This window comes from Petaurus breviceps, unplaced genomic scaffold (genome assembly GCF_028583685.1).
Source record: "Petaurus breviceps papuanus isolate PSGF00001 unplaced genomic scaffold, PetGlider_PUasm1.0 178, whole genome shotgun sequence".
NCBI lineage: Eukaryota > Metazoa > Chordata > Mammalia > Diprotodontia > Petauridae > Petaurus > Petaurus breviceps.
Genome location: NW_027185777.1, coordinates 29,063,714 through 29,135,802, shown reverse-complemented (window position 1 = coordinate 29,135,802; position 72,089 = coordinate 29,063,714).

The following is a 72,089-nucleotide window of genomic DNA, read 5'->3' as shown; positions in this document are numbered from 1 at the left end:
AAGTTTCCTTAAATTGATATTTTTATGGTATAGATTTCTGGATCTTTTATTAATGCACATTTTTAAACACTGAAGCATCTTAGAATTTGAAGCAATTAATATAATATCACCCTAAAACAGGAATATTTGGATACTGTCATCATCTGTAAGAAATCACTCTTGCACACAGATTTTGCACAGGGCCTCCACTATGATATTGGCTAACTTTTTTGTCAAACATATGCTTGCTATTTATACTTTCCTTGATCTGATGAACAGAGGCATTTATGATATATCTATCAAGTAATCACATATGACTTTAACACATGCTTATAAAATGTTGTTTGTACCTCTGGCACAAATTGTTTATGGGACCATGAATATCAGTTAATTCTGTGGAGATCTTCTCTTGTAGTGTAGCAAGTGTCCTCCTCAAGAGATCTTTTTGCTGTTGAAATTACAGAACTGAACAAAAAAAAATCTTTATTGGAAGAAAATCATGAGAGATCCACAGGACTGTATTTGGTTTTATTGAGTCAAAAACAATTGAGTTAGTAATCCATAAGAAATAAACACAGTAGGATTTTGTATTCTCTATACCTCTTCACAATCCTGAGACTATAAAGATAGAATCTATAACAGAAAATCATTAGGAAAACATGACTATTTTGATAATAATATTAACTAATAATAATACCTAACATGTAGGAAGAGCTCACTATATGCCAGACACTGTACTTAGCACTTTACAAATATTATGCCTTTTGATTTTCACAACAACCCTGGGAGGTAGGTGCTCTAATTATCCCAATTTTACAAATGAAGTAACTGAAGTAAACAAAAGTTAAGTGACTTGCCCAGGGTCATACAGCTTGTAAGTGTCTGAAATTGAATTGGAACTTAGGTTTCCTTGACCCCAGACCTGGCACTCTATCTAATGTGCCACCCACAATGTAAGCTGCTTGAATTTAGGGACTGCTTTCATTCTTGTTTTTTATTTGCAAGGCCTATTAAAGTAGCTTTCACAGAGTAATTAATCAATTAATTGCTAAATTAACTAATGCTTGCTAAATTAAATTGTAATACATGCTTCCTATTTTCAGGGCCATTCCTTGGCTCATTTCTTGCCTAACATTAATGGGTGTTGCCTCAGTGAAAGTGAGAACTTGGAAAAATCTTAGTTTAAAAAGACCAAGGTCTCCCAATGCATCTAGGGCCATCTCTAGTCATCCTGATCTATATCTTGCCACTGGACCCAGATAACCCTTGGGGGGAAAGTGAAGCTAGGGACCATGACATTAGGTTCTCTTTGAGCATGAAGGACAAAACACAACAAGCTTCTGAGTAATTTATAGTCAATGGCCTTCTTTACTTTATTATTATTCCCTTTGAATAATTATTATTTCTATGATTTATTTATTTGCTAATTCATTATTTAGAATGTGTTCACTTAATCTCCTTTTGGTTGTGTAAATTGTGTCTCTATTTTGTATATTAACCATTATTTTCTTTGTTTATGGCATGAAAAGATGCATTTAACATTTTTAATTCTGCCTTTCAACATTTATTTATAATTTATGTACTATTAAATGATCAAATTTTATAAAAGTACCTTGTGATCTTGTGATGCTGAAAAATTATATTGGCCTTCCAGAAAAATAATCCATTAAGTAGTCATATAGTTTAAGTAATTCTAGTGTTTCTAATATTTTTTCAAATCTAATTGTTTAAAAAAAATATTTTTGTTTGGTTTATGAAACTCTAAAAAAAAATTAAAGGTCTTTTAGTTATCTCTTTAAATTATCTATATTATTGATAAATAAGGAATTTTTGTAATATGATTAACTTTCTCTAAGTACTGTCATGTAAAAAATAGGTAAATATACAAATATGCATCTATCTACCTATTTATATATACATATGTCAAAATGATATTATTTTATCATCTTTAGTAACTTTAATTAGAATATAATTTTCACGTTCATACACACATTTTTAACAATGTCTGTTTTCCATATTGTCTTTAAAAAATCATGATCGCTATTCTTTCAGTTTTTTATAATTGTTTGAGGGATAAAATGCATATTCTAGTCTAGTCTTATTTTTAATTTGTATATTTAAAATTTTTTTCTATAGCAAATAGTTTTTATTTTTCTTTTCCTATTCGTTCTGCAATTCAGTTCCACGTATTGATGGGTTAAGTTTATTCATTGTTAAGCTTTTTTTCTATACTTTCCTTTTCTTTGATATCAGCACCAGGTCTTTGGTTATTTTATTTTTACTTGTGTCAATCTGACCTAGGTTCTTCCTGCAAACTTCCCCTCAATCCTTCTGTCACCCAATTACAGCAATATTCAGTTCCTTGATTCTACTTTTAGAATCTGTATGTATCTGTCTATCTTGAATTGAGGTTTCTCTCTTGGCAATTTGTAGATTCTTATGATCTGTACTTTACCTTTTGTTTGCAAAGCCTCTGAGAAGTTTGAGGAGGGGGGTATAACTTCTCAAAGTATAATATTTAGCTTTTTTTAAAATCATTGGGGATTTATTTTTCTATGAAACAAAAATTTTTCAGATTTTTTATCTTCAAAACCATTTGCTTAGTTTATAGAGTTCTTTCATTTTCCTCCCACCACCCCACTTGATTTTTATATGTATATATTTTTACCTACAACTGATTTTCAGTTATAAATCTGATCATGTCTTTCTTAAGACAATCCACTGTTAGATTTTTCCTATCATTAGACTGGGCTAATTATTCTCTTTCAGTATTCTCTTTTGTTTGTTCATTGTGAACAAATGAAATTTATTATATTATTAACATTCATGTTTACTTCTTTTATTGCTCTAATAAAAGTTTTATAGAGGTTTGTGTAGTTCTTCCACGATCATTTTGTATGAAGTAGGGTTTTTGTTGTTTTAATATTTCTCCTTTATGCTGGACATTTTCCTTACTTCCTTTAACTTTTTAGTATTTATTCATTGTATTAGGGATTCTTTTTCTTTGTTTATACATTTTTTTAGACTTTTTCTGTGAAGTTTTTCTTATAATGCTTTCTTTACTCGCTATTCTTTGTTGTTTGTTACTTCTTTGTTTTATTGGACTCATTTCTTGCCATTTTGTGGTGAGAAGGAGACCTCAGGAGCTAGAGTTTGAAGAGCTCACTGATGTGTTACTACAGATTTGCTCTTAATTCTTTTTACCTGCAAGTCCTTTATTTCTAATGGTAAAAATGGTAATGTGAATTTGATTAATTTATTCCAGTGGTATATCATTTCTTTAGTCATTGAACAAATATTTCACAATTTAGAGTAATGTTACATGCATGATCTAAAAACTGTATGATTCTTAGTCACCTTTGCCAACTTTTCTGTCACCAACCCACTGTTACTAAGGAGAGATCATTTAGATTTCATTTCTCTCTTTCACTCTAGATTGAGATTATCTCATTTGAATGGATGGAGTATGACTAACTATATCAATGCGGAATAAATACAAACATGGACAAGTTAAATATCTTCTTCCCTATGACATGGAAATTCTAGTGTGCTTCTCTGATGCAAGGCCACACCTGAAGTCCTTTGCCTGCAAGGCTGCTCCCTGTATTCTCTCATGTCTTAAATCTCCTGTCTTCCCTTTGTCTGGGAAAGATGTCATGATCTTCTGGGTGATCTTTGTGAACCATCTAACTACTACTAGGCCAAAGACATCCTTCCTCTCTTCTTATGGCTAGTCCTCAGGATCATGTCTAATAAAATACCAGTCAGGGCCATAGCTATACTTTGCAATCTAGAATTTCCTTGGCTACATATTTCTCCTGCATCCCAATATTAATGTAGACTCTTTCCTGTACGAGTCAAAGGAATTCACAAACTTGTGTAGGTAAGACTATGTATCCATATAATCTATTAGTCTGCAAATAATTGGTGTTGGATTACTGATCTTAAACAATTTTCTTCCAGTTCCCTTGCTAACAGACGTCACCCTGTCCGTAAGACCTCTCAGCATGGTGGGAAAATCATTGCCCATCCTTTGAAATATTGTCGCCTCCATTTTCCTAATCCCTCAACATAACTACATGTATACCTGAAGCAAAAATTGTTTGCTTCTTTCTCTTTCTATAGGTTGTTCTAGATCCATGCCTCAGTATTATGAATTCATCCAAAAAATGAAGGTGTTTCACATAGAAGGAGAAATAAAAAATTGAGCATTTTTTATATTGATTAATGACCAGATCAGATAAATTCTTCTTTAAAATATATTAAAGTTAGGAGCAGCTAGGTGGTGCAGTGAGTAAAGTGCCAGCTTGGAGTCAGGAGGACCTGAGTTCAGTTCCAGCCTCAGACACTTAACACCCACACGAAAGAAGAACTAGCTGTGTAACCTTGGGCAAGTTACTTAACCCCAATTGCCCTCCAAAAGGAAAAAAAAAGTTTAATAAATAATTAAAATATATATATATATATATTAAAGTTTTATGATTAGTGAGGGAGTAATGGTACTACTATAATCTTTAGGGCAGCCTCATTTGCCAATAATTTCCTATCTACTTTAGAAAAACTTATTTTCATGGGGGATAATAGCCAAAATAATAGCTGATGAGAAGATACATTTAATGGTTTTAGGTCACTTTCCTCCTGCTGTTGTAAGAGTTATCTAGAAGGTATCCACCTCTACACATAAAGAAATATAAGGTTTGCCTATGGCTGCCATGCTTTAAACACAGGTCCAAAGTATGTACATGATTATTTTTAATCACTTCAAGTTCTAATCCCTATTTGACTCAAACCTTCTTTTGAATAATTCAAATCCCCTTAATACCCAATATAAAATGATTCTCTCATATCCAGGGGCTAATTCAATCCATATGATAATATTATTTGCAAACAGGATTGTCTGAAAGACCTCACCATTAAGAGTGACTTCATCTTTGATGTGGACTTTTACACTATACATTCTATATGACAATAGCAGCCATCTTTGGTGAGTATATTATGCTTCTTTGGCTATTAATAATCACAACATTCTTGGACAGTCATATATGTTGTTATAGCTAATAAATAATCCTGTATTTTCTTAACACTGGAAAATAACTTTGCAGAAGAGAGCATTTAAGAATTTATTTGACTTACAGAATAATTTTTGTATTCAACTAACTTTAAAGCAGTTGGGATTTTATATTATTTGTAATTTTTAGTCAATTTCAAATGTATACTATGCAAAAAATATTTGTGAGAATTTGATTGCTTATATCTCTGTATAAAATGTTAATAATAATGTGTATTTACTCTGGAATGCTTAAAGTTCTTCCTGTTCTATTTCTGTATAATGTACACATATTCAAGATCCATTTCCAGTCCATCAACATTCATATAAATTCCAAAGAAGTTATCTGAGGCTGATGGAAAGAATATTTCTCTATTTTACCCCACAAGCAAGTTAACAACTCCATATTCAAAAGCCACATTCTGGCTCATGGTCTTTAAATATCAACATTTAATCAATAGTGTGATAGACTGGTCTGGAAAGGCAGAAAAGAACATCATCAATGCAATGCTCAAAAATCGTTGGGACAATGACCCATCCAAGAGCATAAACCGATATTCATAATACCCAAAGGTAGTACCAAAGTCTGTTTTCAACCCCTCATTTTTCATTCTCACAAGATTTAAAATACATCTTAATTATATGTTTCCTTTATCTTTCCTAGGGTATAGAAAATGATTAATTGGTTCATAGATCTGGATCTTGGTAATTATCTCATAAGCTATATTGTCTATTTATACCATTTAACTAATAAGGAAATAGAGGCCAAGAGATGTGAATTGTCCAAATTTGCATAGATAGTGAAAATCAGAAATGAACTTTGAGACTAGGTCACCTGGCAGCACAACTAGTTCTGTTCAATTGTGCCTTATTGAGAGCAAGTCAAAATTTCAGGTTGATATCCACTGTGATCAAAGCCTAGTGACAGGCGTATTTATGCATATATAAATCACAAGAAATGGGTGTGTCATTGCTAATGATTGGTATAATCTTCTTCACGTTTTCTTACATATCTGACCTCAAGGTTCACCTCTACTGATCATTTAGGATATCAATAAGCCTATAAAATTGTAATATCTCAGAGCTATGGGATGATTACAGTTCCTTTGGGATGGCAAAATTTCTTCTTTCTTTTCTCATTTTAACCCACAGGTCCCACTTCTCCAAGAGTATATTGATTGCTTCCTCTCAGTGTTAAATGGAAACTTTTGGGAAGGTTACTAGGCTGTACCTGGCTCCAGGTTCTTGCATTGGGGAACCTATACTGTTTCTTATCCCTTTCCTTTTTTTACTTTTACTTTTTGTAATAAAACAAGCATTTCCATAACATAGTGCAATTAAAAATATGATTGCACATGCAACTGTAAATCTACTATAAACAACTTGCTATTTCTTTCAAATATACAATAAAATTATCATATAAATTTCCTTTTTTTCTCCCCCTCCCTTCCCCTTGCCCTAGAGATGGCTACCATTAGACACGAACATATGAGTGTCTATGTATGTATGTTTGTATATGTGTATATTTATGTATATGTTTGTATATATGGATATATTTATGTATATATGTAAAATTGTTCCTTACATACTTCTGTTTATCAGTTCTTTCTTTGAATGTAGTTACCGTCTTTCTTTATATGTCCCTTAGAGTTAACTTCGGTATTATAATAGTCAAATAGCTTATTTGTTTGAAGTTATTCTTAAAACAATATTGCTGTTACTGTATACAACATTTTCTTGGTTCTGCTCATTTCAGGCAAGTCTTCCCATGTTTTTTCTAAAATCATTGAGCTCATCATTTCTTATAGCACAGTTATATATTAGCACATACTTATCCCCTTTCAATATGGAGATTTACTCTTGTAACAAGACTTTCTTTTTCTTACTTGAATCCCTAGTGCTTAGCACAGTGCCTGACATATAGTAAGTACTTAATAAATGCTTATATCATTTTATTATAATATTAAAAATCACCCCAATTCCTTTCATCTAAATTATCCCCAACACTATTTGTCTTGAGATATCACTTTCTTGTGGTTTGATGAGAAAAATGACTTCAAACCTCTCTGTGCTCTGCCAGAGCAAAGTTCCATCTTCCACATTCATCACCTATGCAGGTTTTTTCTTTAATGGATTTGTAGACCTCATTTTATCATCATTTACAGGCAATAGGACTCCTACCCATACTTTACATTCTGCCTCTCACCAGGACTCTGAAGCATTTTTTCTTATAAGCATCCTTTTGGTTTTGTAGAATTTACCATCTGATGACTGCTTAGCTCTGCCCCTGAGATGACAACTTTAACCACAATCCTTTCTGGGATTCTTTCTTTGACCCTGCCCTTGCTGCACACTGCTTAGATAAGTTATTAGGTCAACTGAACCTGAAACAAAGTTTGCTTTGTGATTTATGCTCTCACAGTTTGGGATACTGGGACCTCAGCCTGGTATTTTGTCCAGTTGAATTGGTTCTGACCTTCTTTTCACTCACTCATTTCTAATTTCTCTGACAAAATTATGTGCCTCTAAACTTTATTTATCAGGTTGAGTAGTTTTACTATACATCCTGATCTCCTTGATGCTTTTAAGTTATTCTTTTTTTTTCTTTTTGGAGGGGGAAGGCAGGGTAGTTGGGGTTAAATGACTTGCCCAAGGTCACACAACTACTAAGTGTAAAGTTCCTGAGGTCAGATTTGAACTCAGGTCCTCCTGACTCCTGAATAGAGCTGGTGCTCTATTCACTGCACCACCTAGCTGTCCCCTTAAGTTATTCTTCAGAGCTATACTTGGACATCCCTTAAAAATCTTTATCAGCACCATCTCATCCCAGCCTGGCATTCTCTAGAAGCCAGTGGAATTCAATAAGGCCTTCATTTATCTGCTGACTTTTCTGTCTTAATCAGAATATTAGTTGCCCCATCCTTTCTCTAGGAACATCCAAGGATTGTCTAGAACTTTGCTTTGAAACCTGAGAGGCTGCCTAGATTCAGTGGATTCCCTTAGTCCATTAGCAAAGCTGCTCCAATGTATAGTTCCTTCTGCTTATCAAAGAATAAAAGCAAACCTAGGAAAGATAGGACTAATAAGAACTTTATATTACATTCCGTTTTATTAGATTAAGCCTGACATTCCAGGCTGTTAAGAGCTTTTCGATTCCCAGCTGTCATCCCATGTATTAGCTACCCCTCTTAGCTTTGCATGATCTGCATATTTGATATAAATACTATCTATACTTTTATCTAAATTACTGATAGAAATGTTAAACAGACTGGGGCCAGGCATAGACTGATGAGACATTCTGCTAAAGCTTACCTTCTGAGTTAGCATTGAGCCATTAGTTACTGCTTTTTGAGTTCAGTGATGGAACAGTAGTAACTAATGTAGTATTGCCTAGAAAAAAGGCTTATTATAAGTCCTTCTCCATTCTGGTCCATCCTCCACTCAGGTGACAATAAAATCTTCTTGATCCATAAGTCTCACTCTGTTATCCCTCTACTCAATAAGCTCCATTGGTTCCTTATCACCTCCAGAATCAAATATAATCTTTTGTCATTCAAAACCCTTCATCGTCTATTCCCCACTTTCCCTTTCTTCATATACCATATACCACTTCTCACTCCATCCAAAGATATTCTGTGATCCAGTGACTCTGTTGTTTCTTGACCAATAATTTCCATATCCCCATGCCTGGAATTATCTCTCTCTTCTCATCTCTACCTTTTGGCTTGCCTGGCTTTCTACAAACCCAACTAAAATCTTACCTTTTATAAGAAACCTTTCCCTATGTTCCTTAATTCAGATCCCTTCCTTCTATCAATTATTTCCAGTTTATATATGTCGAACTGAACGTACCTGTTTACATCTTCACCTGCATTCGACTGTGAGCTCCTGGAAAGCAAGGCTTGTCTTTTACCTTTCCTTGTATCCACATCACTTGACACAGGGCCTGGCACATAGCAGGACCATAATAAATATTTATTGAAATATTGACTTATTAATTTTTCCATAAGATGTAGCTGAATGCTTTTCTAAAATCGTAGGTTAAGTATATATTCTTCATTTGAATGACTTCTCAGTCTAGTAAAATTATTAGAAGAAAAGGAAGTATAATGAGTCTGGCATGATTTTGATGGGGTTCTGTTCTCTTTGTATATAATCCTTTTCTTTATTTATAGTATCTTCCCAATATAGTTTACAATATTTTCCAAGAAACTTCCATATAATTTTCAGACTTGTTTCTTTACCTTTCGAAAATTAATTCAATTCTGAACCTCTCCAGACCCACAGTCCCTCTCTCATTTACCACAATCCTAAAAATAAATCTGACAGTAGTTTAATAGTCTATTTCCTTATTTTTCAGTACTCAGCCATGTAATTCATGTGCGCCCTGTGATCTAAAATCTCTTAAATTGGCTAGGTACTCTCTCAGCTCCTCCATATCTCATAGCTTTGCTACAAGTAAGATTTGATGGGGTCAGCAAAAACTGACATTGGGCAACCTCAGGCTTGCTCTGGCTTTCTCCAAGGTGTTGATCCTTAACCATAATTCAGAGAGAGGAGTTTCAGAAAATATGCTGAGAAGTGTAAGCCTCTCTGGAAAATACTTAAGGTTTTCAAGGTGATTCCTTCAAAAGATCCAATGCCCACTTGGATGGCTAAGCTCTAGTATGATTGTTGGCAAATCAGTCTTGTTGGACTTCAGTTTGCTTATTTTTAAAATGGAGGTGCTATATATGAAATGGCCTTTGATTCCGTCTCTTCTAACTTCCTCTGATCTGTTATAGTCACATTTTCTGCAGTCTGTAATCTGATCACATATCTCTCTCTCTCTCTCCTCTGTGTGTATATATATATAAACAACCTCAAATATCAAAATAGATACATGAGCTGTGTTTATAGATAGAAAGAAAATAGGACACCAGGAACATGTATCCAGATAAATGAAGCCAAAAAAATCCCCTGGCTGCCCCCAGATAATCAGATCAGACAATCCTCTTCATTCTTCACTCCCCTTTTGCCTTGAATTGGTATTGCTTATGTAGATGTGCTAAAAACTTAATTAATGCATCCGTGAATGCATTATTGCTTCCAGTAGATGAAATTGTGTAATGCATTTGCCTTAGGAAGAATCAGGTTTGAAATATCTGTGCCATCTGGAACCACAGGTTTCAATCCCAGCTGTGTTCACTCAGCTCTTCATAATTCCAAAGTGAAAAAACTGAACACCTCACTGTGGGTTTCCTTTGGAATATAAGCATAATTCTGAGGTCCCTTGTTTCCTTAGCAAACACAAAGAAACTATAGTTCTTTAGGTTCAAGGCCTCGGTGGCCTAAGTCATCACTCCCTCCCCCTCTTTTTTTGCCTACTTGTGATCATCTATCTTAGAGAGAATCAAAACTTTGTGGAGCTATAGAAGTTCTGCACTGCTTTGATCTTTCAAAATATATGGTGCCACATACTATGTAAACTCATCTTTTACAACTTAGTTCATGGGAAGATACTAACAAGATCAATACGCATAATGCCTATGAGTGAAATTTCTTTGAGATCCTTGAGTTCTTGTTGCCTTCTTAAAGAAAAGCTATTATGTAAATTATCAAAAAAAAAGGACTTCCTGTAAATTTTTTTTCCGTGACAAAAGCTTTTGTCTGGAAAAAAAAGAAATTATACCAGTGTTTAACCCTAGATACTATAATAGAGGCATGTCCAGCTTATGCATAAAGTTTTGACATTATGATATATGATTAGCTTTATCAGAAGTATGGAGTTTTTGAGTCACACCTGTCATACCAACACTGTAGGGAACTCCAGGTGTGAACTTGCTGTAGCAATGCAGGTGGATCCCTCCTCTACAGAATTGGAGAGTTGCCTGGGATACAGAGAAGTTAATTGACTCTCTCATAGTTACAAAACCAGTATATGTCACAGGTGGAACTTCAACTCTTGTCATCCTGTGACTGTCTCCTGCCCATAGCCAGATTGTTGTTGGTAGATATGAAGAAAACTAACAGACCCCCCCCCAAATTTTTATACTTCTACTGCCTAGGGTGAAAGAAAGTCAAGATAATGTATTCTGTCATCTATCTATCTTGATTAAATTATTTTTTTAAATACTATCCAACCACAAATTATATTACAATGTACAACTCCTCACTGGGAACACTTGTATTGGATAGTTTATGCTAATCCAAAAGAAATTTTTTTAAATCACATATTCAATTTAATGACACAACCTACTAAATTACTTCAATCTCATTAGAAGTCACCTGCTTTTAAAAGAACATCTGCAAGATATGAATGTAGAAAGCTTCATTTATATCACGTTGACTCTGAATTTTCTCTCCAGCATTTTAATAGGATCAATCATAGTTTTAGAGTTGAAGAGGCCTCAGAGGTTATTTACCATAACTACCCCATTCTACAGAAGAGAAAAAGCAAGACCCAAAGAGGAGAGATGATGTACTTAACATCACTAATCCATAAGTCTGTGAGGGAGGAAGTAGGGTGGGATTCTGATCTGTCATCTAACTCCAAATTCAGTCTTTTTTCCTCTCACCTCATTGCCTTTTACTTAATCTCTGTTCTTCTATTGTTGTTCTGGTTGATAATTGTATTTCATTTGTTTTCTGAAACAGTTTTTTTTATAGAATTACATTTAAAAATTTGAATAGTTTTTTCTACACAAAATGTAGGTAATCTAATATTTCTGGATGCAATAGAAGTTGTCAACAGGTGTCTTTTTTCTCTATACAAATTTATTATTTTGTTTTTTTCTTTTAATAATATTTTAATTAGGGGGTTAGGTGGAACAGTGAATAGAGCACCGGCCCTGGTGTCAGGAAGACCTGAGTTCAAATACGGCCTCAGACACTTAACACAAAAACTAGCTGTGTGACCTTGGGCAGGTCACTTAACCCCAATTGCCCTCCAAAAAGCAAAAAATAATAATAATATTTTAATTGCATGTAAAACAAATTTAACAGTTTTTTTAATTAAATTTTGAGTTCCCAATTCTCTTCTTCCCCTCTTCTATGAAATGGTATGTAATTTGAGAAAGGTTATTACATTTATCTTTAAAAAATATTGGTAACTTCTTTTCAAAATCTCATTCGCATGTTTATGGGGCATCTTTGTGTACTTTAAGGAGCAGTTTTCATGTCATTATACCTTCCAGGGAATGGTTCTTTAGAACAGGCAGAAGCATATTTTCAGAAACTATGTCTTCCTCATTTCAACATGATTTTCAGGGCTAGGATTTGGAATTGTCATTTATTTACCTGCAAGGGTCCACTTGCTCGTGCAAATAATTGCACCAACATTTGGCTAATTGGGATCACACTTGCTTAAGCTTCTGAAGGTGCAGGTGGCTGATTAGATCTATAATTAGTTGATTGCTACTGCTGTTTTTGAGATGTGTACGGAATTTGATGACCACATACAAACACAGACAAACAATTTTGAGTTTTATGAGGATTGACTGAAGACTCAGTGAAAACATAACTTTCAAAAATTTGAAGGTATGTTTACATGATAGTATCAAATGGGGAAAAAAGTTTATGAGAAAATTTTGTTCAAGAATAAATTACCACTTGATTTAAGAGTGAGGCTATCATTCTTAAATATTATCTGGGAAATGAATTGTATTTATCACAAGAGGCCAAATTAAAGATTTCATGTTGAAAAATTAGTATTCTCAGGCAATTTTCACTTCCTCATAATGTTATAGCATTCTGACATTTGCATTAAACAAATGTAGATTGTTCAACTTATGCAGGAATAAGTATTTTGCAAAGATGGATAGAGGTTTCTCTTCTGGCTACATGATGAGATTAGGAATTACTTCAATTAAAAATATTAATTTACCCTTTCTTATTTGTGAATCACTCTGCTAAGTGTTGGGGATAACAAGATAAAGATAATGCTCTGCCTCCTGTCAATAAACTTATAACTGACCAAGGGGAAAATATACACAAAACCAGTAAGGTAAAAAAAAAAATGACTGCATCCTCAAATGTTCATTTTAATTAAATCTCTTTCATTTTTTTTAACATTTCAATCATCTCCCTTTCTATTATGTTAATGGATATTTTAGGATTTTGTTTTGTTTGTTTTGATACTGTAGCTGGATTCAAAATATTTTGATATGTTGCTTTGTTCTAAAATTTTCTTTCATGTAATTATTGGTTCTGATTTGTTCGTTGACTTATCCATTATTTAGTATTTCATTTTTAAGTCTCTGGTTGATTTGTTTTCTTTTGTTTGTGCTCCCTCAACTGGAAAATAAAATATTTTTACTGTGTTATGGTCTAGAAATTATACATTTTCTATTTCTTCTTTTTTATATTTATTTGTAATATCTCTGTGTATTAATACATACTCAGTCTTTTATCCCTCTGAAATTTCTATATGGTTCTGATTAATATGTATATTCTTAAGCAACCCCATTTAGATGATAGCTAGCATAAGTCTTTTAGCTCCAGTTTCCCCAAGTATTGGGTCAAAGATATATTTTCACTTTGTTTAAATTTACTTTGGAGTTGTACAAAACTGATAGGGGATCATTGTATCTCCTGTCACGAATGTTTTTGCTTGGTCTAATAGCATATTTATAACTTTTTTTTAAATTTACCCCATGCACTGTAAATTTTTTTCCAACTTCTTATAGTCATTGAATCTGCTTTTTTGGTGTTTTTCATAATTAACAAATTAGAGAATTTTATATGCTTGTTCAGTCTTACACTCTTTTTTCATTTTATTGGATTGCTTACTACATTAACATTTAAAGCTATTTTGGTTTATATTTCCTTTGATTTGTCTGCAATATGGTTATTTTTTTCTGAATTGGCATTTTTTTGTCTGTAAAGACAATACTTGTGTTTTCACTTATTTTTGCTTAACCTAATCTAAAGCAGTTGCTTTTTCTCACCCAGTTTGTTATATTTTATGTCTTCCTTGGTAGTTATCTACATTTTTCATAGTTCTGTTGTCTGGAGTATCTGTAAAATTCTTTGTAGGAATGTTTTAATTACCTCTTTTATTGAAAATTCAATTTCTTGAGAGTCAACAACCTGACTGAAGAAAGTAACACCTAAAACAATAGACTAACTCAAATGACAAAAGAGGCTCAAAAAGGGAATGAGGAGAAGGCCTTAAAAAGTTGAATTTGCCAGAGGGAAAAAGAATCTCCAAAGCTCACTGAAGAGAATCATTTCTTCAGAATTAGATTGGAGCAAATGGAAGCTAGTGGCTTTATGAGAAATCAAGATACTATTAAACAGATCCAAACAAATGAAAAAATAGAGGGCAATGTGAAATATCTCATTGGAAAAACCACTGACCTGGAAAATAGATCCAGGAGAAATGATTTAAAAATGATTGGACTACCTGAAAGCCATGATCAAAAAAAGAACCTAGAAATCATCCTTCAAGAAATTCTCAAGGAAAATTGCCCTGTTGTTTTAGAACCAGAGGGCAAAATAGAGGTTAAAAGAATCCCAAATACCTCCTAAAAAAGATCCCAAAAAGAAAATTACTAGGAATATTATAGCCAGGTTTCAGAATTCCCAGATCAAGGAGGAAATATTAAAAGTTGACAGGAAGAAACAATTTTAATATTGTGGAAACACAATCTAGATAACACAGGATCTGACAGCTTCTACCCTGAGGGATCGAAGGGCTAGGAATAAGATATTCTGGAGGTCAAAGGAGCTAGGATTAAAACCAAGAATCACTTACCCAGCAAAACTGAGTATCATGTGTCAGGGAAAGATATGGTCATTCAATTGTATAGAGGACTTTAAAGCATTCTTAAAGAAAAAAACCAGAGTTGAATAGAAAATTTGACATTCAGATACAAGAAGCAAGAGAAGCATGAGAAGGTAAACAGGGAAAAGAAATCATAAGGAACTTATCAAGTTGAACTGCTTATATTCCTACATGGAAAATTGATAATTGTAACTTTTGAAACTTTTCTCATTATGAAAATAGTTGAAGGGAATATGTATATATATGTGTGTGTGTGTGTGTGTGTGTGTTTGTCTATATAGGAGGGCATATGGGCATATGAATATATATGTGAATATGTGTATATATGTGGACAGGTATACATAGACAGAGGGCACAGCACCAGTTGAATAGGAAGGGATGATAATTAAAAAGATAAAATTAAGAGGTGAGAGAGTAATATAAGAGGAGATGGGGAGACACAGAATGGGGTCAATTATCTCATATAGAAGAGGCAAGGGAAAGCTGTTGCAATGGAGAGGGAGAACTGAAAGGCAAAAGGGAATGAGTCAACCTTATTCTCAATGAATTTGGCTTAGGGAGGGAATGACATGTAGACTAAATAGTGTATCTCACCCTACAGGAGAGTAGGGGGAAATGGGATGAGAGGAGGATGATGGAAAGGAGGGCAGGCTGGGGGGGGGAAGGGGAGGGAAGTTGGAAGCACCCATTTTCAAAAAGGGACAGGATCAAAGTAGAGAATAGAACATGTGGGGGGTGGGATAGGATGGAGGGAAATACAGTCAGCCTTTCACAATATATCCACTATGGAAATGTTTTGCATAGCTACACATCTACAACCTGTATTGAATTGCTTATCTTCCCAGTAAGGGTGATTGATGAGGGAGGTAGGAAAGAATTTGGAATCCAAAGGTTTAAAATCAAATATATATATATATATATATATATATATATATATATATATATATAAATTTTACATGTAACTGAAAAACAAGATATACAGGCACTGGGGCATAGAGATCTTCCATCCCCTAGTGTAAAGTTGGAGGGGAGATGGGGGAAGATATGGGAGAGAGCAGATTGGGGGAGGGGATATTCAGTGGGATCACTGTTTTTGGGTGGTGGGTAGGGGAAAAACAGGGAGAAAATTTGTTACTCAAAATCTTGTGGAAATGAATGATCTAAACTATAAAAGAAAAAAAGAAAATTCAGTTTTTCATTCATGATTAGAACGAAGTTTGCAGGATATGCCACCTTGGGTTGTATTTTGAGCTTTTTTTTCCTTCTGTTATTTTCAGAATCTCCTTAATTTCAGTGCCTTTGAATCACCAACTAATTGTTCTATCTTTTGGTTTTTGGAGAGATAAATCACCAAGAATTATTTTTTTTCTTTTGATGATTATCTCTGCTGTGTAGACTACACATTTTGTTTTCATGAAAATTATTTCACTCTTGGACCATCCAGGAACATTTTGCAATGCTTACATTGTCTCATATATTCCAACAAATGTTGGTTAATTTCCTGTGTTTGTGTTAAATGTATTCAGTGATACATAGACACATTTAGACTGTCTGGAGGCCACATTTCCTTCTGATATTAATATTTTTCCATCAGTTTATTTGCTTGTCTTCAGCTCTTTAACTGCTTTTCTTCTTTGGAGTTCTTTGTTAATTTCATTCTTTTTTCTCTCATAATTTTCTTATCACTCACTTTCTGATTCTTGCCCCTTTGATGACAGTTTCCCCAGGTACTAGATCTTTTTTGGGGGGTGGGGCGGTCTTTATTAATTTTCTTGTTTACTTTTAGTTTACAAGATTCAGTTCTACAATTCCTTGAGTTTCAAATTTTCTTACTCTCCCTTCCTCCCCCTCCCCCCCCCCCAGCATGGCAGCATACAATCAAATATAGGATCTGCAAATACTTTCACATTAGACAGTCAGGTTATACAGAAGGATTGTATAGGATGGGATGAACAATGGGAAAGAGGAAACAAAACTAAACAAGAAAAAGAAAAAGAGCAGGTAGTTTGCTTCAATCTGGGTTCAAACTCAGTTCTTTCTAGTTCTTTCCCAGGATGCAGACATCTCTCTCCATCATGAATCTTTTGGAGTTGACTTATAACCCTGCATTTCTGAGAAGAGTCCAGTCTATCAAAGTTTGTCATCATACAAACGTTGTGTCTGTAATTGTGTACACATTTCTCCTTGTTCTGCTCTTCTCACTCAGCATCAGTTCTTATAAGCCTCTCCAGGTAAATATGAAGTCCATCTATTCCTCTTTTCTCATAACACAATAGTATTCTATTACATTCACATACCACAACTTGTTCAGCTATTGCCTGATTGATGGGCATCCCCTTAATGATCCAACAACAGCGACAATAAATTTCTATTTTGGAGATGTTTGATTAGTAATAAGGATCAGAGTAAAAACAAAAACAAAAGTAATTCTTTTATATTGTTAGTTACAAGACATGGAAGTTTATCAAATTACCTTTAATAAGATGGTTAGATAGAAAAAAAACTAAAAACCAAAAATTGCTACTCTTTGGTTGGTAGATTTACTAGCTATACTTGAAGCTGGGAGCTGATTTCAAACCTATGCTATGTAACTTATCTTGTGTGAATTTAGACAAGTCACTTCATCTCTCTGAGTCTCAGTTTCATTACATATAAATTCAAGATGAGATTTATTAGCCTTTGGTTTCTCTTTCAACTCTTAATCTAGGTTCCTATTGTTTACTAAGTCAAAGATTATCTTTGTTATCTGGTGGTGAAAAAATTCCCACACCAGGATTCTGTTATGCCAAGTAAATCACAGACCCTTCCATGTTCACAAAGATAGCAATCTGTTGTGATTTTGCTATTGTATGTAAGCACACTCCATATATAAATTCTTGGAAATGAAAGTTAACACATTTGTAATATGGCCAGATCTTTGTGTATATTATCCCCCATTGAGAGAGACTCAATAACAGACCAGACATCTGTTTTTGAACTTCTAATTCTTTGAGCAAATATTTGCTAATACAACTTTTGTGGAAAACAAATTCTGTCAGACTAATCTAATTTCTTTCTTTGACAGGGTGCTAAGACTAATATGAAAGAGAAAATGAGAATTATAAGGCTTCTGTTTAAGTTTGGACTATTCTATTAAGTTAGTGGATAATCGATGAGATGTGTGGAGGCTTAAGCTCAAAGAGAAGATGTATTTTATTGCTATTGTTGCTATATTAAGATTTTACAATATATTTTGGACATCATAGCATTAGAACCACATGGAGAACTGGGAGTAAATTCAGTGGGGGGGGTATAAAATGATTGTTTATTAAAAAGACCTGAAAAAATAATAGATATTGAAACATGTCTCTTTTTAGCAGAGAGGTGGAAGACTACTATTGTAATGTTATATGTATACATGCTCAGACGTGGCACTCTACTTCAGCATTTTTTCTTTTTCTTTTCTTTGTTTTAAAGGAGGATTCACTTTTTTTTTTTTGCTTTTTGGAAGGGAGAGATAGGGCAATTGGGGTTAAGTGACTTGCCCAAGGTCACACAGCTAGTTTGTGTGTTGTGTGTGTGTGTGTGTGTTGTATCTGAAGCGAGATTTGAACTCAAATCCTTCTGACTTCAGGGCCAGTGCTCTATTCACTGTGCCACCTAGCCAACCTGTAGGGGAATCTCTTTTGAAGCTGGGAGCTGATTTGGAAATAGTTTCAGAAATGATTATAATAGAAAAATGAAAGTTATCAATTATATATTTACATACATACAAATATAATCCCCATACATGCATACATTTAATAGAAAAATCATGATAGATTTTCTATGCACTCCTGTGAATAGGATTATGATGACTTACAAGATCAAATGTATGTGTGTAAATGTGTGTGTGTGTGTGTGTGTGTTACTGGGACAAAATAATGGAAGAGCATTGAAGTAACCTTAACCTGAAACATGACACAATATTTCAATACATAAAGTATCATTGCATATATGGTCCTGAGAAGCTGTTCATTTTGCTGTTAGGTGATGATGATTAGGAAAGTACTTAGGTTAGTCATGAAGAAAAATGTCTTGACTACAAAGGTTTTTAATCCAAAGCATGGTACCACTTGAAAGTTGTTTTAGAAGAATTGGTGGGGAGTATGGAGAGTTATTACTGTTTTATGATATATAGACTTGCCTAAAGGTAGGCAAATGGACATACTTGTCATGCTCCATCTCTGAATGATGATAAATTCAATGTCAAAGCAGCATTCTTGAAAGGGGCAAGTCTTAAATGTACTCACTGAAAAACTGGCAGCTGCTGTTAGCATCAGGGGGTGAGCCAAAAGGCCACAGAGCCCTGAGATCAATAAAAGAAGAAAGGTAGTATAAACCAGAAGCTATTGTGGAGAAATTCTAGACTGAAAGAGTATCTGGAGATAACAGAAATAATCGTAAATAATAAGTATAACCATATCAGTAATTAGCAAATAACTTTTAAGGTTTACAAAGTGCTTCAAATATATCATTACCTTTGATCCTCGCAACAACTATGGAAAGCAGAGACTGTTTTGGCCCCCATTTTATAGATGAAGAAAATAAGGCACATAGAGTTAAGTAACTTGTCCAGAGACTCAAAACTAGTAAAATTTTTGTTATTCTGTCACATTTCCATAGTTTCTTACTCTTTGTGAACCTTTTTGCAGTTTTCTTGACAAAGATACTGGAGTGGTTTGTCATTTCCTTCTCTAAGTTCATTTTGTAGGTGAGGAAACTGAGGCAAACAGGATTAAATGACTTGCCCAGTGTCACACAGCTACTAAGTGTATGAGACTAAATTTGAATGCAGGAAAACGAGTCTTCCTGACTAGACCCTGTGTGCTGTGCCATCTTAGCTGCACAAGCTAGTAAGAATCTAAGCCCAAATTTAAACTCACCTTTTCCCAACTCAAGACTCAATGCTCTATGCACTACTGTATGACCTAACTTCCTCTAGGAGAACACATATGAAAATAAGATGAGTTGCCCATGACAAGGTGTAGTTTCCTAAAGCAAAATTTAGAGTATACTGGTCCTGGTTCTTAAAGAAATCTACCTACCAGAAGGCAAGAAACAGAAGTATGGTTTTATGTTGTTTTGAGATTCCTTTCAGTCAGATGATCCCATAATTCTTAGGTAAATTTGAATTTAGGAAAGGGCAGGACTGAAAGGCTATTGAACTCATTCCACATAAGAAATTCTGGAATTATTGTGAAATTGGCCAGTTCATGATCAAGTCCTTTATTTGGCATTTAAAGTTCCTCACAGTGTGCCTTTTCCTCATCTTACTGACACTGTCTTGCACTCTATCCATTGCTTCACCTAGTTACACCTAGATTTCAACAATTAAAATGTTATAAATAAAGCAAATATTTATTGTGTCCACTATATTCCCACCATTATGCTATACATCAGAGATACATTGATAATGAGTCACATAGTAATCACTCTCAAGGAACTAACATTTTGCCTGATGTAGGTGGGAAAGGGGGAAGTAGTGAATATTCTAATATATAAGTAGATAATTATATGGTACATTGTCAATAGTGAGGGAAGAAAAGAATGGAGTTATAAAAGTGCTATATTCAAATTCTAGGACTGAAGCAGAAGTTTGTAATGGTAATGTAATTTGAATTTGAAGATCCTTTTTGTATTGGCAAGGAAGCAGGTATTTAGCACTCAGTAACTAATCATACCTCTGTGAAAGAAACAGAAGGTATGAAACCCCAATCCTGACATAACAGGAAGGGGTTGGCTGAAACAAGAACTAGTTAATGCTGTGTATATAAGAAAAGCCCCAGAGAGGCACAGGCAGAATTACTTGGGACCAGCATCTGGTGGCGTAGCAGCTACAGAAAAGAGAATTGAGAACTGGACCAGAATTTTCTGAGAACTTGTGGTGGTAGAGCTTCTTCTGAACAGGAGCCAGGAGGCAGGAGCCCAGGAAAAGACTGAGGAAGCATGACCAGATGTCTGTTTGTGGCTTGCTTGAGCCTTGAATTCCTGGGAGCAGAAATTATGAAGGAGTTGAGATGGACTGGACCCTGAGAACTTCAGTGTGGAGCAGGACCTACCCAGAGAGCTGGACAAGGAACTGGGATCTGTCTGACATTGAACCCAGGTGACAGCCGTGAATCCAGGTAGAATCTGCAACCATGGAAGGGGATCTAGTGAATCTGAGAACCGGCCCCAAGTCAAGATGAAAAGACCTCTCCCTGGGTTCTGAATAATGATGAAATTTAGTTTACTGGTGACCTAGAGGTGGAGGGTTTGTGTATGATACTTATTAATGGATTGCTGAATAAGTGACTGATTTGAGTTAATCAAGAGTGCCCCATGAGTGGAAGACTTTGACTATTATACTTTGAGATGATTGTTATTGGTAAGTGATTGATTGAAATAACTTACTTGCCCCATGAGTGGAAGACTTTGACTATTTGTAATGCCAAGCAAAGGCAACTTCCCAAGGTTCAAAATACCAGCATAGGTGCTCTCCATTTTATTAGTGAAAAATTAAGAATGAAGAAAATCAAAATATAGCATAATTCAAAATACAGCATTCACCAAGTATAATTCAATAATCTCCAGGTACTACTCCACCCCTGGACATTATAGTTCATTTAGTCAATCCCAAAGACCCTCTTCTAAGTACTACTCCACCCCTAGGCTGTACATTCATTTAGTCACCACAAAGCCCCTCTTCTCAAATGGAGATTAGTTTCCAATCATAAGTAAAGTACATTCACTTGGTCAGTCACAGAGCACAAAAAAGTCAAAAGTTCCCCACCCTTGGATCACAACTGAATCTACCCCAGAGTTACAACAAGCTTAAGCACAGCATTTAATAACCAAAGAGAGGTCTTTTCTTCATCTTGACCCGAGGAAAGTTCTCAGCAGTCTATGTTCTTGGGGAGACAAAGCTTAGCAAGGCCACAAGATACATTGCCAGTGTCTTCATTAATTCATTCTCTGTGTGCAGAACAGTCCTAGGACCCCTGAAAACATTAGCAAAACCCTCTTCCAGGATTTCTGTAAACATACAACAAGAAAATGCTTCTTCAGGACTTCTGAACTAACAGTAAGTTTCCAGAACCTCTGCAACAACAGCGTTGGCTTTCACCAGTGGGCACAATTCACTTTCTGTCTGCAGAACAGTCTCAGTAGCTCTGAACCAACAGCAAGGTTCCAGGACCTCTGCAACAACAGGACTATCTTTCACCAGTGGACAAATCTGGGAAAACAACATCAAAACAGACAGACAAAGTACCAGCATAACAGCCATGTCTCTTCAGTCCTTGGCAACTCTGGGTGGCAGCTCTCAAAAGTCCTGTGCAATTCAAACTGGCACTCAGCAATACTTTCTGTCTCTCTCTGCCTCCAAGATGCTGCTTCCAAAAAGTTCTTCTGCCTCTCTCTTTGCTTTTGTCTCTCTAAATTTACATCACCAGTTCCTCCCAGTTCAGCACTCTCTTTTCACATCAACAAGTCCATCCCATAAGTGGGATTCACAAGCTCTGGGTTTTAACACAATCAGTCCAAAAAACAAGGCAATACAGGGGGATCTTTAAATTCCATTACTATTACACTATTGTACTTTGAGTTGATTGTTCTTTGTTCTAAATTTTGTGACCACTTTGGTGAAAACGATGTGGTCATTAAATGATAAGCTGTTGTGAATACTATGTTGTGATTTTCTGTGATAAATTGTAATATTGTGAATTCTGTAACTTGAATTTCTGTGGATGTTTTGCTTTGGTTTGTTATGGAATAAATGGAGTGTTCACTCTACTGTGTAATCATAATCTTAAAAGCTGTTCACAGTAGCAGTCCTCTGGAAAGCTGCTCATGCATGGCATTACAAACTTACATATAACATCTATTTTTAAAGAAGGTAAGGATTATGGTTAAGGCATAAAGGATACCACAGATGTAGGAGACTACAAGTTGAATCTTAAAAGCAGCTAGTAGTTTACTTTTTCTGGAACTTAAAGAAGAAAATTGTGAAGTGAAGCTACTGAAGTAGAGAAGATTGAGGAGCCTAGGATGTTTATATTTTCTTCTGTAAGTAATAGGGAGCCACTTAAGGTTTTTAAGCAAAGGAGGAACACATTCATATCTATGGTTTAAGATTATTTTAGCAAATGAGTAAAAGATGGGTTAGATAAGGAAGAAGGTGTAGGCAGTGAAATAAATCAGGAAATTATCATAATAATAAAAATGAGTGGATAAAATCCCCTGTGTTGTCATGTTTTTGTATAGCAGGGTATCATTGAGATTTAAAATGAAAAGGATTTGACCACTGTTTGGATGTAAAGAGTGAATCCAGTGGAACAGACTGGGATGAATTTGAGGTTTCAAACAAAAGTGAGTAGGAAGAGGTAGTGACCTCAACAAAAATAGGCAAGTTTGAAGGAGGGGAAGATTTAAGGGGAAAGAATTATGCTTTGCACAAACTGAATATGGAGCATTTTATACAATTTGAATAATACCTAAAAATTAAGACATAATACATTAAATTTTAGGTACAAATTTAAAAGATTTGTGTCATGGAGTATATTTGAATACAGAAATTATTTTGGTGAATTGACTTAGTGAATGAGCAACACAGAATTTTCAAAAATACATTAATGTTTTTCAAAGCATAATGTCTTTTTCTTCTCAATAATGACTTTTTAAATTTGTATTCTGTTTGTCATAGAAAGATTTTTAAAGAGTAAGTACACTGAGTTTAAACTTTAAAAATCATTAATTCTGGTTCATGAGTTCCATTTTTAAGACACGGACCAGAAAAGGTCATCACAATTAAAGGCATATTGTGAAACTAGAAAAATAATCCCCTGTTTGCAGGTTATTTTTTGCAGGAAAAAAAACCCCTCAAGATTCTGTGATTGCATCTTAATTGGAGTCATACGGTTTCATTTCAGAGTTAGAACCAGCAGGCTATTATGGGGCAAATAAAAAAAAAGGTAGGAAATAATATTTCCTTGTGACGAAAATGGAGCGTGCAAAGTTATAATTCCTTTCTCTGACTGAAGGTAGCTTACAATAAAAAAACAAAGACTGGTACCTTATTCATGTCACTGCTATGGTGGAAAAAGGATGGCATCTCAGATACTTGTGTTTCCCAGAGACGTATACCTTGCCAGTTTTATTGCATATATTGGTAAATATATTTAAAATGAAAACAAAAATCCAAAACCAAAGATGCAACACTGTATATAGGTAAATTTTATATTTCTTTTTAAAAAATATTTTTATTTACTTTTAGTTTTCAACATTCATTTAAACAATATCTCAAGTTACAAAATTTCTCCCCATATTTCCCCTACCCCCCACCCCAAGATAGTAAGCATACTGAATACCCTTTCACCCAATCTGCTCTCTCTTATATCCTCCCCCATGATCCCTCTAACTTTCTAGTAGGAAAAGATGGATGTCTATACGTCAGTGCCTGTATATTTCCCAGTTGCATGTTAAACACAATTTTTTTTAACATTTGTTTTTAAAACTTTTATTTTAAGATTATTTCCCTTCTTCCCTCCTTACCTACCCCTATTGAGAAGATAAACAATATAGATTGTACATGTGTAGTTATGCAAAACATTTCCATAGTAGATATATTGTGAAAAACTAACTATATTTCCTTCCAGTCTATCCTACCCCTCACTTATTCTATTTTCTTTTTTTCTTTTTTACATATTTTTATTTATTTTTAGTTTTCAACATTCATATCCACAAGATTTTGAGTTACATTTTTTCCTCGTCTTTCCCCTACTGCCCACTCCAAAATAGCAAGCCTACTGAATGCCCCTTCCCCCAATATGTTCTCTTTTATATCCTCCCCCATCACTCGCTTACTTTCTAGTAGTGCAAGATGGATTTCTATACCCCAGTGCCTGTATATCTTATTTCCCAGTTGCATGTTAAAAACAAAAATTTTTAAAACATTTGTCTGTAAAACTTTTATTTCCAGATTTATTTCCCTTTTCCCCTCCTCACCCACCCCCATTGGGAAGATAAGCAATTCTATATAGGTTGTACATGTGTAGTTACCCAGATTACTTCCATAGTAGTTATATTGTGAAAGACTAACTATATTTCCCTCCCTCCTATGCCACCTTTTCTCCTTTCACCCTATTCCTTTTCAAAAATATTTGCTTCTAACTACCCTTTTGTTGGATCTGTTTAATAGTATCTTGATTTCTCATAAAGTCATTAGCTTTCATTTGCTCCAATCTAATTTTGAAAGAAGTATTCTTTTCAATGAGTTTTTGAAATTCCTTTTGCATCTGGCCAATTCAGCTTTTTAAGGCATTCTTCTCCTAATTGGTTTTTTGGGCCTCTTTTGCCATTTGAGTTAGTCTATTTTTTTGAGGTGTTATCTTCTTCAGTGTATTTTTGGGTCTTCTTTAGTAGGTTGTTTACTAGCTTTTTTACTAGCTTGCATCATTCTCTTTACTTTTCCTAGTTTTTCCTCTACCTCTCTTGCTTGATTTTCGAAATCCTCCTTGAGCTGCTCCATGGCCTATAACCAGTTCATATTTTTCTTGGAAGCTTTTTTTTGTTGTTGTTTTTTTTTGCAGAGCAATTGGGGTTAAGTGACTTACCCAAGGCCACATGGCTAGTTTTTGTATTAAGTGTCTGAAGGCGTATTTGAACTCAGGTCCTCCTGACTCCAGGGCACTGTGCCACCTAGCTGCCCCTCTTTGAAGCTTTTGGTGCAGGAGTTTTGACTTTGTTGACTTTTGCTGGTTCCATGTTTTGATCCTTTATTACCCCAAAAAAGGATTCTATGGTCTGATTTTGCTTCCTCCGCTTGCTTATCTTGCCAGCCAATTACTTGACTTTTGAGCTCTTTGCCCTGGTAGAACTGTGCTTCCAGATTGGAGAGAGTTGTGTCCCAAATTACTAGGTTTTTTGCAGTTGTCAGAACTATGAAGAAGGCACTCTCTCTACAGCCACCACAAGCTCTGGCACCACAGGAAGTCCAAGAATGCAACACAGATCCAAGCAGGTCAAAGTAAGAGTGATTACCCTTTGAATGGTCAGTCAATCACCCTATGATGTGCAACCCAGGAACTCCTGAGGCAGCCAAAGGACAGTGGAGCTACCATGCCTCTTCTACCTCTCACCCCTAGGGCAGGGGCCAGACTTCATTCTTCTCCACCCAGTTCAAACAGAGTTTGAACTTATTGCTTTCTCTTTGGTGTTTATGGGTTGAGAAGTCTGGAAACCACCATAGCTGCTTGTGATTCACTCTACTGAAGTCATCTCTGGCCAGTCTGTGCTTCTGGTCAGGACCATCCCAGGTCTGCACCCACACAGCTCTTTTGGAACTGTGCTTGGCTCCCAGCTCCATGTGATGGCCCCTTCTTGTTAGTGTGCCAGGCTGCATTTAGTGGGCTATTTTTTTTCTCTCTGTCACTTTGTGGGTTCTGTAGTTCTACCACTTGTTTAGAGTCATATTTTATAGGTATTGGAGTTGGTTGGAGCTTGACCTCAGAAAAGTTCCTGCTTTTACTTCACCATCTTGGCTCCATCCCCCAAACTTATATTTCTACATGTAGAAATTCATACATCTGAAAGTAGCAGTTATCTAATTGTTGATCCAAATTAGGAGTTTATGCCTATTAGAATAACTGTTGAATTTATTCTACTGACTTGTGTTGTTGGTATCATAGAATAGTGTACACTTAGAATTTTTTAGCACAAGAGAGCAATGTTCATTAGAACACTTGGGTTTACCCATTGAATAAATCATGTACTTTAACTTCTGTATATTGGTAGGTGTTTGTGGTGTACTTGCTGTTCTACCAGTCCATGAAAACAAATGTTGATGCTTTGATTTCAGAAAAAAAGAGAATATTTGATTGTAGAGAAACATATCAGTAGCCTAGTTAAAAGCATGCACTGTATAGTACTAGACATCAATCAATAATCAATTAATAGAATTATGTGTCGACTATTTGCCAGACATTGTGTTAAATACTGGAGAAAGAAAAAAAAACACAAATGAACATCAGATCCTTCCCAATCATATCCAGTGTAGGTAAGAATCCAGCATTCATGTTTTTACTCATCAGACAAGCTGCTAAGAAACCTTATAAATACTTGGAAGAACTGAAAACTTACAGGTCCCTTGAAGTACCTCTGAAAACAGTTGCACAAAATCATTGAATCTTGAGACAGTGCATCCTCCATCCTGAAAGCAGAACCTCACTTTAACAAAGAGTTAAAAGTAAAGAAACAGTGGAAAAAATGAGCAAACAACCAAAAAAAATTCTTTCCATAGAGAGTTAATATGGTGACAAAGAAGATGAAAACATACACTCAGCAGAAGAAAACAAAGTCAAAGCTCCAACATCCAAAACCTCAAAGAAAAATATGAATTGGTTTCAGGCTGTGAAAGAACTCAGAAAATATTTTGAAAAATCAAGTAAAGAGGTAGGAAAAAAAATGGGAAGACAAATGAGAGTGAAGCAAGAAAATCATGGGAAAAGAGTCAACAGCTTAGTATAGGAGACACACACACACACATACAAACATGCATACAAACATACACAAATACCTGAAGAAAATAACATCTTAAGAAACTAAATAGGCAAAATGGCAAAAGTGGTCCAAAAAAGCCATTGAAGAGAAGAATTCCTTAAAAAGAAGAATTGATCAAATGGGGAAAAAAGGCACACAAAATAACTAATGGATAAACAAAACTCCTTAAAAAGTAGAATTGGCTAAATAGAAAAGGAAATACAAAAGCTCACTGAGGAAAATAATTCCTTAAATGTTAGAATTCAGCAAATGGAAGTTAATGACCCTATGAGAAATCACAAAATTATAAAGTAAAATCTAAAGAATGAAAAAAAAATAGAAGACAATTGAAATATCTTATCAGAAAAAAAAGACAACTGACCAAAAATAGATCCAGGAGAGATGATTACAAAATTGTTGAAGTACCTGAAAACTACAATCAAAAAAGGAACCATGACATGATCTTTTTTAAGAAGTTGTCAGAAGAAACTGTACTATGCTCTAAAACCAGAGGGTAAAATAGAAATGGAAGGAATCTATGAAACAGCTCCTAAAATTGATCCTAAAATGAAAACTCCCAGGAATATTTTTTGCCACATTCCAGAGTTTCCAGGTCAAGGAGAAAACATCACAAATATCCAGAAACAAACAGTTCAAATATTGTGGGGCACAGTCAGGATAACTCAAGATTTAGCAGCTTATACATTAAAGGATCAGAGGGTTTTTGAATATAATATTTTGGAAGGCAAAGGAATTAGAATTTCAGCCAAGAATCACCTACCCAGGAAAAAATTGAATATAATCCTTCAGGGAGAGAAATAAATATTCAATGAAATAGAGAACTTTCTTTTTTTAATGTTTATCATTAGTTTACATCATTCATTTCTACAAGATTTTGAGTTACAAAATTTCTCCCCATATTTACCCTACCTACCACCCCAAAACAGTGATCCCACTCTATACCCCTTCCCCTAATCTGCCCTCTTCTATGTCCTCCCACATCCCCACTCTGACTTTCCGGTAGGGCAAGATGGATCTCCATAACCCAGTGCCTGTATATCTTATTTCACAGTTGCATGTAAATAATAATAGTAAAAAATAATAATATTTATAATACATTTTTTAAATATTTGATTTTAAAAGTTTGAATTAGAGATTCTTTCTCTTCCTCTCTCATCACCCACACTTACTTGGAAGATAAGCAATTCAATATAGGTTGTAAATATGTAGCTATGTAAAACATTTCCATAGTGGATATATTGTGAAAGACTGGCTATAGTTCCGTCCATCCTTTCCTACCCCCCACTTGTTCTATTCTCTACTCTGACCCTGTCCCTTTTCAAAAGTGTGTGCTTCTAACCACCCTCCCAAACAATCTGCCCTCCCCTTCATCATTCTCTCTTTTATTCCCTGACTCCCTACTCTCCTGTAGGGTGAGATACCCTATTTAGTGGGTTTTTTTTTCATTCCCTCCCTAAGCCAAATTCAATGAGAGTAAAGATGACCCATTCACTTTTGCCTTCCTGTTCTTCCCCTCCATTGTCACAGTTTTCCCTTGCCTCTTTTATATTAGATGATTTACCCCATTCTGTCTCTCCCCATCTCCTCTCATGATATTCCTCTCTCACCTCTCAATTTCACCTTTTAAATATCATCCCTTCCTAATCAATTCATCCTGTGCCCTCTACCTATGCATACCTGTGCACATATATATATATATATATATATGTATATACACACACATATGTATTCATATGCCTGTATACCCTCCTATATACACATATATATGCATGTATACATATCTGCATTTTACATATATATATATGTATATACACATATGTATATAAACATTTATATTCCCTTCAAATATCCTCACACTGAGAAAATTTTCGTAACTTACAAATATCATTTTTCCATGTAGGAATGTAAATAGTTCAATTTTGAAAATTTCCTTATGATTTCTTTTCCCTGTTTACCTTCTCATGCTTCTCTTGCTTCTTGTAACTGAATGTCAGACTTTCTATTCTACTCTGGTTTTTTCATCAAGAATGCTTGAAAGTGGGTGGCCAGGTAGCACAGCGAGTAAGAGCACCAGCTCCAGTGTCGGGATGACCTGGGGATCAAATCTGGGCTCAGATACTTAGCACCACACCCAGCAATAACTGGCCGTGTAACCTTGAGCAAGTTACTTAACCCCGATTGCTTAAAAAAAAAAAAAATGCTTAAAAGTCCTCTATTCCACTGAATGAGCATATTTTCCTCTGAAACATTACGCTCAGTTTTGCTGGGTAGGTAATTCTTGGTTTTAATACCAGTTCCTTTGACTTCCAGAATATTATATTCCAAGCCCTTCAATCCCTCAGTTCAGAAGCTGCCAGATCCTATGTTATCCTGGTTGTGTTTCCACAGTATTCAAATTGTTTCTTCCTGGCTCCTTGTAATATTTTCTCCTTGATCTGGGAACTCTGGAAGCTGGTTATAATATTCCCAGGAGTTTTCTTTCTGGGAACTTTTTCAAGAGGTGATCAAGTGGATTCTTTCAACCTCCATTTTGCCTTCCAGTTCTAAAACATTAGGGCAATTTTCCTTGAGAATTTCTTGAAGGATGTTTTCTAGGTTCTTTTTTGATCATGGCTTTCAGGTAGTCCAATCATTTTTAAATTATGTCTCCTGGATCTATTTTCTAGGTCAGTGGTTTTTCCAGTGAGATATTTCACATTGACTTCTATTTTTTCATTTGTTTGGATCTGTTTAATAGTATCTTGATTTCTCATAAAGTCACTAGGTTCCATTTGCTCCAATCTAATTCTGAAGAAATTATTCTCTTCAGTGTGCTTTTGAGATTCTTTTTCCACCTTGGAAATTCAGCCTTTTAAAGCATTCTTCTCCTCATTGGCTTTTTTGTGCCTCTTTCGCTCTTTTAGTCTATTTATTAAGGTATAATGTCTTCAATCAGGTTGTTGACTCTCTTTTCATGATTTTCTTGCATCATTCCCATTTCTCTTCCCAATTTTTCCTCCACTTCTCTTATTTGGTTTTCAGAATCCTTCTCTAGCTCCTCCATTGCTTGTAACCAGTTCATATATTTCTTGGCAGCTTTTGGTGCAGGAATTCTGACTTCATTGTCTTCCTCCAATTCCATGCTTTGTTTCTTTTTGTCCCCAAAAAAGTAATCTAAGGTTTGACTGCTGTGCTTGCTTTGCTTCCTTTGCTTGCTCATGTTGCCACTCAATTGCTTGACTTTTGAGCTTTTGGCCACAGTAGAACTTTGCTTTCAGAGAGGAGAGCTTTCTCCTAAATTGCTGAGGTTTTCTCAGCTGCTGGAGCTATTAGTTGGGTGCCCTCTGTGAAGCCTCCATAGGTTCTGGTACCTGTTCACATATGCCAGGACCTCCTCCCAAGACAGTGAACCAGATCCAAGCAGGTTAAATCAAGAGTGTTTACCCTCTGAATGTTTCCTTGATCCCCCTACAATCTGCAAGCCAGGAGCTCTGAAGCAGCCATGCCAAGCTGGCTGCATGGTTGCCAGGCCTCAGCCTCTTCTCACTCCAGGGGCAGAGGCTAGACCACTCTCTAGGTCCCTCTGTTCCCAAAGTCCATCCTGCCCTTTTACTTTGCCTTTGACATTTATGGGTTGATGATTCTGGAAAACACCACAGCGACTGGTGATCCACTTTCCCAGAGTTTGCTCCAGCAGCTGCTGGTCAGGGCCACTCTGAAGCTAAAACCAAGGGCTCACGGCGGGGCTGAGCTCTGCTCCCAGAGTGCTATAATGGACCCTTCCTGCTGGCCTGTAGGGCTACCTTCAGTGGGTCATTTGTTTCTCCTTGTTCCTTCCCTTTGCGGTTTCTGTAGCTCTAAAGTTTGTTTAGAATCATATTTTGTAGGTATTTGAGGTGGTTATGGGGGCAGCTCACAGAGTTTTCCTACTTCTATGCCATCATCTTGGTTTGTCCTCCCTCCCCCTGAAATAGAGAACTTTCAAAAATTCTTGATGAAAAGACCAAAGATGACTGAAAATTTGACTTTCTATTTTTATTATTTTTTTGGTCTTTATTAATTTGTTTGTTTACTTTTAGTTTGCAAGATTCAATTCCACAATTCCTTGAGTTTCAAATTTTCTCTCCCTCCTTTCCTTCCCCCCGCCCCGCCCATGATGGCATACAATCAAGGATAGGATCTGCAAATACTTTCACATTAGACATTAGTCAGGTTATAAAGACGAATTGTATCAGATGGAATGAAAAATGGGAAAGAGGAAACAAAATCAAACAAGAAAAAGAAAAAGAGCAGGTAGTTTGCTTCAATCTGGTTTCAAACTCAGTTCTTTCTAGTTCTTACTCTGGATGTAGACATCTCTGTCCATCATGAGTCTTTTGGGATTGACTTATAACACTGCATTGCTGAGAAGAGTCCAGTCTATCAAAGTTTGTCATCACACATACATTGTGTCTGTAATTGTGTACAAATTTCTTCTGGCTTTACTCTTCTCACTTAGCATCAGTTCGTATAAGCCTCTCCAGGTATGAAAATTTGACTTTCAAATACAAAGCTCAAGAAAAGCATGGAAAAGTTAAACAGGAAAGGGAAATTATAAGGGACCTAATAAGTTTAAAATGTTTACATTCTTGAAATATGAAAATTATAATTGTATCTAATAAAACCCTTTTTTTCATTATTAGGGCAGTTACGAGTATATATAAACAGGGCATAGGTATGAATTGGGATGATATAAATATAATTGGGATTATATAAAAATGAAACTAAGAGATGGAAAAGATGAATGCACTAGAAAAGGAAAGAGAGAGGTAGAGTGGGGGTAAATTACATCACGTAAAAGAGTTAAGAAAAAGCTTTTACAATGGAGGGGAAGATGAGCAATTCAGGTGGGGAGTGAGAGAACCTTAATCTCATTAGAAATGGCTAAAAAGAAGGAATAACATACACAGCCAATTGAATTAAGAAATCTATTTTACCTACAGGAAAGTAGGAGGGGAAAGGTATAAGAGAAGAGGGAGTAGTGATAGAAGGTAGGGCAGATTAGGGGAGAGGGTAATCAGATAACAATCAATTTGAGGAGGGACTGGGTGAAAGGAGAGAGCAAATAGAATAAAGAGGAGATAAGATCAAGGGAAATAAATTTAGCAATCATAACTGTAAAAAAATTGAAACAAATTTCTCTGAGAAAGGTCTTATTTCTAAACTATATACTGATCTGAGTCAAATTTATAAAAATAGCAGTCATTCCTTGATTGGCAAATGAACAAGAGATATTAACTATTTTCAGATGAAGTAATCAAAGCTATCTATAGTCACATGAGAAAAGGTCCTCAATCACCACTGATTGGAGGAATGCAAATTGAAAGAATTCTAAGGTACTGCCTCATACCTATTAGACTGGTTAATAGGACAGAAAAGGAGAATGACAAATGTCAGAGGAGATTGGGGGAAAACCATTAGCATGCTGTTGACGGAGTTGTGAACTGATTCAGCCATTCTTTAGAGCAATTTAGAAATATGGCCAATGGGCTGTAAAATCATGTGCACCCTTTGACCTAGCAGTGCCACATCTACATCTCTATTCAAAAAGAAATTTTAAAAAAGGAAAGAACCTATATGTATATAAATATTTATAGCAGCTCTTTTCTCAAGTTGGAAATTGCAAAGATGCCCATCAATTAGGTAATATCTAAACAAATTGTGCTATGTGATTGTAATGGAATACAATCATGCTATAAGAAATAATGACCAAGATTCTCTCAGGGAAAAAAACAAAACAAAACATGGAAAATCTTATATGAGCTGATGGAAAGTAAAATGTCCTGTATACAAAGAATTGATCGGTTGTGAATGATTTAGCGGTTTGCAAAAATAAAATGACAGAAGACAACCTCTGAAGGACTTATGATGAAAAGGATTGTCCATCTCCAAAGAAGTTGTAGTGTCTGAATACAGATTGTAGCATACTTTTTAATTTTATTTTTCTTGAAGTTTTTTTTTTTTGGGGGGGTCTATATTTTCTTTTATAGCATGACTGATATGGAAATATATTTTGCATGATGACACATCTATTACCTATATTGAATTGATTTCCTTCTCAGAGGTATTGGTGAGAAGGTAGGGAGAGAAATTTTGAACTCAAAATTTAAAAACAAATATTAAAAATTGTTTTTACATGTAATTGGGAAAAACAAAATACTAAAAACTTTTTAAGAAAATTAAAATAATAGTTTGGCTATGTTATTGGCAGTGAATGTGTTTCCTATAAGCATCATAATAACAGAGTATATTTCTTATTTTGTTGTGGAGCTCATTGTAGATTTAATAAATTATTTTAGACCAGTCAAAAAAGTGAATTACCCAGGCTCACACAGCTAGTAAATGTCTGGGACCAGATTTGAACTGAGGTCTTCTGGACTCCAGTGCTAGTGCTCTATCCACTGTGCCATCTACCTGTTCCTCTCCCCCCATTTTATTATATTATATCATAATTATTTATTAAATACCAATTATGTGCCTGCCAATATGCTGAGCTCTACAGAGTCAAAGACAGAAACAAAATAGTCCTTGCTTTTTTTTTGGGGGGGGGTGGCAATTCATTCATAGATCATTACATATATAATACATGGGAACTAGTTACTAGAGAATTTGAGTGGAGCCCTATCAACTGAAGGAAATAAACTACAAGCCATTTTTTGGGTGCCTTCAAGAATGGTGCGCATGGTTTGGCCAGTTGTCTATGTGGGAAAATAATTCAAGCATAACTGGTCATAGCTTACCAAATATAAAACCCATATCCTTTGCCTTGGTGCCAACAGATTGTATGCATGAACTATGGACCTAGCACCTCCACTGGGCACAATGAAATGGATAAAAGGCTAGGGGAAACTTCAAGGAGAAGTTGGTTTTGTTTTATCTCTAACAACACTCAGAAAAAGTCTGCATCCTAGAAGTTGACCTTGAGTGCCCACACTCAATGCAAGACATACCTGATGCCTGTCCTTTAGCACCATAGTACAGTGTCTTGACTTTTGCCTTGACAGTGGACTTCAGTGACTCTGGAGGAGGGCACAAGGCTGAGGACTTTTCACAACTTTAGCTCACTTAAATCTAATCCAAGTGCAAGTCAGGATGATACCCTTGAGCTGATCCTCTTTGAGAACTAAAGATAAACGAGAACAATGTCATCTGAAAGAAACAGACACTAAGTATTAACAAAAATGTAAAAATATAGGGGATATACTAGTTGACATTAAAAAATTAAAAAAAAAAACCTAGGCACCAGTTTGGATGACCAGAGGAATCCCCTTGGGTGTTGGAACAGTTCCCATGTTTTACATCGAACTCTTGATAAAGGTATTACATATACTACTTGTGGATCACAGTATTTCTTGAAGTAAACAAAATCAATTCATTTCAATTTAATTTAGTTCAGTTCAACAAATTATCATGCTGGGGAGACAGAGAAATAATAATAATAATTACTAGTATTTCTAAAGTGCTTTAAGGATTGCAAAAGACTTCATAAAGAGATTATTTGATTATCACATCATCTCTGTGAGGTAGATGCCATTGTGATCCCCCTTTTACTGATGAAGAAATTGAGTATGAGACAGGACCAGTAACCTAAGAATCCCACTAAGGTCATAGGCAGTACTTGAACTAAGTAGTCTTCCTGCCTATTACTAACATACTTTATTCACTGTACCACTTGGAAACCTTTGACTTCAGGGAACTTATATTCTATCAAACTCAAATCAATTCATTTTATAAATATGTACTGGCATTCATTATGTGTTGGTTACTATAAATCTAGACTTTTAAAAAAAATGATAGTTTGTTTAAAATATGCTCCATGTTTGCCACTATTGAAATACTCTACTCACATTTTAGTTGGAAAAAGTAAATATTTTTTATCCAAAATACTTATTTTCTTTGGATTATTTCTTGACAGTCCTTTGATGACCTCAGAGTGCATTTGCTCACTTCAAATCTATTGAAAAGTATATATCTTTCTAAGAGGACAATCTCCAGGTATCAAACAGGCTTCTAATTGTTTATTCTCTTAGTGAGGGAAAATGCCCAATCCTTTTTAAAATTCCTATGACCAGATAGATTTTGCCATCGTTTTTGTTACTTATTTGCTTACCCAGTCTTGTAAGTGCATGAAAATAACTTTAGAAAAGAAATAATACATGAAAGACTAGAAAATTGTTTTTGAAGACATGTAAAATGAGAGGTGAACCTTCACTGGTCCAAGCCCACAAAGAATCAGGAAACTCCTTTTCCCCCACTCACAACTGCTGAAGCCTGCTGAATTAGACTTCGAGGTAATTGCCCATCTTTTATCAAGTCTTCTCCCTTTAAAACTGATGCTTTATAGATGACTATTGAACTCGTCCTCCAACACCACAAATCTAAATTAGCCTGAAGTATAACAGAGCTTTCAGTCCTGTATCATGAGTCCAGAGAAGATTTGGAATATATCTCTGTTCTAGGCGGCCATATGTTAATTATTTTTTCTTATCAAAGTAATCGTAACATTTTCAAACAATACCTGATAAGACTCAGCCTTAAATGTGCATCATCCTGCTCTCTCTTTCCATCTATATACCCCTAAAATATTTCCTTTTTTTAAGATTGAAGGGGGTGAGTTACTAGAATTCTATTGTTTGCCTTGTGATAGCTACTCTCGTGAACCTACAAGAGTGCTCTAATTTATCTTCAGTAGTTAATGAGAGCATGGTTTCTTCACCTTTTTTTGTGTCATAAACCCCTTCAGAAGTTTGATAAAGCATGTCAACCCCTTCCAGAAAAATGTTTAAGAATATCCATAATTGGGTGAAGTGTTAAATTTCTGTTAAAGCTTAGTGAGAATAAAATCTATCTATCTATCTATCTATCTATCTATCTATCTATCTATCTATCTATCTATCTATCTATCTATCTATCTATCTATCATCTTTTTTTCCTTATTCAAATTTATGGATTCCAGGTTGAGAACACTTTACTTAGAGAAGATAAGACATAGTGAGCAGTTTTCTGGACTGAATAATAGGAAGTTGTGAGTTCAGATTCTGCTTTGAACACATACTAGTGTGTTCTTGGACAAATGATTTCACTTCTATGAGCCTCAGTTTTCTTATCTTTAAAATGGGACTAAAGTCATATCTGTTAAAAGAGTTTGATGGAGCCAGAGAGTACTAGCCTGTGAGAGTTGATTTGTGAGCATTTACACCAACACTACTAATAAGGGCTTGGTTATTTTGTGTTGTTGGTCTAGTCTTAAAGGGACAGAGTAAATGTTAATGATGAACATTAAACTTAACAAGGGTGCTGAGCTTTTCAGAAAGTCTATCGTTAAACATTTGCCAGCTTCACCCTGATATAGTGCCATTTACCTCATACAATTCTTGTGAGGAAGAAATTAATAATATGACTCCTCTTTGCAAACTTTGTTCTCAGTAATTCAGTAAAAGGCTTAATCAATCTCATAAGCTGTGAAAAATAATGACAGTAAAAAAATATGAAACCTAGTACCAATAACAGGAAAAACCAAAGATAGGTTAAAAATTTACACACACACAAACACACACATGATGTTTAGTCTTTTTTCAGTCATATCTAACTCTTTGTTACCCCTTTGGCTTTTGTTTTTTGGCAAAGATAATATAGTGGTTTACCATTTTCTTCTCCAGCTCATCTTACATTGAGGGATCTGAGATAGGGTTAAGTGACATGCCCAGGGTCATACAGCTAGTAAGTGTCTGAGGTCCAGGTTCACACTTCTAATGAGTGTTTGAGACTGGATTATACTCAGTAAGACAAGTTTTCTTGTCTCCAGGTCCAATACTTTCTCCACTGGGTAAACTACTGCCCAAGATATATTTATATCTTGATATGGAGATCTATCTGTCTATCTATCTATCTATCTATCTATCTATCTATCTATCTATCTATCTATCTATCTGTCTGTCTGTCTGTCTGTCTGTCTGTCTGTCTGTCTGTCTGTCTATCTATCATCTATCTTTCTATCATCAACATATAAATCTAGATCTAGAAATTGAAATGTAGATATATCTATACATACATAAAGTCTATTGGTTTATTCATCTATATAATATATAAATAATAGTTTCATTTCTTCAAGTCAATCAATGACATGCTTTTAAAACATCTGGTGAAATGATTGAATTTTCCAACAGTTCAATGGAAGGGTGGGTAGAGATTAAATCTTTTGATTGAGTTACTTGACATGTCTATTCTTTGTGGAAACTAGCAAGACAGACCTAAGACATTATGAAATGTCTCATTTTTATCTGGAAATTTCAACTACTCTTTTCCATGTTTGGGAAATTAAAAGTATAATATAATTTGTTGTGGTTGTGGCTTCATTGTTTTTCAGTACTATCCAAGTCTTCATGATCCTTTTTGGGATTTTCTTGGCAATGATATTAGAGTGGTTTTCCACATCCTTCTGCAGTTTATTTTACTGATAAAGAAATTGAGGCAAACAGGATTAAGGGACTTGCCCAGGGTCACACACAATTAGTATCCAAGCTTAGATATGAATTTGTATTTTCCTGATTGTAGGCCTGACAAAATATAATTATGAAACTGTAATACTGGAGTGTCTCAACTCTCTTTCTTATCTACTAAAACATTTTAATAGTCAATAAGGCTCTCTAAGCATCAATTTGCTCATTTTAAAAATGAAGGAGTCTGAACTGAACTGTCTATCAATCAAATGGGGGATTGATCTATGTAAGTGACCACTATTTTGAGTTTCAGTGGAATGACAGCTAAGCAAAACAAGAGTACTAAAGGCACTGTGAGTATGTGTGTATGTATGTGTTTGTATGTATGCATACTTTTGATACCTGGTGAAGAAAATTCCTTCATCAGTGGAGTTCTTACACTGTTCTATTATTTATACAGTTAGAAATTTGGGGAGGGCGGTACTGAGAGGATAAAGTATTTTCTCCAGGCTCATATAATTTTCATTTTTTAAGGAGATCCCAGATTGTTCAATATATGATTTTGATGCTGTATTCACTAATGGTATACTGCTTTTCACGTGTTGGAATATTCAGATGAATGGTGGGATAATTATACTGTGAATGAATTTGGTACTTATTAATTGAAGTGGAGTGATTTCCATGAGATTTGGTTTCCAAGCATAGGTATGAATAAAGGGTAGAATAGAAAGGTTAATGCAAATGGCCCACTCTTTGTGCCCACTTACTATTACAAGGTCAGTGTGTGTACTTGTATAAATGCTGAGCCAAAGACATGGAGCTCCCCAATGAGTCCTCAACCTTACTTAGATATTAAGAGAAGGTAACAAATTCAATCAATTAATCAGTGAGCAGCATTTATGAAATGCTTGCTAAATTGGTTAAGCTCTCTGATAGTTGCTTCAGATACAGAGGAAAGAAGTAAAGTAGTTCTTGACCTTACAGAGTTTCTATTCTCTTGGAAGATAAAACATATGCATTTATACTTATATACAATGTAGATATAAGATGGTGTGCGAAGTGGCAAGTGCCAGCAACCAGGACACCACTAAAAACTTTATGCAAAGGCTGGTGCTTCCCTTGAATCTTGAAAATAAGCAAAGAAACAATGAAGGATTCTAAAAGGCAGCAGTGGAAATTGTATATTTCAGGCATATTCAATAACAATGAAAGGGCATGGAAAATGGAGGGTATTATGTGAGGAGCAGAAAGGAATGCATGAAGGGTAGTAACTGTAATGGCAGCAAAGAAGTGCTTAGTACCTTGTTTCAGCTAGTAATATTTAGCACCTGTTTGTACCCCTTGTGATTTGAAGGTGAGAGGAAGTTGCTGACACAACAGGAAGGGTGGGACAGGATGGAGAACCACCACATAAAAGGGAGAGCACAAGGTAGGACTGAGCAGAACTGAGGTGGAGAATACTTGTGGTGATGAGCATTCTGTTTGTCTGTTCTGTCTGTGTTGATTTCTGTTTGTGATAATTTATACAGAAGCCCTGGGACCTTACTGCTGGTTCATAAGCCCTGAAAGAGGATTTTCTTGTTGTCTATTTATAGAAGTCCTGGAGGAGGTCCTGCAACTATACTGATGATTTATGTTGATTTTCAGACCTTGTCTGTAGATCTGTGTTGATTTCTAAGACCTTGTTTGTTGGTCTGTGTTGACTTCACATGGATAGTGAATTGATGATGGTACCAGCAACGTGTGTGAATGTTGTTTTTTCTCCATTAAGCTTTGTCTTCCCAGAAACAGAAACAGTGAAGGACTTGAGGTGGATTGAATGCTGTGAGTTTCAATATGGAATGGGAACTGGGCCAGGAGTTTTTCAAGGAGTTGAGCACTGCCTGCCTGTGAATCCAGGTGACAGTTGGGTGAATTCATGAAAGAACTGGACCCATGGGAGAGCAACCATGGAATTTGGGAATCAGCTTTGGATCAAGATGCAAAGACCTCTCCTTGGGTACTTAGTGCTGACTGACAAGATCATGATTTACTGTGATCTAGAGGAGGGAGAACTTTGTACTCTGTACCTTGTACCCCTTAAGGATGATTGAGTGAAGGATGATTGGAAGCTAGTCTCCAATCAAGAAGAAAGAAGACTTTCTGATTGAGAGATTAAGACAATGTGACCTAGGGATGGGAGACCTATGTACTTTGTATCCTGAATGATATCTTTTACTTAAAACTATGTGGCCACTTTAGTGATAAATTGCTATGTTATATCATTGTGAATGCTGTACTTTGGTTTCTGTGAATGTTTTACTTTAGTTTCCTGCTGAATAAATAAAGAGTTCACTATACTGTGTGATCAGAACCTCAAATCTATTCATAGCAGGAGTCCTCTGGAGAGCTACTCATGCTTGGCTTTACAGTAACATAGACTAAGACTGGAAAGATAGGTTGGATACAAGTAATATAGATTGGATGCAAGTGGTCAATATCAAAAGAGAATTCCTTAGTTCCTGTTTGGAGAGGATGCATAGATGTAGGGCAAAACTAGTCAGGGTTATGAAATAAGAAGTCATTGTAATAGTCCAGATGAGAGCTAATGAAAGTCTGAACTAGAGTAGTGACTCCCAAAATATCAGGGAATAATGTCAAAATGGGGTTTTTCAGTATAACAATGGGAGGAAAGATAGAATATTAGCAAATAGTCTCTTTTCTCAGTGAATTAAAAGACAAAAGTTCTCAACTAAGGGCATAAAGGGGCTCTGTGGTGTGGGAGCCTGGAGGAGAGAAAAGATTTAGAACAACTACTGAGAAATGAAGGATAGAGACACAATTAAGAAGGAGTAAAAGAATTACCTTAAAGCATTAAGAAATCATTTGAGACCAGATATAAATTTGAACTAGACCCAGTCAACTTGCTTACATGACTTACTTCTTAAACTCTTTTTGACACCTTGTGAGAAGGAGCACAGGACACTTCTGGTGGGTAGGGGCAATCCTAAGTGGTTGCTTGGTAAGGTTTAAGCTATGCTAGAACAAGGGTTCAAAAGATTTTGTGTGTATACATACTTGCATATATATGCATATATGCATATACATGTATGTGATTTGCATATATGAATGTTATCTATGTATCATATATAATGTAACCATATACATGTGCTTATGTATTTATATTATTTTAGAATATGCGTACTTATATATGTATAATCTAAATATTTTGCTCCTTTGTCCTATCACAATCCATGCTTAAAAATTACTGAACTTTTATGTTCATCTCACATGCCAACAAAGTTATGTTAAATTCTACAAGCTGGAGCGGGATGGTTTTTGAGGAGACAGAAGAACTTGACACCAAATCACCAACATTTGCTGAATTGTAGAAATGGTATTGGAGCTCTAGAAAAAAAAAATCTGCTTCTGCTTCATTGACTACACTAAAACCTTTGACTGTGAATCACAACAAAATGTGGCAAGTCCTCAAAGAAATGAGAGTGCCAGAGCATCTTCCTTCGAACCCTGTGGAACCTGTATATGGACCAAGAAGGAACAGTCTGAACCAAAAATGGAACAACTTATTGGTTTAGAATTGGAAAAAGAGTATGACAAGGGTGTCTATTGTCACATTTTTTTTAACTTATGGGTAAAATACATCGAGTGAGATGCCAGACTGGATGAATCAAAATCTGGAATTAAGTCTGCAGGAAGAAATATCAACAATCTCACTTATGCAGATGATACCACTCTGATGGCAGAGAAGAAAGAGGAATTAAAAAGGCCTCTGAAATGAGAGTGAGAGAAGAGAGTGTAAAAACTGTCTTGAATATTAACTTCAAACAAACAAACAAACAAACCTAAGATTTTGGCAACTGGTCCCATCACTTTCTGGCAAATAGATGGAGAAGAAATGGAAGCAGTGTTAGATTTTATATTCTTGGGCTGAAATGTCACTGTAGATAGAGACTACAGACATGAGATTAAAAGACATTTGCTCCTTGGGAGGAAAAATATGGCCTATCCTGACAGAATACTACAAATCAGAGACATCACCTTGCCAACAGAGGCCTGTATAATTGAAGCTATGTTGTTGTTTTCCAATAACAATGTGTGTCTGTGTGAGTTGAACTATAAGCAAAACTGAGTGCCACAAAAGTAATACTTTCAAATTGTTCTGGAGAAGACTTTTAAGAATCCTTTCAGCTGCAAAAATGACAAATCAGTCCCTATGTAAAAGAATGTAACTTTAGCTACTCACTGGGAAGTCAAATATTGAAGCTGAAGCCTAAAAACTTTGTCCACTTGATGAGAAGACCAGACTCATTTGAAAAGACCCTGATATTGGGGAAGATCAAAGGTAAAAGGAAAAGGGGATGGCAGAGGATGAAATGGATAGATAGTGTCATGGGAACAAGGAATGTGAACTTAGGCAGACTTCAAGAGATAGGGGAGCATAGAATGGTGTTGCAGCAAGCACCCTGGCATACCCAGGGTTGCTGCCAACACAGGTTCCTAGATCTGCTTTTCTAAAGGAATGTAACTCAAAACGGGTTAACAATCTTGCTTTAATCAATCATTTACCAAGTTCAGGGGAAAAAGTCAGCACCCCGAACTTCAGAATATACAGAGGTTACAAGCAGAAATTACAAGAAGACAGAGAAACAAACATATCAAGCAGACAGGCCTCCAACTCTCCAACCATTATATCTATACCTGCTCAGTTACCAGAGAGGGAAGCATCAACATCTGGGTTTTTCAAAGCCAGGGGGCTCTCAACAGCTGCCCAGAGTCTCATCTGGTCAAATCACACAAAATTTCTCAAAGTGAGCCCCAAAACAATGCCTCACATCAGAGATTATATAGCCTTCTCCTGGCTCAGAGAATTTAACAACTCTCTTTACCCACTGCCCAATCACATAGTATCTCCTGAAAAACAAGCCTCCCACTACAAGCTCCAGGTGCACTTAACCTAGGGGCAGGGAAGATCTTAAAATTTTACATTCTTATAACAAATGGCACTGCATATTTTGGTCCATGGGGTCATAAAGAGTTGGACACAACTGAATGACAATGTGTATGCTTATGTATGAATGTATAAATGCATATACATATGCATTGCATACACATACATTGCATATACATATGCATATCAATGCACATTTTGACATGTGGGTGTACAATATACGTGTGCACACACATACACATGCATGCACACACGTAGGCATGTCTGTATATATGGGTGCAATATATGCATGTGTGTGCATGTTTGTATGTACATGTATATATGTACATTGTGTGTGCATGTATAAATGCATTCATACAACATATGGCAGCCTGGCACAAGGAAAAAATGGTGAATATGCAATCAGGAAATGTGCTTGAAGTCTCATTTCTCTCCAGAATATTTTTCTCCTTAACAAGATTATTTTATGTCTGTGATTTGAGTTTTGGGCTTCATAAATGAAATAAATTAGGCAGTCATAAAGGTTCCATTGCAGTTTTATTTTTTAAGATAACAATTGCTGTAAATACTTCATGTTCTTTAAATTTATTTTTTTTAAAGCAATTGGGGTTAAGTAACTTGCTCAAGGTGTTTCTGAGTGTGGTGCTAAGTATCTGAGCCCAGATTCAATCCCCAGGTCATCCTGACACTGGGGCCAGTGCTCTTACTCACTGAGCCACCTGGCTGCCCCTAAGCAATTGGGGTTAAGTAACTTGCTCAAGGTTACACATCCAGGTCTTTGTGGGTGGGTGCTAACTGTCTGAGCCCGGATTCGATCCCCAGGTCATCTCAACACTGGGTCCGGTGCTCATACTCGCTGTGCTACCTGGCCGCCCCTCTTTAAGTTTCTTGAGAGCAGAATTGGCAAGTGACAAGAACAGTGGATTTAGAGTCAAGGCACCAATGTTTGAACACTGTCTTTATCCCTTCTTATCTGTGGGACCTTATGCAAATCACTTGCTTTCTTTCAGTGTCCTCATCTGGAACATGGAGGGTTTGGCTGCAGATTGAGGGGGACGTGGGTTCACATCTTTCATTTGACATCTACTAACTTTGACCCTTGACAATTCAGCAAACATTTCTTAACCTCAGTTTCTTCACCTCTAAAATGCAGATAATAATAGCATCTAGCTAATGTGGCTGTTATGGGGATTAAATAAAAGAAAATATGTAAAAGACTTTGTAAAGCGTAAAGTACTATGCAAGTACCGTGTTATAAACTCTGATTAACATCTAAGTCATGGTACATATCTTAATATGTAGTATTGGTAATATAGGCCAGTAATGCCATTTACCTGGAATCCTGGAGCTGGTGGACCTCTTGAGCTTGGAAATTTGGATCTATACTAGGCTATGCTCGTTGATTGTTGGTGGTCAGTTTAGCAATCAATAATTTGGTGAATGCTACCTCCAGCAAGAGAATATCAGGTTGCCTAAAGAGAGTTGTAAACCTCTCCAGGTTAGCAATGGACCAGATTAAAATTCCCACGCCAGTCTATAGTGGGATTAGCCTATGAGTGGCCACACACACACACACACGTATGTGTACATATATACAGATACACATATGTGTATATTTCTGTACACATGCATGTATGTATATGCATGTGTGTGCGTGCACACACACACTCCTCTCTTATTGGAAAGGAACCTTCTTGAATTTAGAACTTTCAATCTTCTTTAGGGCCTGTTGACATATGTATTGAATTTCACTTGCAGCATGAGAATTGTAAAATATAGCAAAATTGGATATGAAAACCTTTACATTAATCCCTTTTGCTTTTGGACATATTTATGTAATATTTTATTTTTTCTATTTATTTATTTTGGTGTTATCATGTGTAATAAAATGTTGTTGATGATACAAGGACTATAGCCAGTGGGATTCAGCACCTGTAGTTCTGCTGAGTCCAGAAACACACTGCTTTAAAACTGTCCTAAGTAGACAGGAAATACCAAAAGAGAGGAAAAAAGGGACTGGCTTGGAACATTCAGTTCTCTTTCTAAGAGTGATACTTCTACTGGACTTGGGCAGATTCCATTTTCCTCAATGTTGTGTCAATATTGACTGTGAAATACTTCCAAGGACTCCTCTATTCCCTGAACTTCAGACAGATCTAGGGCCGAATCTCATCCTTGCTGATTTTTCTACTGAGAGAATTCCCTTCTGAACTATCTTTTTGACATCAGGGCCTCAAGAATGCAAATTCCTCATCTGGATCTCATATGTTTGTCTTATCTTATCCTTTTCTGGAGAATTAGTGAAAAAATCAAAATACTATTAATCCAAATAGAAATATTTCCTTTTATTTTTATTTTTTTTTTGGTGGTGTTCCTAGGTGGGGCAAGACACACAGACACATTCTCTAAAAATACAAAGGAAATTTTAGGGGATAAAAGGGAAGGATTATTTTCTTTTTCATGGTTTTTAAATGTAGGAAAAATTACAGATAAGTTTAATTCATTAGAAGATGACAAATCTATGCTATTCTTGTTAATTCTATACTGTGTGTGTGCGACAGAGAGGGACAGAGACAAACACTCAGAGAGGGCTATTTAAAATTATTTACTGAAATTAAAAGATGATGTCAATGCAATTTATTTTCTTTATGGAGATGCATCTGGAAGTGAAAGCTCTGGCTTACACCTTTCAGGTGAACTTTAGATCAATAATATATATGACAAAGATTAATTCATCTAAGAGTATCTTGACCATCTGAGTTATGTCATTGTTGGTCACAGATAAACTCATGCAGAAAAAAAGACTAGGGAAATACAGTATTTTAACTAGATGAGTCATATTTCAATAAGGAAGCAGATCAAAAGGTTTTGAAGTTATACATGATGAGATATTTCCCAAAAGACACACTTCCCCATCACTAGATGCCCCCCCAATAAAGACATAATGCTATCTATCCATCAACAGAAAGCAGAAATATTTTTCATAATAGCAGTACTTAGGACCTCATAAATGTGTTATTCAGTTCTCTACAGCTTTTAGTGTTTTGACTGAATAGAAGGAAATGTTGATAGAGCTCTTTTTTTTTTTTTTTTTGCAGACTCTCCACTGGCCCAAGCAAAATGAGTCATATTTTGAAGTTATTGAGCACTTGTTCAGATGTCTTGGCTTCTTGTAAACTGTCTTTTTTCAACCACTCTTTTTGGTTGTTGTTGTTAATTATTAAATCCATGTGTGTTTCAAGGGCAATTTAAACTGTAGCACTACTTACTGATTAGTTTACGTGTAATTTGCACTCATGATGTTTTGATAAATTAGGGTAATTTTATGTCCAAGAAAAATTTTGAGTTTTACTTATAAGCTCTTTGAATCCTTTTTTTTCCTTAGAAGCATGAAATCATTTGGAGAAAGAAGGGAAAAAAAACAACCCTGTAGAGCAAATAATTTGAGTTTAGCTTATAATTCCAAAGACATGTGTATCAAATGGGTTCTTGCAAAAGGTTCCCATCATCTCCTCTGTTTCACTTTATTTTTCTTCAGGCATGTCTTTGTGGTGCCTCAGGGGGCTTAAAAAATCATCTAGGCTTTTTCATTAGGTCAAGGTTGGAAGGAAAATCACTCAGCTGTTTCACAGAATCATAAATTCTCTGAGCTAAACGGTATCTCAAGAGACCATAGAGTCCAAAATCTAAGCAAAAATCTCCTCTCTGACCTTGCTGACAAGTAGTCTATCCTTGAAGATGACCAGTGATTGGAAACTTTCTACCTCTTGAGGCAAGCCATTTTGCTTTGAGACTGCTTTAATTGTTAGGAATTTTTTTTTCTTCCTCTATTGGGCTACATATTGGCATAACCCAAACCTACTTTACAGCAACATAAATAATGATGAATCCTCAAAATGTATCCAGTTCCATATCCCTAGAGATGATGTTAGTTCCATAACTGCTATGTTGCTATTATTGGAAGATTGCAATGGTCCCCTGGAAGATACCCATGACCTACAGGAACCCCCATAGTGATGACTTAATTCTTTATGACTTTCCTTCTTCTCTCTAGTCCAGTTTTCACTATCTCTTTTAATATTGATAGAGAACAGGAAGGTGGCTTTAAGAAAGGCAAAACATTAAGAAAGTTTAAAGTTGGGGAGGAAGAAATTGAATCAGGAAGAGATGATGTTAAGACCACTTAAATGACAAAAGCCACAGGTGTTTTGAATCCTTATCTGAAACCATTAGACCAGAGCCATCCACAGTCTCCAGTACAAATCTAAACAATCACCACTCTTTCCAGTAGTGGACAGCAACCTCCATTGTACCTTGTTTGACTAGTTTTCAATTTTATTTAGCAAAGATAATGAAGCATTTACGGAACACTGTATTAAACCCTGGGTTAGATAAAAAAAAATGAATGAATGAACGAATAAACAAACAAATAAATAAGACACAATTCAAGAAATGTTTAGTTCTTCTCTAGTCTAAGTTTAAGATTCATTGCTTATAGAAGTCCTTCTCGTTCTCACGCCGGCCCCAGAGTCAGGAGGACCCAAGTTCGGTTCCAGCCTCAGATACTTAGCACAAAAAAACTAGCCATGTAACCTTGGGCAAGTTACTTAACCCCAATTGCTCTCCAAAAAGAAAATAAAAAAGGAAGTCCTACTCCAATTTCCCCAGGTGTTACTGGTCTCCATTCCACAATAATTATTTCCAAATTTTTTTTTTAGCATATGTACATATCTGTTCAAGAGATATTGTGTTATAGTGGCTATGGAGTTATCTTTCAAGCCAGGAAGATCTAAATTCAAGTCTTGCTCTTTACTCATACTACTTAAATAATTCTAGGTGATGTCATTTAACTTTTCCGCACTCTAATAAACCCTATGCCTCCAAATCGCAGATAAGGTGCTGAACAAGGTTGGCAATTTCTTCATCTAGAATTTTCTTACCATCCTTGTATAGACATAGTCCAGTCCCAATGCCTATCCCTTTGCCATCCGTATTCCTAAACTTATCTCTATCCCTGTCTCCATCCCCATCCCTATCTCTGCCTCTATCACTTTCCCACTTTTACTCCCATAGCCATTTCCATCCCTAAACATATCCCTATCATCATATTCATCACCATCCCTATTCCTATATCAATGCCAACATATCTCATCGTGTTCCTTCCAAAATTCCAATAGAAAATTAAGCTCCTTGAGGACAGAGATGACTTTTGTTAATTGTGGGGTTTTTGTGTGTGTGTGTATTCCTAGTGCTGAACATAGCACATGGCATATAAACGGACTCAATAAATATTTATGGAGTTGAAATGAACGGAATGTTTGAGAGCATAAAAGAAGTGTAAAAAGTTACGTGGATTTTGTATAAGGATGAATCATCTACTACTCTGTAAGGGCTGTTCATGAAATGCACATCTTATTTTCAATGGAAAATACTTCTAGAATGTTTAAAAAGAAAAAAATGCAATCTAGTAAGAATCTTTATTACATTTTTTAAAGCATAACATAGCTAGGTAAAATAACATTAAACTAGAGCATATGAACTATATCAATAGAAGATTGACTTCAACATTTGGATTTCTAGCCAACAGCCTTTCTAAATAAAGAAGGTAAATGAAGCATTATTTTGGATGAATATAATCTTTTCTTAAAACAGCATTTTGCTGATAGCTTCTGTTTCTATATCACAGATACTTCTCTATCCTCACCTACACTCTTCCAGAAAGCCACCCCATAAAACAAAGATTTTTTTTTAAAGGAGAAAACAATGAACAAATAACACACCAAAAAAGTAGCATCATATACAGCATTCCACAACACTGGTTATTGTTCTCCACTTCTACTCATATCTCTTTTTTGTAGTCAAATTGATGCATTATAATTTTTAAATTATTTTATGTATTTCGTCAAATATTTCCCAATTACAAGTAACAAAAATTCAACAATCTTTTTTTTTAATTTTGAGCTCCAAATTCTCTCCCTCTCTCTCCCTCACCTTGAGGAAGTAAGTGATTTGATTTTAATTATGTGTGTGAAGTCATGTAAAACACATTTCCATATTAGCCATGTTACAAAAGAAAACACAACATAAAACAATAAAAATAAAGAAATTAAAAATCAATCTACATTCAAGGTTCATGAATTTTCTCTGTGGAAGTAGATAGCATTTTTCATCATGGGTTCTTTAGAATTTTCTTGGATCATTGTCTTGATTAGGCTATCAAAGCTTTCATAGGTGATAATCCTTATAATGTTGCTGTTACTGTACATAATGTTCTGCTGGTTCTGCTCACTTCACTTTGTGTAAGTTCATAGAAGTCTTCCCAGGCTTTTCTGAAATCATCCTGCTTGTCATTTCTTAGAGAACAGTAGATGCCATCACAATCATATACTCATTTAGCTGTTCCCCAGTTGATAGTCATTTCCTCAATTTCCCTTTCTTTGCTATAAAAAGAACTGCTATAAATATTTTTGTACAAATAGATCTTTTTTCCCCCTTTTCTTTGACCCCTTTGGATACAGATATAATAGTGATATTGCTAGGTCAAAATGTATGATCAGTTGTATAACCCTTGAAATTTAATTCTGAATTGTTCTCCAGAATGCTTGGACTAAAATATCTTGAGCTAGAAGAATGTCTCCTTTTGTCCTTTTGCTGGCTCAGCCAGGCCAGAGTTCAATTTGACATGTTATTTTAAACATTGTAGTAGAATATTGAGAGAGGTCAATTGAGTGCTTCTCTATTCTGTCATCTTGACTCTGCCCCCAGGAGAACTGTGTTTTATAATTTTAATACATTATTTACATTTCAATTGTTATATGACTATAGTTATTTCCTTTTACATCATTTCAATCATCATGTATGTTGTTTACCTGGCTCTGTTTGCATCACTTTGCATCAGCTTTATGTAATTTTTTCCATGCTTCTCTGCATTCATCATATTTGTAATTTCTTACAGCACAGTAATATTCCTTTATGTTCATGTCCTACAGTTTGTTTAGCATTTCCTTAGTCATTGGGGATTTACTTTGTTTCAAAATGTTTAATACAACAGAAAGTGCTCTTATTAGTAATTGCGTATATGTGTGGCTCTTTTCCAGAATCATCTCCAGAGACAAAGATTTTACTACTTCATTCTTGGCACAGTCCAGTGACTCAAGATCCTTAACATCAGGACACTTTTTTGTCTTGTCTTCTAGCTAGTGTCCTTTTTGCCCCAAGGTGAACACATTTCCTCTCATTCTATACTTAGTAAAGTTGAAGAACATCTGGATCCCAGATTCTCCATAAAACCTTCCAGACATGAGAATCATCACATTGAATTACTCAATTACTTCTTTCTTTCTCTCTCTCTCTCTCTCTCTCTCTCCCTTCCTCTCCCTCCCTCTCCCCTTCCCTCCCTTCCTCTCCCTCCCTCCTTCTCCATCTCTCCCTCTCACTCCCTTCCTCTCTCTCCTTCCCTTTTTCCTTCCTTTCATCTCTCTCCCTTCCTCCCCCCAAAATCACAATATTATTTTTTACCCATTGGTCAGAACACTGAATTGTGTGTGCCCCATTTAAGTTGTAGAAATGCCAAAGGTCACAGTCCTCAAAAAGACAGTAATGTTTCGCTAACTTTAGGCTTGATGATTGATGCCATGAATTTGTAGTGACTTCCAACACTTTTCCAATTAGCTGTGTTTGAGTACACACTAGGCTGATATTAAAACCGTAAACCATGAAGCTCTCAGTGTGAGCCAGGGGAATGAGAGATGCATGAAAGTCAATAGAGACATTTAACAAATGTTTCTTGAATGAATGAAGGAATGAATGTATGAATTCTTTCTCCCATGAGCTGTGAGATGTTGCAGAGCTTTCCAGTTCCTTGTCTTATAACTCAAAATTATCTCATTCATTCAGGGATAGAAGGCAAATTTTTCTAGTTCATTGGTGAGAAGATAGATCTCCCTTAATCCCCCTTCAAATACTGAGGATATAGGGCTGCAATAGTTATGTAATATCCATTCTTCATCTTAGCTCCTACTAGATCTCATTCTGCAAGTGCAGCAAATCAGGGGAAAATAATGTCAACATTCCTCCATAAAACATGTAGCCCAGATCCATACATGTTTGTATTCTCCCATGTAATGTGCACTTTAAAAATTACTCTGGATAAGTATATTGCATTGCATATGGTGTCTTATCCCATTAGAATGAATTTTCTTGAGGGTAGAGACTGTCTTTCTTTTTGTTTGGTCTTCTATCCTCAGAGTTTAGCACAATGTTTGACTCCATGGAAACACTAAGTAAGTGTTTCTTATTTGCCTTCCCACCTGCATATAGGGTATATGGTTGCTTCTTATTAATAAATGAATAATAAATAGGAAGATGATGGAAGATTAGCATCTATGAACTGTCTTCTATTCCAGAATCATGAGACTGACTGAAAAGGAAAGTTTTATTGGAGTAGAAATAGAGCTATAATTAGCATGAAGAAAATGGAGATTTGCACCATGACACTGATATCTTTAGGGGATGCACCTCACCCTCATGATTACTCCTTTAGGTCCTCCAGAGGCACAAGGTATGAAGACCAAAATACCCAAAACTACAATCCCTAGGATCTTGTACCCATGGGAACGCTCTTCTGGATTCATGAATTCCAACACTAAACACACAATGACAAGGAAGCGCTAAGACTTAGTTCACAGATTTCCCTTCCTGGTCTGCCTGGATCTGTGGTGGGAGAGCTATCTGAATGTCATCCCTCTTCTTTCTCTGCCTATCTCTGTCCCTCTGTCTCTGTCTCTGTCTCTGTATCTCTCTCTGTCTCTGTATCTGTCTCTCTCTCTCTCTCTCTCTCTCTCTCTCTCTCTCTCTCTCTCTCTCTGTCTGTCTGTCTGTCTCTCTCTCTCTCTCTCTCTCACACACACACACACACACACACACACACACACACACATTTTGAACTGGGCCAAGTTTGTCCCTGAATAGAAGTAAAAGGCATAGCACATCTGCCAAATTCAAAGCCAAGAATCGTCTTATAAGTAGAATTAAAGTGTTTGTCAACATTAAAGAAAGATACATGGTTTTGCATGTTGTTAGGTTTATTTTTCTTTTTTGCTTGTTTTGTTTTACAAAATTATACGTATCAAATCTGGCTCATTTCCTTTTCGGTCCTTACACAACTATATAATTCCCAAGACTTTTGTCTTTTCTTCTTTCCCTCGGCTCTTTTCCCAGACTAGACATTTAACAAAAATGAGCCTATGATGGTTCTCCTGAAAAGCACATATAGAGCACAACAGAAGATTTAAGCATACAGGTACTCCAAATAATTCTTGTCCTAAGATTCTCTCTAAGATCCTGCATAAGAGTAGGAGAAGGAGATCCTAGTAGATTACTGGGGAAGTGAGCCAAAGCATGCATCTGCCAGTTGTTCAAATGTGTTCCTTTCACTTTGTAAGATCATCATTTATCTTTTTACCCACTACAAATACCTTAACCTTTTGTGAATCCTGACACTCTTGAATTATTGGAACTGGACTAAAAGAGCGTTGCCTTTATGACTCAGAAATTCTTACAGAAATAAAAGAAGAAAGAAATGTCAGCCTTCCTTTTGATCAGGTCCTGCCTGTTCAGTATTCCAGTGCCATAAGCAATGAAGAAGCTAGTGAGTGAATTCTCATCTAAGTCTCTGTACACAGATGCTGGTATTCCCCCATCACAACAGGCACATTCCTATCAGTCAGCATCTGTTTCCTCCCCCTCCTCTCCCCCCCCCACCCCTCTCTCTCTCTCTCTCTTCAGGCCTGTTTACCAGATTTTTTTTCATTGAGAGACTTCCCGATAGAGGATAATTCAGTTCCTTTTTGCTCATTCATGAGAACGTTACATCTCCCAGCTGCAACTATTTTAAGTAAAACTCTGAATGGGCCTTATAATTTATTGTGACTCATATCCTTCCCAAGTAAGAGCTACAGTACAGAGATCATACCGCCAAAGCTGTTTTCAACTATAGTTAATTTACGCTATATTTCTTTGGGTAGTCTTTGGTGAATCTACATGATTCACTGTCAGTGAGGCTTGTCAGTAAAGTCATTTCCATTTCATTGCTAAGCTAAATATTTTGGTGGGTTTTTTTTCCCTTTGTTTTGTTTTTTAGAGTAACTCTCTATCCATATGCAAATTGCAGAAATACTACTGCTTTTCCAAAGTTTTGCATGCATGAAAAATAATGGAGACAAAGTAAACTCATCAGTTTTATACAGGGTTGAATCAAATCCCAACTGCCAGGCGTCTCCATGGTAACTGCCTTCCTAAGCAAACTTCTCTAGAAAATATACAGCTGTTATTTCTATCTCGTTGCTAAGCTCCTGTGACAAAACCACACTACAATAACCACTTCACAGTTGGTCTCCTATAGGGATACATGTATGCTGCTAAAGGGTATAAAACTCTTGTGGGCCCAACATGGCATATGGGCTAAATGATAAGCAAAGCATTTATCCCTATATTTTTAGTACTTTACAGATTTTCTTTGACCTCCATTGGTATGGATCTCTTTCCCTACAGAAACTTTATGTAATTCCCTTTAAAATTTCACTGCTAGGCCCTTGAATTTCTGTTCATTTTCTATATTGTGGAGAACAATGAACCATTATTGAGCTGTTGGACTGTCTAATTCTTTCATTAAATGTGATGGCAGTATAGTCTGATCTGATGCTTAGAGGTGCCATGATAAATGCTCTCTATGCTATTGTTTATACTGTCTTTTTGTTTATCATAACCATGGCCCACCAGTTCTTTCTGTTGCAATTGCAGTTGCATTGGAGGAAACAATGGCACATACTGCATATCTCTAGAGAGGGGAGCCAGTTGAAAAATTGTACTAATTTTGTCAAACTGCCAAAAGGGTAGGAGGGGGAAAGAAATGAATTTCATGTATTATCTCCCCAAGCCCTGACATACTTTACTACTAGCACAAGCTATGAATCAGTGAGGGGAAAAAATAGGTCAAAGCCCAAAAGAAAAATCAGATTCCCATGAAATATTCACGATGAAAATCTATTCCCTTGTTAACTGAGGGAGAAGAGAGGTGAAGGAACACATCTACAAGGAAGAGTTGATCAATGGAAATAATGTTCCTCAAAAAAGATGAAGTTTGAGATAGTTTCCTTCCAAATCTGCTACCATATCCAGATTTTTTTATTGTTTTTATTTAAATAAAAGTTCACATTTTTACTCTTAATTTATATCTAAAATCTTTCCCTTTTTGGTTCCACTTTACTGTATTTGGTAAGGCAATTAACTGTCATTTCTCCTTAAGATCACTTCATGGTCCACAGAAAGGTTTATTATTGGCCAAGTTAGAATGCAGTACATTTCCAAATAAGAGATTAAAAAATAGCTTATTTTGACAGTTTAGCATAGAAGACAAATACTGGGAAAAGTCTGACTGCTAATCATTACCCTTGTCAAAATCTGACAATCATTGTAAGCCAGGACATCTCAACCTGGATGCCATTCAAGTGTCATAGTTCAAGACACAGAGAGGGAAAGTTTTCTTTTTCTTATTCATCTTTACTCAATCTCCATTCATTTGTTGTGCTCAGGTATAGTGCTTTAGTATGGGTCCATGTTTCTACCTAGAAGAATTATTAAAAGAGCTTTCAAATGGATCTTTTTACTCAAATTGACCATTCTCCTAAATGTCTTTAATGTTGATAATCAACCTTCTTTACTAATAGATCTGGTGAGAAACCCTTAATTGTCTAACTTTTCCCTTCCAAAACAAGTTCAGACTCCATTATCTGAGATTTGAGGCCTAAATAGAATGCAACACTATTTAGCCTTATTTCATGTAACTCTCTCCCAGGTATTCCAAGTGCTTAGTACAGTTCCTGGTACATATTATATGCCAATAAATGCTTATTGATTGATATACTGTGTGTTCTAGCCAAACTTGGACTAGTTATCCTTGTGAATGTGTCTTAATTCACTTAAAACTATGAATTCAGTGAAGACAAGCACTTATTTTTTTAACATGGGTCAGTTAAAGTTAAAATTTATTCTTTTTTAAAACAAGATTTTGTTGATGTATTTTTCTTTAATATCAGTACTTTTCTTCCATTATCTCTCCCCCCCACCTTTCCAAATAATTTTACCAAATGATCTTTTTTTAAATTAAAAAAAGGGGAGCAAGTATAATTGATTAATATGTGAAAAAAGTCTGAAAGATTGTGCAAGGTACAATATTTGATATCTTCCACCTCTCAAAGAGGTTGGAGGAAGGATGACTTGTCATATTTCCTCTTTTGAGCCATACTTATTCTCTGTTTTTGCAGCAATCTTTGTGTGTGTGAGTATGTGTGTGTGTGTGTTTCCATTTACATTATATACACAATTACAGTAGTAACTGTATATTTTGTTTTCTTGGCTCTGATTATTTTACTCTGTAACAATATCATCATAATTTTTCTTGATTCTCTGTGTTCTTCACATTTATCATTTCTTAGAGTATAGTAATATTCAGTTACATTGTTGTACCTCAATTTGATTGGTTGTTCCTCAATCATTGGGTTTTATTTTGTTTCCATTTAATTTTTTCTGTTAAAAATGTGCTGCTATAAATATTTTAATGCATATGGGGACTTTCTTCTTATCAATGAGGTCCTTTAGGTTTGTTTGATTGGTCATTTTTTTCAATCATGTCTAACTCTTCATTACCCCATTTTAGGTTTTCTTGGCAAAGATACTGGAGTGGTTTACTATTTACTTCTTCAGCTCATTTTATAGATGATAAATTGAGGCAAACAGGGTTATGTAACTTTCCCAGGGTCAGAAAGCTAATAAGTATTTAAGGCAAGATTCAAAGTGAGGTCTTCTTTACTCCAGGCAAGGTAGGCACTCTATCCATTGTGCCAACCAACTGCCCTTTGAGGCATAATCCTATAAATGGAGTCATTGTGTACATAATTCCACTTTTTATGGTTTTACTGATTCACAGATCTGTTGTAAGCCTATCTTCCCAGAACCCCCCCCCCAACATTGAAGGCTTCTTTCATTTATCATCTTTGCTTATTTAGTGTGTATGAGGTGAAACTTTCAGAGTTCTTTGCTTGCATTTTAATTATTAATGATTTCAAACATTCTTTTATATAATTGTTAATAGTTTGCAATTCTTATTTTGAGAACTATTTGTTTATGTCTATTGATCACTTAATTACTGGAAAATGGTCTTTGGATTTTCTTGTCTTTTGCCCTCTCCTCTTCCTCTTTTTCTTATTTACTCTTCCCACCCTCTACCCCAGTTGTTTTTCCCCTATGACAATATTCTCTACTTGTGCTTAGGGATTATTTAATTTTTTTTGTATTGATTTTCCCAGTTGTAGTGGCAAACATACTGGTATACCTAGGATGGCTGCTAGCACAGGTTTTTAGATAACGCTTTACAGGGGAAGATAGCTGTTTTAGGGGCTAATAATCTTTTAAAATCACCTTCACTAGTTCAGGGGAAAAGTCATCACCCTGAACTTCGGCAAAAATCCAAACAGAGAAATAAGGACCAACAGTCAGGGCTCTGACTACCTGAATCACCTATACACTTTATATACATCCATGGATCTAGAGAGCTTTTACATCTGAGTAGTTGGGGAGCTCTGAACATAAGCCACTCAGAATCTCTACCAGGGAATCACATGATCCTTCTCACAAGTGACTCCCCAAAGCAAAATACCAGCTCCAAATATATATTCACTTCTCAGAGCCAGAAGGCCCCACAATCCACCTGACTCAGTGCCTAATTAGAAATTAGCAAAAAGATGTGAAAACCTTACACAAGTCTACAAACAAGCCTCCCCTAAGCAAACTTCCTTTAATGGGCTCTATGTGAGGCCTATTAATGAGCGGGGAAGATCCCAAATCCCATTAACATTACACCAATTCACAACACAATGCTTGGCACACAATAGCTTTTTAAAAAGTACATGTTGATTGATTTTAAATGTAGTCTTTAAACTTGCCATTTCCCCTTCACAGAATTTTTTACTTTAAACTTTCTTTGGATAAAAACTTCTACTTTGTCATCTTCTTTCTTGGGTTTCCTTAAAAGATAGAAATTATACAGAGATGATTCCAAAACAATTCAACCAAAATTTATTGAGAAGCTATTAAGTGCCAAAAAACAATGTGCTAAGTACTCAGGACACAAAGCCCCCAACCACCCCTTCCCACACACATACATACACACACATAATAATGCCTATCTTGTCATAAATAGCTTATATGCTTCTGAGAGTCAGGGAGGAGATTCCATATGTTCACAGATACTTAGGTAGTACAGTGGATACAGTGGTGGACTTGGCATCCATACACCTTGAGATCAAATACTGCCACAAATATTTACTAGCTGTGTGACCCTGAGTAAGTCTTTGAGCCTCTCTCAGTATGCTTTTTGTCATCTGTAAAATAGTTATCTTGTCCCTCACAGGGTTTTATGAGAATTAAATGAGAGAGTATGTAAAATACATTAAAACATTTAAAGTATATGTAAACCTTAAACTGCTATATAAATGTAGTAGTGTTGGTGGTGGTGATGGTGGTGGTGGTGGTGGTGATGGTGGTGGTGGTGGTGGTGGTGGTGGTGGTAGTAGTAGTAGTAGTAGTAGTAGTAGTAGTAGTAGTAGTAGTAGTAGTAGTAGTGGTAGTAGTAGTAGTACTGTAGTTGTAGCAGCATCAGCATTTTATAGGACAATTCTTGTTGAGAGAAAGCATTAACAATTTAGATGATCAGGAAGGGATTCCTTTAGGAAGTAGTACATTGGGTAACCCTTATGTATCCAAGGATTCCAAGAGACAAAAGTTATATGAGACTACATTCTAGGTTTAATTACAGTCTCTACTATGGCATGAAATTGAGAGATTGACTGACAGGTTTGGAAACAGCAAGCAGGACTGTTTCCAGACCTGGAGCTTATGCTCAGAAGAATAATTTGAAATAAATCTAGAAAGGTACTCTGGGACCAGTCTGTGAAGAACTTGAAGTGTGACCCAGAAGAGTTTGTATTTTATCATTGAGGTAAAGGTGAGGCACCAAAGATGCATCAGTAGCGAGTGCCATGAACAAATAAGATAAAAACCAACCTATATAGGGGTGGCTAGGTGGTGCAGTGAGTAGAACACCGGCCCTGGAATCAGGAGGACCTAGGTTCGGATTCAGCCTCAGACACTTGACACATACACCCAAAAACTAGCCATGTGACCTTGGGCAAGTCACTTAACCCCAATTGCCCTACCCTTCCCCCTCCAAAAAAAAGCAGCCCATATGTAAAATTCCTTTGCTGGTTTAGCCCTGTAATAACATTCAGCATGTTACTTTGGATGACTTACAGTCAATTCAAGCCAAGTATGACTAACAGACTTCCATAAATATTCCAACAATGTGATCAGAGACACCACATTAATGCTCTTCCTCAATCAGAATCATAAGAGTAGCCATTTATAGTTTTCTGTCATTCCAAATTCAAATCCAGTCTATAAGAAAGTTCTCCTGCCTTCTTCCTTCATGACAATTCATAGTTTGCTGGACACAGTGGGAGAAATGTACCCCTTTCTGTGAATTTTTACTACTACCCTCTCAGTCAAGGCCTGGTGGGTGCTGGCCTACACTTAGCCTGGCTGCTTCAATGATTATTGAGGGATTTTTCTAATCTTCATGAATACTAACATAAATGCTGTCAGTCTTGAAATTTCAACAGTTAATGCACTCAGTTTGATTTGCTTTGTCCAATATCACTGGGTTATTTTTCTGGGAATTAAGGGGAATTTTCAGATTATCCAATCAGTGCTAAAAACAATACACCCTTTTATTTGGCATGTTTGAGGGAAGTTCATGTGGTTTGCTGGGGACTCTGAAGGGAATAAAGAGGGTAAGATATAGTGAGTAAGGGAAAGTTGCTAGAGAAGTACCACTTTATCCCACTGACATATGCCTCACTAAGGCAATGACTCACAAAATAACAACAGCTCAGCCATCCTCTTCCCCATGGTCATGTCATGGGAAAGGTGTGTTGAGGTTAACTGGGGAAGAACAGGGAAAGGACACAACCACTGATCTCACCAGAGGATGATAGGTTCAGTCGTGGTCAGCGGACGAAACTCCACAGGGGCCTTTAGAGAGACTACTTTTAGAGCTTGGGCCTTTATCACACCAACATCTGTCCCATCAGCTCAATCTGCAGGACTCCCTCTTCACTACTGGCATCAGAGTGGTTCTGAGAAGTTAAAGAAGGGCATAAGATTTGTAAGGAATCTTATAAGGCGTTTGTCAGAGATCTTAAACTCTCAGTATTTTTTTGGCTTCACACCTGTGATATCAGAGCTAGGAGTCAACCAAATAGTTAGGAAGATGAATGTTTAGAGATTCACAGGTTTGAGGCATACGAGAATGTAGACATAAGGATTTCCTGAAGAAGGCTGGGCAGAAGGGAGGAGCTACCAGCTGTCAGAAGTGAGGGATTTTGCCCCCAAACCCAGAGATTTTGTTATTATTGCCATTATTGTTTTCCCCTACCCTCAAAGAGGACTGGTATCTTCTCTGCAAGATAGTAAAGTCAAGAATAGCATTTGGTAGTAGTGATCTCCAAAATCCTCTGTGGCTTTCAGACAATTTTAAACTTTGCTGTTTTATTGATTGCAAAGCAACTTTTGTAAAATCACTTTGTTCAACTCTACAGTACTCAAGATATAGACATTTACAACATCTAAACAGTACACTTGAGAGAACTTTGCTAAGAACTAATAATCGAGATGTGTATCCAGCCAACTGTGATCTCCTTTTAGACAGTAGGAATCATGAACTATATTTCCTATTATGGGAGTTAAAGCTGAGTATTATTGAACAATAATAAGAGAATAATCACATTCTATTTCACAAGGTGTTATGGGAATTAATTTGTATTTGTAAAGTAATTCATATTCCTTGTGTACTTTTAATACTTTCAGAGCTTCATGCAAGGAACTAGACAAGTGCAAAGTAATCACAAAGTAATGAAATTGTCCTAATAGTGCCATTCATCTTCCTTTCTAGGAGAGAAAAATGGAGAATTGGAAAAGAGAAGAGGAGGAATAGGAAGGGGTTATTTGGATATTTAATTAAAACTGACAAAGAAAAAAGGAGATGAAAAACTTCCGGATGAAGCTAAAATTATAATAGTTATTATTTTGGTTAATAACTTCTTAACATGTATTTAACACCAGAGATTTGTTAGAGGGGATGGTTTAAGTGTGGTACTAATGACAAAAGACAGCATAGGAACAATTAGATATAAAAAAAATCATACTTAACCTACTAATAAACTAATAATGTCAAATGACTAAGTTACATTATGGAACTTTTTTAAAAATGGGAAATATTAAGAACATGGAAAAGTGAGTTGGTCATTTGGAATGAAACAAGAGAAAAGTAGACTATGTAGTGGCCAAAAATGGATATGCGAATATCACAGAACATCTCCATAAAAGCTTTTCCAGATGACATCCCTCTCAAGGGACTGGATGTTGTATTCAAAGAAGACTTCATAACTATTTCTTAAAAGTTTTAGAGGACATCATGGTTGTCAGAAGAATAAAAAAGTGTGTTTATAACATCTCTTATCAGAAATGACTAAAGGTGTGAGCCTAAATGGTATAGGTGTGTAAGTCAATCTAGTTTGGGGAGGATAGAAATATCATGAACTGGATAAACATTCCACTGAAGACATATACACAAAAAATTCAATACAAACATACCTTAAAGCCTGAAAATGAGGGGAAAAAATTAGACATGTTTTCAGTAAAAATGAAAAAAAAAATCCCAATGAAGTGGAAGAAGAGTCTATATTAAGAGATCCAGTACTATCCAGTAAACTTTTGATAAATATTATAATTAAAATACTCCATTAATAAAAGTTGCAGGTTTTAAAATAAGATAGTTATTGTGTACTAGGAAGCACTGTACAATCTGTGTAAAATTTTGAGGAGTAAATGGATGCATGGAAAGTCATATATAGCCTCAATCATACTATGATATAGTTGTTGTATGGTTGTTTCAGTCATGTCCGACTCTTCATGACTCAATTTCGGGGTTTTCTTTTTCTTATAAATATCAATTTTATTTTATTTATTTTTGTTTTCTTTTGTTTTCCCTTCTTCCCTCATCACTCAACCTTATGGGAAGATAAGGAATTCAATATAGGTTAGACATGTGTAACTACAAAACACATTTCCATAGTGGATATATTGTGAAAGACTGACTACATCTCCCTCCATCTAATCCTGCACCCCACTTGTTCTATTCTCTGCCTTGACCCTGTCCCTTTTCAAAAGTGTGTGCTTCTAACTTCCCTCCGCCACAACCTGCTCTCCCCTCCATTGTCCCCCTTCTCATCCCCTTCCCCCCTACCCTCCTGTAGGGTGAGATACCCTATTTAGTGTGTATGTCATTCCCTCCCTAAGCCAAGGTCAATGAGAGTAAAGTTGACTCATTCCCTTTTGCCTTCCTGTTCCTCTCCTCCATTGTAACAGTTTTCCCTTACCTCTTCTATATATTTTACCCAATTCTGTCTCTCCCAATCTCCTCTCATTATATTCCTCTCTCACCAATCAATTTCACCTTTTAAGTATCATCCCTTTCTACTAAATTGGTCCTGTATCATCTTTCTTTGTATACCTGTACACAAATATAAACACACTCACATATGTATTCACACACCCATATACCTTCCAATATAGACATATATATATATATATATTTATATTCCCTTCAACTATTTTCATTTTGAGAAAAGTCTTATGAGTTACAATTGTCATTTTTTCCATGTAGGAATATAAATAGTTCAACTTTGATAAGTTCCTTATGATTTATTTTCCCTGTTTACCTTCTCATGCTTCTTATATCTGAATGTCAAATTTTCTTTTTTTTTTTTCCCTTTTGGAGGGCAATTGGGGTTAAGTAATTTTTTTGTTGTTGCTGTTGTTGTTTTTGTTAAGAGTCTGAGGCTGTATTTGAACTGAGGTCCTCCTGACTGCCAGGCCAGTGCTCTATTCACTGTACAACCTACCCACCCCGAATGTCAAATTTTCTATTCAACTCTGGTTTTTTCATCAAGAATGCTTGAAAGTCTTCTCTTCCATTGAATGATTGTATTTTTGCCTGAAACTCAGTTTTGCTGGGTAGGTGATCCTTGTTTTTATTTTGTTTTTGTTAGTTTTTTTTAAATTTTATATATATATATATTTTTTTTTTTACTTTTTCTCTTTTTGGCGGGGGAACATAGGTTAGTTGGAATTAAGTGACTTGCCAATGTCACACGGCTAGTTTTGTGTTTAGTGTCTGAGGCCATATTTGAACTCAGGTCCTCCTGACTCCAGGGCCAGTGCTCTATTCACCGCATCACCTAGCCGCCCCTGAGTCTTGGTTTTAATCCCAACTCCTTTGACCTCCAGAATATCATATTACAAGTCCTTCAGTCCCTCAATGTAGAAGCTGCCAGATGCTGTGTTATCCTGCTTGTGTTTCCACAATATTAAAATTGTTTCTTCTTGGCTACTTGTTATATTTTCTCCTTGATCTGGGAACTCTGGAACCTGGCTAAAATATTCCTAGGAGTTTTCTTTTTGGGATCTTTTTCAAGAGGTGATTGGTGAATTCTTTCAACCTCTATTTTGCCTTCTGGATCTAAAACATCAGGGTAATTTTCTGTGAGAATTTCTTGAAGGATGATTTCTAGGTTCTTTTTTTGATCATGGTTTTCAGGTAGTCCAATAATTTTTAAGTTATCTCTCCTGGATCTATTTTCCAGTCAGTGGCTTTTCTAATAAGATATTTCACATTGCTTTATATTTTTTTCATTTGTTTGGATCTGTTTAATCGAATCTTGATTTCTCATAAATTCACTAGCTTCCATTTGCTCCAGTCTAATTCTGAGGGCCTGATTCTCTTCAGAGAGATTTTAAGATTCTTTTTCCATCTGGCAAATTCATATTTTTAAGGCATTCTCCTCTTTGGCTTTTTGAGCCTCTTTTGCCAGTTGACTTAATCTGTTTTTTAAAGTATTATTTTCTTCAGTCAGGTTGTTGACTCTCTTTTTTTTATTTTCTTGCATCATTCTCATTTCTCTTCCCAATTTTTCTTCCACTTCTCTTATTTGGTTTTCAAAATCCTTCTTAAGCTCCTCTATGGACTGTAAGCAGTTCATATTTTTCTTGGAATCTTTTGGTACAAGAGTTCTGACCTTGTTATCTTCCTCCTTTTCCATGCTATGATCCTTTTTGTCCCCGAAAAAGGAAATCTCAGGTTTTACTGCTGTGCTTTCTTTGTTTCCTTTACTTGCTCATGTTGTCACTCAATTATTTGACTTTTGAGCTTTTTGCCACAGTAGAACTCTGCTTCCAGAGAGGAAAGCTTTTTCCCAAGTCGCTGGGGTTTTCTTAGCTGCTGGATCTGTTAGTTCCATGCCCCCTCTGAAGCCTCCACCCACCCTGTCACCTGGTTATGCATCTCAGAACCTCCACCCTAGAGAGCAATCCATATCCAAAGAAGTTAAAGCAAGAGCAATTACCCCTCAGACTGGTGCTTGGTCCCCTTAAAATCTGCAGGCCAGAAGCTCTGACGTAGCCACATGGTAATCGCCAGCATGCCTCAGCAGCTTCTCCTTTGGGGGCAGAGGCCAGACCATACTCCTGGACTCCCTCTTCCCAAAGTCCACACTGACCTCTCACTTTGTCTTTGGCATTTATGGATTCATAATTCTGGAAAGCAGCACAGCTGCTGATGATCTACTCTCCCAATGTCCTTCTAGCCATGACTGGTTGGGCCACTCTGAGGCTAAAACCATGGGCTCAGGTGGGGTTAGGTCAGGCTCCCAGTGCTCTGCAATGGACCCTTTCTGCCAGCCTGCTGGGCTGTCTTCAGTGGGAGATCTGTTTCTCTCTTTCACTTTGTGGGTTCTGTAGGCCCTAAAGTTTGTTTAGAGTCATTTTATAGGTATTTGAGTTTCTTATGGGTGGAGTGCAGGGAGTTTTCCTGCTTCAACACTATCTAATTTGGGAGTTTTCTTGACAGTGATATTGGCATGGTTTGCCATTTCCTTCTCTAGCTCATTTTATAGATGAGGAACTGAGGTAAAAGGGGTTAAGTGTTTTGCCCAGAATCATTGAGCTAGTAAGAGTCTGAGGCCAGATTTGAACTTAGGAAGAGGAGTCTTCTTGACTTCAGACTTGGTACTCTATTTACTGAGTCACCTTTTGTTCTTGTTGTTTGACCATTTTTGAGTTGTGTCTTCATGACCCCTTGAACTCTTAATGACCCCTTTGGGAATTTTCTTGGCAAAGATGCTAGAGTTTTCTGAGATTTCCTTTTCCAGCTTATTTCAAAAATGAGGAAACTGAGGTAAAAAGGGTTAAGTGACTTGCCCAGGGTGACAGAGCTACTAAGTGTCTGAGACCAGATTTGAACTCAGGTCATTCTGACTCCACGTACAGCACTCTATCCACTGTGCCACCTAGCTGCCCTATACTATTATATAGATCCTTAGAAATGATGCCTTTTATTTTTCTTAATTCTACCCACAGACTTCCAGATGAGGATAACTTTAGTCAGAAAAAAGTGAACAGCTTTCCCAAAGTCACACAACTCATTAATGCACAGAATCAGAATAAGAATTACATCCTCAGAGTTAATTTCTAATAATAAACTATACTTGTTAAAGCATTTTGGCCCATGTCATTGTCATAGGGTGATTCTTGTTTGGTCTCTTAGACACATGAATCCAATAAAGGACCTCCAATAGAGACAGATTTTCTGAACAATGGGCATAGCCATGAACAAAAAGATTATTCTTCAATATGTTCATTGGGGAAAGGACCACTAGTCATCTTATGAACTAATTATGCAGGAACCATTATTGATAGATTCATCTGCTGACCATTTGTTGAACACCCAAGATGTGACAGAATCAATTTTAGAGTAGATGCTTAGAAATGTGTCTTGAGTTTTCATTCAATTTGGCCAGTACATAAAGAAATAAAAATTACTCTACAATTGCTCATTTTTACCTTTGTCTTCCTTTCCAACTTGTACAAAAAGGAAAGTTTGAGGATATTCGATAGATGGACCAAGGAAGTGTGCTGGAGAAGATGTCTGTCGGTCTGTCTATCTATCTATCTATCTATCTATCTATCTATCTATCTATCTATCTATCTATCTATCCATCTATTCATCTATCTATCTATCTATCTGGATATAGATATGTATAGACATAGATAGACATACATAGATATAGATAGGTATAGATATAGATACAATTTTAAAAGACTAGAATGAAAGAATTATCACAATAACAGTGATAACTAATTACCAATATCCATAAGGTAAAATGCGTTTCATTTAAATTAGCATTCATTGCCTACTCAGTGAAAGATGTTTTGATAGGTGTCAAGCATACAGAGATTAAAAAAAAAAAAAGCAGTCACCATGAAGGAGTTTACAACCTATTTGGGTATAAAAGCAAACCAAAAGGATGAAAGGCAGAAACTAAGAAGAAAAAGTGATCCAGAAAACATGGGCCACCAATGAGAATCAGAGAAAGCTTACAAAGAAGAATAAATTAACCAGCCAGTTTTTATCAAGAGTATACTTTGTGAGGGGCGGCCAGGTGGCTCAGCAGAGCACCGGCTCCAGTGTCGGGATGACCTGGCTCAGATACTCAGCCCCACACCCAGAAATAACTGGCCGTGTAACCCTGAGAAAGTTACTTAACCCTGATTGCTTTTTTTAAAAAAAAGAGTGTACTTTGTGCATACACCAAACTGTATTCAGGACAAAGAATTAAATAACTCCTGTCGTCAATAGGTTTTGTACTGTTGGAGGAACAGGACTCACATTTGTTCCCTGAAAGAAGAAAAGGGTTTTAACATTCAGGTAAGTTGGAGTGCACTCTAAATGTAAGGGTTTATTTCATTTGCAAAAACATTACCAGACATGTGATGTTATACATGATGGTAAGAAGAAAAGAAAATTAGGCATATTTCAGGTGTGTAATATCAAAAGAAGTTATAATCTGTCTAACATAAGTATAAGTGGACCTTGATTTGTGGTCTATTTTATCATCCTCTGTACTCTTTTCCAAACATTAATGACAGAGATTGAAAAAATACTCTGCTGTGGTATTATTGTTGTTATAAATTATTTTAACGTAACTCACAAGAAGAAAGGCACTTTCCTTTGAAGATAAGTATTGTGTCTGTACACAGCCTCAGAGTACAGAACAGGGTTTAAAATCAGAGGTCTAGTTGGATTTTTTCCCCCTTCTGTTTTTTTTTTTTCTTAAGTAGGACATTTCTGAGTGGGGACCATCTTTTTTTTTTAAAGGCAGGCTAAAACAAGTAAATGGAATAAGTATGTTTTAGGGAGAAATTTGAAAGGAGAGAATAAAGGTACCTAGGAAGATAAAAAGAAAATGCACAAGGGAGTCAAAAAGTTAGTCATTTAAGAATGGTATACAAGGAGAAAACAAAAAAAGGAGATGAAGGAAATCAAAATAATTGGGTAGCATAAGCAATGATTAAATAGGAAAAAAATAATAATTGCAGGAAAAATAAGCAGAAGGAAAATGGTAATTGGATAAAACAATAAAAATAGAGTAAAATAGAACATTGGAACAGCTGTGTGATTGTCCAAACTATTGTTTCACAAAATAATCTCAATGGGACAGTGCAAAAAATGCCATTTTTTTTTTTACCTTGAATGAAAAGAAAATAGCTGACACACTTTTTGGTTTGCAAAGTGCTTATTATAGGTTGTCACATTTGTTCCCTACAACAATTCTGTTAAATTGTTCCTAAGCATCGTTAGCATAATTTTTCATGAAAGGATATTGAGGTTCAGAAAAGTTAAATGACTTGCCCAGGGTTGCTCAGTAAGGATATAAATCAGAATTCGACTTCAGCACTCTACCCACAATAAAAGCAAACTACCCAAGGGAACCTTCCCAATTCTAAATAGTTAATGGGGAAACATTTTGTTCCCTGTTCATTTCTCTGTGCTAACTTGATTGAGATTTGTTGAATTTTCTTCTAGATGAAATGGGATCCACATACTATCAATAATGATATGCTGTGACTTTAGCCTACCAAATATTCTGTCTATGTTAGCCCTAAAAATCTAATTTCTTTGTAAAGGCATCATTCACTTCATTTTCTTTATCTCTCATCTACTAATTTCAGAATCATAGTTGACTTCTTTCTTTATTGTCCCACACAGCAAATTGGTCAGCACATCCTCTGCCTTTTATCTCTGTCTCAGTCCCTCCTGACCACTCTTTGTGTATCAGATCTGACAGTGCTGTCCCTTCCAGGGCACATGGCCAACATGTGACAATCCACAATAAAGGAATATTCTTCTTTTCAAGAATAGCATAGTAAATTGTCAGTCACCTCAAACCTTTCTTGCTGATTCCCTTCAACTTGTGTGTCCTTTCGCTTAGACTGTTGTATCACTATCTTTTTCAAATTTGTTTTTGTTCTAAACTTAACAATCAACTAAGATGAATGTTCTAACCTGTTTACCAACTACAGAAAGCCTTTCTTTATCCCCAAGATGCTAGTGGCTCACTTCCAAAATTATTTTGTATTCTACTACTTTGCAATTATTTGTGTGTGGTGTTTATACATACACATGAGTATGTATATGCACATGTGTACAACATACTATATTTGTGTATATAAAGATACATCTAGATATGTGCTGTGGTTGTATGTATATATAATGTTATATACATTTGTATGTAGTTACCTATATTTGTATCTATGCACATTATTTATTTCTTTGTGGAAATGATACAGGTTTCTGACGGCACTTCAGGTCCAGGTCATTGCCTTAAGAACTCCTGACTAAGTTAATAATTTAGATTAGGTAAAGAAATGTTAGAAACTGTCACATATCCCTGTTGGGTGCAAAAATTCAATACATATTGAATTCCTAGCTAGAACTGAGTTAGTGGCTAGAATTATACATCAGGTGCACAATACCTTTCATGGACTGACAGATTGCAAATCCCCATACTACAAATACAGACCTAAAAATATCCTAGATCTCTCAACCTATAAGAAGCACTTAACCATTATTTCATGGAGTATTTTTGCCCAGAAATGTCTGGGCAATAACACTTATCCATACAAAGTTAAGAAAAAAATTTTAAATTGAAGTTGCACTATCAAATATGCATAATATCCAAGCTATATGCAGTGAAAAAATATTCAAAACATTTTTGTTCTACCTTCATTTTTTTTAAGAGGACCAGTAACATCATAGGGTGATGTCTTGACTTGTGTGTGAAATGGATTAAAATGAGACATAATTGCACAAAGTCATCAATCTCATTCTTTCCTCTAGAGTCATCCAAGTCCACTAGCAACACAAAAGACCAGAAGGCTGGCAAGAACCCTGGATGTGGTGGCTGACTATCATATTACATTTCTGATCAAGCTGTAAGTACTCCACAGTATGTGGCTGTTGGAACAAATTGTTCTCATCCGCTTTTTCCACCAGATAAGTCCATGTGTTTTGGGTAGAAATCCCCCTAAATCATTACAAGGTTTGAGGTCTGTCAGTTACTCTCATCCTGGTTTAGCCCATCTGCTTAGATGGTTTTACCCAGGTATAGTTGCTACCCAAACTCCACCTTATTTATTCAAAATGTAGAGGCCCAGCAGAGATCTTCATCATGATGGGAGCATGTGGAATGCAAGTTTTTGCCTGTTCTACAAAGATAGCAGGGTTTTGAGTGATTAGCTATCTATATATTACCTGCCATCTGAGGACAAACCCAGCGAAACTCATGGAAGTACATGTCTAGGGAAGATGCAGAATGATGAAATTTTGGTCCAAGGTTATCTCACATATCCTCTATTAACAGTTTTACAGATAATGATGCCCCCATGCTAGAGACAGGGCCCATACCTAAAGGATGTTCAAGCAATTACAAAGAATAAATTTAAGATCAGAAACAGAACTAGAGTTAGGCAAGACAAGTAACCACATAGATCACAACATGCCATAGGTGTATAAACAATTTATGTTACTGAGCTGTCATTGCATTCATGTATTTTGATACCAGAATACTAAAACTCGTGCATCTTTATCTTGTAATATGAAGTTCATGATTTATGGAATATGTAAAACCTCTGTTAGTTGCTGAGTGTGGTGTCACATACCTGTAATCTCTGCTGCCTAGGATACTAAAGTTGGTGGATTGGCTGATCTAGGGAGCATTGAGATGTAGTCAGTTAAAAGGACAGGGTATCTGCACCTGATTTAGCATCAACATGGTGAACCCCTGGAGGCATGGGGACTATGGGTTTCCAGAGGAAGTGAAACCACCTCAGGTCTGAAACAAAGCAGATAAGACTTCCTCATCTTTTACCCTTATCTATTAGTGGTACAAACACTTCACTTCTAACTTGGACAAGGGAAGAAGACAAAACAAAACAATATACAGTCAGTGGTGGGTTTAGTGGACATTCAGTGAGGAAGGATATGTTTGTCACTTTTCAAACTTTGCCAAATGTCCGGTCACCTTCTGCTCACTTTCCCTATTTAAGGTTAATGTATTTTTGTTTTTAATTCTTCAATGTTTTTGTATATTTGTTTATACATTAAGAAAGACCTTTCTTAATTCTTCTTTATTTTATTATTAATTCTTAAGAATTCTTTTTTTCTTTATTTTCTCTGTCAAAAAGAAAAGGCTTTGACCTGCTTTCAGTACTCAATGCTTTTATATTTCTTATATATATACATATATACACATATATATTAAGTGAATCAACCAAATTCATATTTTTAGTTAATAAAAACATTTCCACTTTAAAATTACCTAAATAAGCTCAACATTTTGAGAGCTGGCAGAAACCTTAGTGACTATTATATTCATTAGTTGTATTTTAGGTTTTGATTAAGAATGGAATTTATCTAACATATTGATTACAATACATTTTGTCAAGAGAAGTTGTTCGTGGTTCCAAAGATTTTAATATTTAAAGTTCCATATTAATAAGAAATGATTCAATAAGTCATTGAATGCAAAATTCCACAGTGAAATCCATATAAATTATTGAATAGTCACAAGAGAGGCAGCTTTAATAAATTAAATTCAAGGACATCTGGTCAATAGTCTCACAGAAATTAAAAACATTTAATACAAATATAACATTTTAAATTTATAATTCTTTTCCTTTGTGAACAAAAATAGTAGGGTTTTCTCTTTAAACAAAGAAATTGATGTGGTACTTATATATATATATTTGTCTTTTGTATCTGGGAAGTGCTTGTTCTGACACATGTAAAATCAGAGGAACTATTAAATCAAAATATGTGAAATGGGGCATTTACAGATAAAGTATTCAACACTGACTTTTTGCCTTAGAGACAGAGAAAAGTTTAAAATCAAAAAAAATATCCACTGTTTCTGTTTGATTGTTTTTTTTTTCCTTTCTTACTTAGCATGTCCTTCTAACCTAATTCTTCCAATGAAATCTTTTCTGAGATATATTATATATTCTTTGTTATTTTGTCTGCTGTGTTTAGAACCCAGTGAAGAAGACTATTTGGCTTTTAAATGATCTTGAAAATCCATTTGTCTTCCTCATGCCCACAGTTTACTGAATACCACTTAAAACTTAATCCATTATTTATAAGACCTAGTTTTGGCTTCATATATACAGTTGCTTTGAAAATAATTACTATAAAGAACCTCTCTCCTTTCCTGTGTCTCTCTTTCCTCTCTCTGCACACGCACACACACACACACACACACACACACACACACACACACACCCCTCCCATCAAGCAGTATTCTGTAATGACATGAATACTCACTTGTGTCTCACTTTTCACATTTATACGTTCCATAGCAATCTTGACCTTTGATCTTTTCAGCACCACATTTACTCTCTTTACTTTTGCTTAAATTTTTTGAATGATACTAAATACAGCTAAAGCAACCTGCCTGCCAAAGAGTTTGTTTCACATGTTTTCCCTTTTAAAAAAATGGTTTGCAGCAGTACTTTCCTGCCCACTTCCTAAACCAAAATATAGGCTTACCTATATAAAGTATGGATTTTTTTTAGATGCCTACTGCCCTGATTCATTGCTTTATGCTGCATAAGCAACTGAGGGTGAAATAGGCAGTTGGCTATATAGTAGAAAAGCTTCTTTCATTTGCATCCACTAAATCAGCTGAGATCTAAACAGGTTCATTTGCAAGATTTTAATAAGGGCTTGCTGATTTCATTCCATCAGACCAATAGCATTAATGAGTTTAACTCTACACTCTAACAGTTTTACTATTCACAAAAAAGTTATCAGTAGCTACAGTATCACACTCTAAATAAGAGAAGATATCAGTAAAGACCCTCAACTGGAAATAATAGGAATAACTTAGAACAATTTCCTTTCATGGATTGGTAAAGAGAGTTTGTAACATTTATTGTGTTGTGGATTGCTTTGGTAGTGTAATGAAGACTATGAATCCCTTCTAAAAAATTATTATTTTTTAAAGCAATTGGGGTTAAGTAACTTGCTAAAGGTTACACAGCCAGTTATTTCTGGGCGTGGTGCTAAGTATCTGAGCCCGGATTCGATACCAGGTCATCCCAACTCTGGGGCCAGCGCTCTTACTCGCTGTGCTACTTGGCCGCCCCAAGAACTAATGTTTTTAAACATATAAGATAATATGTAAGATTTCAAATAAAACCTATTATATTAAAATTTACTTATCAAAACATTGTGAGAAATATGCTTGTGGACAATCATAGGACTTCCCAAGCAAAGTCAGAGAGTTAACCCCAAAGGAGCTTCTGCTGTTTACTGTTTCTCAGATCATATGCCCTCAGGAAGATCCATGCAATGACCCCTTCTCACTGAAAGAACTCAGAAACAGAGTGGACAGAGGAAGGTCTTTATTACCTTCAGGATAAGACCTGGGTGTGGTACTCACTAGGAACAGGGACAAGGATATAGAAGCAGGAATGTGGTTAAACAGTTCTACCATTCCTGCCTGAGTTAGTCTTTTTTACATTCTTCATTTCCCTACATTCCCTCCTTATACAGATTAGTAGGCATTATATATTAGTGAGGAGTGAGCAGGGTGTGACTACTCAAGGTTTAAATTGGTTGTCCCAACCGGACCTTTCTAGTCCCTCTGGCACCAGGATGGCCATTGTCTTGATAAAATAAGATAAGCAAGCTCCCCCCACAGCTTGAGAGTGTTAATTATCTCCCAATAACATCTGTGGGAGCAAAACAAGATACCATAATATATC